The following is a 72,089-nucleotide window of genomic DNA, read 5'->3' on the forward strand; positions in this document are numbered from 1 at the left end:
CCAAAGGGCTCTGGGGAGTTTTCCAGCTGGCGCTTCTGTCGAAACCCTGGTTGAACTGTGGAAAACAGAAATGACCCAGGCGGTTGACATGATTGCTCCTGAGCACCCCCTGCTGTGTAGAGCTTGTACGGCTCCATGGTATACCCCAGAGCTGAGAGCAATGAAACAATATAGGAGACGGCTTGAGTGCAGATAGAGATGAACTGCTGATGGATGCAATTACACACTGGTAAGTGCCTATAGTAAGCTGTATTTAGGGGCAGTGAGGGCAGCAAAAAAACAATATTTTGCTGCCACTATCGAATCATCACTGTGCCACCCAACGGAGCTCTTCAGAATTGTCTGGGGGCTATTACACTCTGGCCCCAAGGACATGCTAGAACCATCTGAGGCCTGCTGTAGTGAATTTGCTAGGCACTTCCAGGATAAAACCGTTAGCATCCACCAGGACTTAGACTCCAGTGTTATAGCAGGTGAATCAAGCGGGGTATCCAGAGCACAGCCGTGTCCTGATTTCTTGGATGAGTTTCAGTTGGTACAGCTTGAGGACATTGACAAGGTGCTTGGACAGGTTCGTGCAACCACTTCTGTGCTGGACACTTGCCCTTCGTGGCTAATAGAAGCTAGCAGGGATGGAACAGTTGGCTGGGCCAGGGAAGTGATTAATGTCTCTCTGGGAGAGGGGGTGGTCCCTGGCTGCCTGAAAGAGGCGGTAGTGAGACCACTCCTGAAGGGACCCTCCCTGGACCCAGAAAATCTTAATAACTATAAGCCGGTAGCAAATGTTTCATTCCTGGGCAAGGTCCTTGCAGGCCAGCTCCAGACACGCTTGAATAAGACCGATTATCTGGATCCATTTCAGTTGGGTTTCAGGCCTGCTTTTGGCATGGAAACAGCCTGTATGATGACCTCTGTTGGGAGAGAGACAGGGGGAGTGTGACTCTGTTCATTCTCCTTGATCTCTCAGCAGCTTTTGATACCGTCGACCATGGTATCCTTCTGGGAAGACTGGCTGAGTTGGGAGTAGAAGGGACTGAATGGTGGTGGTTCCGCTCCTACTTGGTGGGTTGGCTCTGGAAGGTGGTGCTTGGGGAACACTGCTCGGCACCCTGGACTCTCCAGTATGGGGTTCTGCAGGGGTCAGTTCTGTTCCCCATGCTGTTCAACATCTAAATGAAACAGTTGGGTGCGGTCATCCGGAGCTTTGGAGTGCGTTTATTTATTTATTTATTTTTAAAATTTATATACCGCCCGACTAGCAATAGCTCTCTGGGCGGTGAACATAGATACAATAAAATACAATATAATACAAAAACATCAGTCTAAAATCAAATTTCACAATCTAAAAACAGCAAAGGCTAAAATCAAATTACAAACATTACAATAATTAACAAAAAATTAAAATGCCTCGGAATAGAGAAAGGTTTTAACCTGGCGCCGAAAGGATGATAGTGTCGACGCCAGGCGAACCTCCTCGGGGAGACTATTCCATAGTTCGGGGGCCACCACTGAGAAGGCCCTTGATCTTGTCACTGCCCTCCGGGCCTCCCTATGAGTCGGGACCCGGAGGAGGGCCTTCGTAGCATCAGTACGCTGATGACACAGCTCTATTTCTCCTTTTCATCTTCTTCAGATGAGACTGTCAATGTGCTGAACCAGTGTCTGGCTGCGACAATGGACTGGATGAGGGCTAATAAACTGAGGCTCAATCCAGACAAGACTGAGATGCTGCTAGTGGGTGGTTCTTCTGACCGGATGATGGATGTCCAACCTGTCTTGGATGGGGTCACACTCCCCCTGAAGGAGCAGGTTGGTAGTTTGGGGGTTCTCCTAGAACCATCTCTGCCACTTGAGGCTCAGGTAGCCTCGGTGGCACGGAGTGCCTTCTACCAACTTCGGTTGGTGGCCCAGCTATGCCCCTATCTGGACAGGGATAACCTGGCTTCAGTTGTCCATGCTCTGGTAACCTCCAAGTTAGATTACTGCAATGCACTCTACATGGGGCTGCCTTTGAAGATGGTTCGGAAGCTGCAGGTTGTGCAAAATGCAGCGGCTAGAATGGTAACAGGGACCAGATGGTCTGAACATATAAAGCCGATTCTGGCCCGCTTGCATTGGCTGCCTGTATGTTTCTGAGCTCAATTTAAGGTGCTGATTTTAACCTATAAAGCCTTACATGGCTTAGGACCACAATAGCTGATGGAATGCCTCTCCTGACACGAACTCACCCGTATACCACACTCAACATCCAAGGCCCTCCTCCGGGTGCCTACTCCTTGGGAAACTGGGAGTGTGGCAACAAGGGAGAGGGCCTTCTCAGTGGTGTCCCCCAAATCATGGAATGATCCTTTTAACAAGGTGTTCCTGGCACCAACACTGTTATCTTTTCGGCACCAGGTCAAGACTTTCCTCTTCTCCCAGGCATTTTAGCATGTGTTTTTAAATTGTGTTTTTTTAAAAATTAAATTGTGTTTTTAAATTGTTTTTTGTGTTTTAAAATTTGTATATTTGTCTTTAATGTTTTTAATTGCTGTAAACTGCCCAGAGAGCTTCAGCTATGGGGCGGTATATAAATGTAATAAATAAATAAATAACAAAAATGCATTATATAACAAGAAATTGTTTGCAAGAATGTGTACGTTAGTCAAACGTGCCTACAAAATATGTTTATGAGGAGAAATTTGCACTAAAATGCTGGAGAATTTTCATGAGGATCTTGTTTTTAAAAAAATCACATATTACTGTAGAAATGTGGAGAACTTAATTTAAAATTGGAAACTGAGAGAACTGAAATTGACAGATCTTTCCATTCCTAGTCTTATGTAAGCTTTTTACTGCATATTCCCTTCTTAATGGAGGTCTCCTTAAGTTAAAACTAGACTAATAATGGATTTAATCATCCATACCTCTGCTTTCTTGCTCCACTCCCTCATCTGCTTCAATCATTTAGCCCTGGAAATTCCCAGTATGGTTAAGGTTCAACAGGTATTTCAAGTTGCTCATTTGCTAATTTTGTAATAATAGGGGTGGCAAACCTACAATTTGCAGATGCTCTTGAGGGGCACAAAGCAGCACTTGTATGCAGCCTCAGCACTTTCATTCAAATCCTGAACATCTCCTCTACCCATCCACCCACCCCCCATAATGCAAAGTGGGTTCTCAGTCTGCTGATGGATGAGCTTACAGTGCTTACAGTAACAGATAGACAGATATTTTCACATGGGATGTTACTTTTCAGATTTCAGTTCTCCTGGGAATATGATGCATGTAAAGGGCCTATCTGGCCTTGCAATGATAATAATATTAATTGCTGAGACAAAAGGCCATAACAATAACAACACAATAATCAAACTCACATTGCCATGTGGACCTGGTTTCTACCTGCCCCAATGATCTATTTAATCACAATTGAGGGCAGCAAGTAACCACGGTTAGCCATCTAGCGATCAAATTGAAATGGGTGGATCCATTTTAAGATGCTGAATGAATTTACATCTGAATGTACAATGAATTTACAACACACATTTATTTATTTATTTATTTATATCCTGCCCTTCCTCCCAGCAGGAGCCCAGGGAGGCACATTATGTCTGCCAAGGAATCTTGGGAATTTGTAGTTTGTTAAGAGTGCTGGGAAGTTGTAGCTCTGTGAGAGGAAAACCACAATTTCTAGGATTTGGGGGGGGGAATCATGTGCTTTAAATGTGCAATGGATGTGTGTTAAATATATGCTGTGGATCTGCCCACAGAATTTTTTTAAAACAATAGTGCATTATTAGCATTTTATACAATTTCAATTTTAATGTTTTTCCCAGCCCTTAAAACGCAACACACTTTGTGCTAATGCTTTTATTTTTCATAATCTAGTATGGCTTTAAAATGTGTATTCTCTTTAGAAATAGCTAAGTCACATATCCCAAATATTACCTCTATGTTGAAAAGTTTCCAATCTTTCCCCATTAGTTTTAAAACCAATTGCTCACATTTCTTTTCCCCCCTCACTGGCACTAATTGTTTCATGCAGGGAGTCCAGCTGTTAGGCCGTAATATCATTGTAACTATTTCTCGTATTTGATACCTTCTGGAAATGTAAATCATTTCAAAGTCTGAAAATGAGATGACCCCTGAGGATAAAATCATCCTCTCATGGAGATGCACAGCTAACAGAAATGCTTGCTGGATCCATTCCTTTTTCTTGTAAGTAGTAGATGTCAGAATCTTTGAAAATAGCCACACAAAAGCTTCTGTTACAATGTGGGAAAGAGCCTATGCCTGAAATTTGCCCCCCGCCCACAGCTGCAAGCTGAAATGTTGCCTGCTGCACCCCAAAGCATAGAGGGGGTGCCTTGTTTTGGCTCCCCTTATTTCAAAAAAATGCATTAGGTGCAAGTGTAATTTCAATTTCAGCAATGCTTATTTATGTGGAATCAAGTCTCTTCTCATGTGCAAGGGCTGTAGCTCAGTGAAAGAGCATCTGCATTGCAGGTTCAGTCCACAGCATTTCCAGGGTAGGACTGAGAAAGACCCCAGTTTGAAACCCTAGAGAGCTACTGCCAATCAGCACAGACAATACTGAGCTAGATGCACCAATGGTCTGACTCAGTATAAGTATACTCAAACCAAAGTATTGTTAATGGGGTTCTGTCCAGCATTTATTTTAAGTGCTTGCAAAATTTAACTTTTAGTCTGGCCAGTACATCAACAAGATAGATTTATTGGGGTCACACCAGACTGCAGCAAACCCAAACATCCTTAGAAGATGACCATTCCACTTGTTGCAATATGAATTATAAGGAAAGTTGTCCCTGTTGCTAGAGGTTTAGCCTTGATTAGTAGGGCAGAAAGAACTACCGAGAGAACCAGTGTGGTGTTAGTAGATGGACTAGGCTGGAAGAGACCCTGCTTCAAATCCCCACTCAGCCATTCAGTTCACTGGGCCTTGGCTCAGTCACCAACTCTTCACATCAACTGCCTCACAAGATTATTCTGAAGATGTAAAGTGGAGAGAGGACCATGCACACCAGCTTGTTCTCCTGGGAGGAAAGGTGGGATATAAATGTAATAAATAAATGAAGTAGTCATGCCAATAGTACCAGACCCAAGATATTTTACTGCTGGTAAAGTTAATGTGGGAGGAAACTATTTGTAAAGCTAAGTGGCAAATCTAAAAATACAAGATATGTAACAAAATACAAAAATATCAGATATGTAACTACATAACAAAAGCCCAGTAGGTTCCCATTATTTCTTTTTTAATTTTATTTTAGATAGCGAGCACATTTGGTTTAACCTTTAAGCCACTGATAGCTAATATGATGCGCACTTGCTGTTTTTCACTTCTGCTCTGCAGGCAGCTTGTCACCCAAGGTGTATTAACTGCCACGAAAGAGACTATAGGAATATTTTGATGAATGTCAAATCAGAGTAATAGCTGTATTTTCTCAGACAGCATAAAGAGATGGTTATAAAATTCCAGGATGCTCTTCAGTCTTGCTACCACCTGGGACAGGTGCATTTATATTACAGAAGAGATCACTTTTTCCCTATTAACGTTTTATTTTCCTTCTATTAACATTTTATTGAATTTTTTTCTCACACAGTAGAAATGGAGAAGACAGCAGCTGATTTAGTCCCCTTTCCTCCCTGCTCTTCCATTTACAGCCCTTATTCTCCAATGTGGATACATAATTCAATGTGTATCCCATTGCCCTCCTCTACTTTGAATTTGCCTCATTGCAAAAGAAGATGGTGTGACCTGCTAGATGGACACATTTGGACTTCAAACCATATTCAAAACCCAGTTCATCAATAGAGGCTGTTCCTTTCTTCCTTCTGTGCAATGCATGCACGTATCTATGGTCCTTCAATATCCACTTATAGCATCATTTATCTATTTATTATTTGATTTATATCCTGTCCTTCCTCCCAGCAGGAGCCCAGGGCGGCAAACAAAAGCACTAAAAACACATCAAAACATCATAAAAACAGGCCTAAAAATCCACCAAAACAAAACAACTTTAAAAACATTTTTACATCTTTTAAAAAGGGTTTAAAAAACATACTATTTTTTTTAAAAAAAAATATTAAAAAGCAATTCCAACACAGACTCAGACTGGGATAGGTTTCAACTTAAAAGGCTCGTTGAAAGAGGAAAGTCTTCAAAAGGCGCTGAAAAGATAAGAGAGATCCTAGTTATTTTGAGAGCCAGGCTGATATTTTCAGCTGAGCTGTTTTTGAATATAGAGGGTGGAGGAAGGATGAAAAGAAAAGGCTTCCCAAAACTGGAGAGAGGCCAAAGAATTATTGTGAATTTTCAGGACTGGACACTTGCCAATTACTTTAATCATTAACGTTATGAGGTGGCTAACAGGCATTTTTCCTGTTAACATTTTTTTTAAAGTCCTTGTACTGGTCACCAGGGTCTTTATAGCCTCCTCCCTCAGCTAATGTGCTCCCCACAATAAGACATTAAGACATCATGTCCAGCTGTGTGCATTCCAGGAAGTGCCCCAGGTGGGAAGATGCGACAGAGTGGCATGCAGGTGTTTTTTAAAAAAAAAAGTTTAAAATGTTATATTTTTAATGTAACCTCTTAATATTATTAAGGTAATAATCACCAGTTAATGTGAATGGGGGACATATCTAACAGAGATCTCTGCCGATTTCAATTTAAGTAAGCATACATAGGCATTTATTATATATAATCAACTTATTGTTTTTAAATATTGAGTACTTATGTAGTGTCTTTTTTATAGCCCCTGAAGAAGGCCTTAAAACAATAATAATACAAAACACATTGTGCTATTTTGAAAATAAAATCCACCTTTTTTCCAGCTTCTTGAGACACCTACTCCTTTGTAGGAAGATGCCAGGGAGTGGCATGCAGGTTAAAAAAACATTAAAAAGGAATAACATCCCTCAGTTGCATATAATGTTATTATTATTATTTGTTAAATTTATATCCCACCCTTCCTCCTAAAGGAGCCCACGGTGGCAAACATATTTACAACAAAACATTTTAACAACAATAAAACATACTAAAAATAATTGCAGATAAAAACATTCTTCCATCTAGTGATCTCTGGGTTGCCAGAACAGTCCCTTCAGCCATCAAATGCCTGAATAAACAGGAATGCTTTTAAATGCCTCCTAAAAGTCAATAATGATGGAGACAGATAGGGCTCACTGGGGAGGGCATTCCACAAATGGGGAGCCACCACTGAAAAGGCCCTGTCATGGGTCAGTAGCAACTGCTGGTGGCAGCACCACTTACCTGCTGATCATAGGGTCTACAATGGTTGTTACTGGGGAAGGTGTTATTTTAGGTACTGGAGAGTTGCAAGCAATTTAGGGCTTTAGGCTAGTACTAACACCTTGAATTGGGCTCAGTTGCTCACTGGCAGCCAGTGCAATGCTTTCAGGACCAGTGTCACATGGTCCCTCAGGCTGCTCCACTTACCAGTCTAGCAGCCGCATTCTGCACTAGCCACAGCCTCTGGACAATCTTCAAGGGCAGCCCCACATACAGCACATTACAATAGTCCAGACAGGAACTCCCCAATACCTAATTTACCTGCTATTAAGGTAAGCAGCACCTTATCCAGAAAACCTCACCAAAATTCTCCAGCCCCCAAAAGCAGCAGAAAAACAACAATTTCACAAATTTGGTGGGTGGAACTTGGTCCAACATTAGTTATTTCTTTTACTCTTATAGCTAAAAGTGTTCATGATTGTTTCTCTAGCACATAAGGAAACATGAGTTAAATAAACTCAAAATAATACTGCACCGTTTTACACATGGCAACATGAAATTGTATATGATTATTCATGTCATTTATCTTGACAAGTCCAGAAAATACATTATGGTACTGTACTAGGCCTGACAGGGAAATAATAAAACCAAACCCTTGCACAAAGAACCTTTTTGATAATTAGTCTAAGCTAAAGATAAAATTAAGAGCCAGTGTGGTGTAGTGGTTAAGGTGTTGGTCTACAACCTGGGAGACCGGGGTTCGAATCCTCACACAACCATGAAGCTCACTGGGTGACCTTGGGCCAGTCACTGCCTCTTAGCCTCAGAGGAAGGCAATGGTAAACCACCTCTGAATACCGCTTACCATGAAAGCCCTGTTCATAGGGTCGCCCATAAGTCGGAATCAACTTGAAGGCAGTCCATTTTCAAAGATAAAATTAAATCCTGGATTATCTCCATTAACAACAATAGTAGATAATGAGGAGCTAGAGAATGAGACCTTTCTGGGGAATTTCATTATGGAAAAAACATGGTTTTATTGAGATAGAAAAGTTTTTTAATGAGTTTGTTTTTAAAATATAAAATGAAATAAAAGTCTTAATGCAACAATCCTGACCTTCTATATTCTAGTATTGTCAACTAAAACATTTAAGTCTGAAAAGTTAGGATGAATATGGGCCTATCTGGGGGGAAATCGTGCTTTTGAGGAACTTATGGTTCAATTTTTTTAAAACAAATTCCTGAGTCATTTATTCAAAACTACTTTAAATCTAGATACTTCAATTAATATTGAAAAATCTAGATGGGAATTAGACAATAAATATAGTCTAATGCCTGGAGCTGGATTTGGCAAAATGTCCCTCAACAGTTAGAGTTACACTAAAAGAATTTTTTTTATAAATTTATCTCCCACTGGTACTTAGTCCCAACAAGACTTGCTCAAATACATACTAACACTGATAATTCCTGTTGGAGGTGTAAGAGCATAAATGTGGACATGACCTATTTTCTGGACTTGCAGTAAAATAAAGAAATACCGGATGGAGATAATTACTGAAATAGAAAATCACTGACTATAGATTACCCCTAGGATCCTCTGATCTTATTATTCTGTGATGTTAAAGATCTGCTACTTCCTAATGATAAAGAAATTATTATTCACCCCTTGCCAGAGGCTTGGATGGTCATTTCACCGAATTGGAAAAAAGTCAGAACTTCAAAAATTGTTGAGTAGATAATAAAACTCTGAGACATGGTAAAGCCAACGAATTTGAAAAGAGTCAGAGAAGGCAGGCAACAAGATCATCATTTTTTTGAAAGATGCAGTTCCTTTGTCATGTATTGGTGTAACAAAGTTCAAGATAATATACAACCACATAGCATACTGGAGATATGTGCATATGTGTGTGTGTGTGTAGGGGAATATAGAAGTTTATCTCATTGTTAAGTAAACAAATACATTTTTAATTATAACTTATGGTTCATTTCTTTTTTTCCCTTTTGTACTTTAATTTTTTTCTCTATATATATGTACACATTTTTGTAAATATTATATTTTTGTATATTTTGCATATTTAGTATTGTATATATGTTACTCACTAATTTTAAAAAATACTGCATCCTTTTTACACATGGCAATATGAAATTATATATAATTATTCATGTCATTTCTCTTCCTTTATCCCACTCCCAATACTTATTTTGTTATTTGCCACTTATTTATTTATTTATTATTTGATTTCTATCCCGCCCTTCCTCCCAGCAGGAGCCCATCTAGAGGATGAACAATGCTGGAAAATTACCCTTTTACTAACAACTGGTCTGTTCTTCAGTGTTGTGTAAGCATTAGAGGTTGATAATATATTCTCAGTAAATGCAGTATTTTAGCTCTAGCTGGCTTACATTTTATATTTTTTAAATGGAAGTATTCATGTTATTTTATAAAACATCTAGAAAGCAAAAAACATTTATTTAATGAAACATCTAGAAAGCAAATTAATGGCATAATATGATTGCTGTAAACTGCCCAGAGAGCTTCAGCTATGGGGCGGTATACAAGTGCAATAAATAAATAAATAAACAGATGGTTACAAATAACTAATTAACTGGAAAAGTTATCAATTTATAATAATTGAATACCAATCTCAATCCCTTTCACGATTACTGCAGATTATGGAAGGAACACATATCAACTGATTATGTCACAGAGAGCTTTCTCTCTCTCTCTCTCTCTCTCTCTCTCTCTCTCTCACACACACACACACACACACACAGAGAGAGAGAGAGAGAGAGAGAGAGAGAGAGAGAGATCATTTGAAAAGGATTAGAATTTCAAATTAAGATATGCTGGCATTCAAAAGTCTCACAAATCTTTCTGGTGCCTTTTAAATAAAACATAGTAGAGAGATGTATTATATAAGGAGAACGACATCTTAAAGATTGCTGTCCCCAGCTTGAAAGGAATTTAGTCAGATAAAAGCAACAAGACTGAGAACTTGTTAACGATGAACTCAGTGTGAAACTTAAGTATGATTTCCCCCTGCCTTGGATCTGCTTCAGTTCATATCTAATGAAAGGTAGATATGAGCAAAAAGAATTTAAAATTATTTTATGTGAAAGTAGGTTACATCTGTAACAATTTAGGACTTGCCCCCATGATGATGTTCAGCTTTACTACTTTTTCATTATATGGCTTTTGCTGAACAGTACTCTCAAAGGTCAGGAGGCCTCGACATTATAGCATAGATGTAGGCTTGCAAACACAACCATAGCAGTAATCTGAATCACAAGGTACTTCACAAATCAGTGCTGCATTTCCATTGATGAAATCAGCAACGGCATGAGAAGCAAGTATGCAATTTCTGATAGTATTACCAGAGCTTGGAAGTATTTAGTTATATAAAAAAATTACTTGTAATTCATTATTTCTTTTAAGAATGAGTGGGCAATTCCATTACATTTTGAATGTAATAGAGTGAGGAGTAATTTTATTACTATTGAGGAGTAATTGTAATGTTTCCAGCATTTGGGGCATTACTTGGGGGGGGGAGCAGGGGAAGTCTTCTGCTCCTCTGATTTGTGGATGAAAATCATGTGCCTCAAACTGGGCTTCTGTGCAGCATCTTTTTTCCCTCGTGCTCGGTGGGTGGGTAGGAGGCGACAAGGGAGGAGCTGAAGAGCAAGACGGGGTGGAGTGGAGAAAACAATGTTTTTTAGAAAAAATGGATGGTAGTGGAGAAGAATGGAGTGGAGGGAGAAAGGAGCCAGAGGGCAAGAACATGGATTAAGGAGAAGGAGGCAGCAGCAGAATGCAGATAAAGAACTGTGGAGATGAAAGATGACAATGGTGTGTGTCTGTGTTTGAATACTATATTTGCACTTGGCACACAAAGCGGCCTCTGCTGCCCTCCCTGGCTAATTTGCTGCATTTGCAGTGTTTTAACTTTTTTGCATCTCAGGGGAAAATGTTTGCTTGGGTGAGTGTCCCTTAGTTGGTGGCAGGGCAGGGTCTGGGAGGTGGTTAAGTGAGAAAGATTATGCTTGCTGGCTGAGAGTGTGTGTGTGTAGGTTGCACTTAGCTTGATGTGCAAAGGTCTGAGTAGTGGCCTTTGCCTCCCTTCCTGCCTCCCTTCCTAGCAGAGAGACCACCACTGCTATCTTATGGATAAAAAAAGTTATTCTACAACCTCTCTCTGTGTGTGTTTATTTTTAATGTTGTTTTAGGCAAATTAGGTGTGCAGCAGCCAAGAGCAGCACCTTGTAGACACTCTAGGTTTTTTTTAAGTGTAACTGTAGTGATTACTTTTGAGTAACAGTAATCAATTCCTTTCAGAACAATTGTAATTGTGATGGTTATTTATTCCTTTTTGGGGTCATGTAACAGTAATTGTAATTTATTATACAGCCACAAGAGTGGCTGTATACTATAGCCAGTAGGGATTTTTCACGTTCTACCATGTTAAATGAAAATACCCCCTCCACACCTTTCTGGTGCTTTGTATAGTCCCAATTCAAAACAAAATCTTACAAGTCTTATACTGTTGGATTCAGAATCGCTTGCTCTACAACCCTAAAAGTGTTCTTGGTGATACACAACCCCCCCACGGAGAATTCACAAGTTAAAGTGAAAATCGGGAGAAAAACAAGAAGCAGTTTGGACTTTTTTCTTCAGAAGTTCTCATAATCTGTTGACATTCATTAAAAATCAGAGATGACTGTAAAGTATCTCCATCAAATTCCTGAGCTTGCCCTAAACACAGAGCTTAATCTTCAGTAGGTTTAAAGTAAAAAAAAAACAGCATGGTTTATTTTTAATTAATTGATTAAAAATGCATTACAGTGAATGATAACGTTATGCAAGCGCAGTTGAAACCAGGAGTTCTTTCTTTTTCCTCACCCTCCCCATCCCCTTCCCGCGTTCTAACTGCCCAGAAGCTCAAGGAAGCATTTGAGTAGAGAAAATGCGATTACATGGAAGCCATCAAAATGTATGATTTCTTAGTTGCCCTTTTTGCAAAGTTTTAAAAATTTATGATTTTAAATTTTAAAAGTGTGTGTGTGTGTGAGGAACAGACAGGAGATCCGGAGCCGAGCAAAGCCCATGGTCCCAAGGTTTTATGCTCTTAAATTGTCTGCAATCTCTGACTTAAAAATCGGTCCCTTTGTTTATTGCAGCAACCAAGCTGAACTGGAAAATGGATATGGTTCGCTCCACCAGCGGGGCACCCCTCTCTCCATCTCGGACAATGGTATGGTCGAGAAGCCTTCAGGGCCTCCAGGCCGCCCGCTCAGCAGCTGCTTTGTTTTCACCACTGCTGCTGAATCCTTGCCAAGGCTCCTTTGCTGCCCTGCCTAGAGTTTCTTTGTCGGTCTTTAGGCTCAGAAAAGCCGTGGGTGGTCTGCACTGGGGAGACAGGTCAGAGCAATGCAAGGTCACTCAATGGCTAAAGGGACCGGCCTCTGCTGTGCGGAGGGGAAAGAGTCGATCATCCAGCAGCCGCAGTGATGTGTGGGTTGAGCACTTGGCAAAATATCTGTCATCAGAAGGGGCAGTCCAGTATTTGAAATTCACCCCCCCCAATCCCGGGGCCAACGCTTACGCCAATGTTAAAAAACCCCAAACAGGCTTTATAGCCCACTCTGAGCCCTGCTGTTTTCTTTCTTTCTTTCCTTCTTCCTTCCTTCTTTTCGCAGTCTGTTCTGACTCCTTCCAGTGTATGATACTGGGCTTGCTCCTAGGTAAATGGTGTGCACAACATCGCAGCCTTCAGTCCTTCCTCCCACTTTAGGTTAGTTTCCATAGATCTGCTCATACCTGCCCAAATACATTTGGTAACCCTTAAGAGCGCTATAGGATTCTGTGTTGTTAAAAAGGGAGAGAGAGGAAGAAGGCTGTTATCTTTTTAAAAGTAAATATAAAGATCAATGCCTTTTGCAGTTGGACGGCAGTTCACTTTTCCTCGCATAGTGGGTGGACACTTTGGGGTATGCTCACTGGATTAGGGTCTCCCATTGGTGTGTGTGAATCAGGATAGTAGGCTTCATTTCTCTCCCCCCCCCAGTTAATTTTAACAGTGCTGCAACCTACAGGGTTTGGTAAGGCTTTGTCTACCCCTTTTTATTCTCCTGGGTCCTGCCTAACCAGTCCTGGGGTGATCATTTGGTGTCAAGTGCTTGGTCAAGGCTCATAGGTGTTTTAGTTCTCTTCCTTGGGGTGGGGGTGCTGTCCCTGCTCTTCCTTCTCCCATTTATTGATTTGTCTGTGTGTTGTGGTGCTCTGTGGTTCCAAGCATGCTGTCTAGGAAGGCCACACAGAAGCAGGGTATGAAGGTGGTAAGGCAGCTCTCTAATCGGCAACCTCCTCAACGGCTGTCTTCTGGTGATGAGGAAGAGGACATGGCTGCTGTAAGGGCACTGGCAGTGCGGGTAGAGGCTTTGGAAAAGGATAGGAGGGGGTCCTCTGACCCAGGGGCGGGATCTAGCAAGGTGAGGCCAATGAAAAAGTTCAAGCCTAATGTGTTGCAAGATCTGGTTGCCAGGGTTACTGCTTTGGAAGCAGATGCAGCAGAGCAGAAGGAGGGGACCCCCAAGCGTTCCACTGTATCAGCTATACCACTTCCTGCAGATGTGCTTCAGGTGACAACACTTCCCACTGCTCAGGCTACAGTAGTCCCTCCCATCTTCCCGGTGATTCCAGCTGTGCAAGATCCTGTGTTGCTGATCTCTCCCACAACATGCACACGTGAGTTGCCAAGAACAATTGCAGCAGCGCTGCTAGCAGTCATATAGATGGGCAGGGCAACTCCAGCACTGAATGCAGCCCAGGGGGGTTGGGATCTGCTGGTAACCACTCCCAATTTATTTACACAGCACGTGTGCTCTGGGACCCTTGCAGTCTCAGCCGACTTGGCCGTCTGCCATGGTGACACTATGGTGGTCAGCGGCCCTCTGCCAGCAGCCGTGGCCCAGTCAGCATCACTGCCACTTCCTTCTGGGGTGTACACCCAGGGAGATGACCCTACCCTGCATTTCCTGCAGGCTACCGAGGAAAAAATCTGGAGGGTAGTGTGTGGACGTCTTCACCTTTTTATTCTGTGAAAGTGAGGTGAAGACAAAGGAGCAGGAGGAGACCGAGTATAAAGAAGCAAGTAGAATGAAAAAACTGGATTTCATTTGTCCTAACTGGGTCAACCCAGTGTATGTGGGGTCATGAATCAAGCTTATCCTTGCAGGGTCCAGCTATTCACTGGGGTAAAGAGCATCCGGGCTTGTGGCTTTGATGCATTACCCCTATAAGGCCAGTGGGAGAAGATAGGGCAGATAGTAGTCACCATCTAGGCCAGGGTTATTTGTTCCTCCACCAAGACAGGTCTGGCCTGACACAGTTCCTGTTTTGGCTATACATAAGAGACCCTTGCTGGATATTGCGCATGATCTGATCGTTTATGGTTTATCCTTGCTTTGAATAGGAGCAGTTAATGCTGCAGTCCTTGTGGGCTTACCTCCACAAAATTACATTGGCAGATGACAATCTGTAGTGTTCAAGGCCCATGTTAGGTTATAATGTTGGGTTTGTTTCCCTAATTTTTGGTTTTCTTTGCAAGCATAGCTCAGCTTCCAAACCCGGCATCAGTTGTGCTGTGTGGACATTCCATCCTGTTCTGGGCATGCCAGAGGGCCAGTGCAACAACAGTAGGGGTGCAGCTGGGTCTCTCTGGCAGAGCAATGGTCTCCTGGGAGGAAAAGCGTGGTATGTTATGGGGTGAACTTATTCCTACTCTGTGCAGGGTTTTATGTAATAATGGCCTACCCCATGTTTTGCTTATTCATCTGCGGGAGAAAGACTTTGTCCAGCGGACGGGGTTGGATCTCCTGCACAGGGTGACACATGACCTCCAGTGGATTAAGCGCAATCTGCTTGTGGTCTGGTCCGCCATGTTGGAGCGCAGGTATTGGAGGGGAACTATTCATCCTAATAAGATTGACAGGGCAAGGTGGGGGGGTGAATCAAATGGTTCGTAAGATGGTGTTAGCAATGGGATGGGCTTATTGACCTCATGACCAGATTCACCATGATTCCCTGCAGCTGTACAGAGATGATGGTGTGCATCTCTCCCCTATGGGCTGTGATTTGTTTTTGGAGGACTTGCAGATGGGTCTGCATGACCTCTTTCGTTTGGTGGGATGAGCTGAATAAACTGGCGCTGTTCGCCTCTTATGGCATGGGGTACAGGGAGGTGACTATGAATACTAAGGCATTATTGGGGGAAGGGCACCCCTTAGTGATATCCCAGTGTTTTATGCTTTGGGAGAACCTGGGGGGTTGCCCCTTTCAACCTGACATTTACATCTTGGTGAACACTTTTACAGTGGCACCTTGGTGCACATGTTGGGTACCTACCCAAGGGTTACTAGCAAGGAGGGCTTCAGTTATTCCTCATCCTTGACTGGGAATCCACAGCAGTTGCTGGAATACATGCCCAGAAGTCTGGAGGGACTTTTCCATACCAGGGACAGTAGAAATACTCTCCCGTCTGTATTTTCTGATGTAGGTTAATTGGTTTTAGTTGGAATGAAGTTCCTCCATGTGTTATATTTTAATTACTATAACCTCTCTTCCAATACGCAGCTTCTGACTCTTATTTTGGGTGTGGGGCCAATTATGTTCCCTGTGTCTGAGGGGATGCAGGTTTGCTCTCACCCCTCACCTTCAGAAGAGGGTTCAGGAGGTTGCTTTCTCCTAAAGGGAGGGGTGGTGGTCAGGAACACGCTGGGTGGTAGGCCAATAGGAGGGGGCCCTAAGCTGCTTATAAGCCAGCTCTTCCCCCCTACATCCTCCTCTTTTGCTTTTGATGCACCCTCCCTCCCTCCCATAAGTAGTGTGGGCTTGGCCAGTCACCTGTTGAAGGGACTATGTAGGATCTTTCTGGTTGGGTCCTTGATTTGATCCAATCCTTTTTCGCCTACTTCACCATACTGCAGGGGTTAATCTGGCCTTAGTGGAGAGGTGTGGTTTCAGTTGGCCCACGAGGCATGGCTTACGGGCAGGTGAAGTAAGTGGGAAGAATTATGTATTAGCTATACTGAAGTATTCTTGGGGAAGGGCATCTCTTAATGGTACCCCTGTGCTTTATGCCTTGGGGGTTGTGGGTGGGTGTGCCCCTTTCAAGCTGACATGCACACCTGCATGTAAACATGAAAGCGTTTACAGTGGGGCCTTGGTGTGCATGTTTGGTACATACTACATACCCAAGGGTTACCTAGCAAGGGGGGGATTCATTATACCACTTCCTTGGCTGGAAACCTACAGCTAGTATCTGGAACAAATGCCTGGGGATCTGAAGAGGCTTTTCATGCCAGAGTTAATGGAAATACTCACCTGCCCGTACTTTTTGATGTAGGTTAATTGGTTTTAGTTGGAATGAAGTTCCTCCATGTGTTATATTTTAATAAATATAACCTTTCCTCCAATATGTGTTTCCCAAGTCTTTTTTTGGGTGTGGGGGCAAAGTGTCCATGTGTGGAATTGATGATAGCACTACATTTCTAGTACCACCATTGCAAGGATTTCTCCTTGTGCAGCACAACATTCTTCCTCTCTCTTCCCCTCCCTGCTCACATAAATCTGTTATTGGTTTTACCTCAGCCCTCTGGAGATCTGGGGAGAGCGCAGGGGAAAGTCTGCTGCACAAGTGGAAATCCTTGTGCTGATAGGAAGCATTAGTTGAGCAGCGTGCCATATAAATAGCTTATAGTGCAATCATAACCATGCGTATCCATCCCCAAATCCAGTTTTAGCTGCCCCCGTCATAAAAAGATGATTAATCAGTATACCACACAGGAAAAAAACCTTCCTGCAGAGAAACATCATACATTTTAGTTTGTTTGCTGGTCATTTGTTTGGATTACTTCCAAGAAGGGGACAAGTGGGCTCCTTTCCTTACACAAATTATAAGGGACCAGGAGCATCTTTAGCTTCCTGCTTGAAATTTTCCCTGTAATCACTGGAAGCTGGTGTGTTGTGGCTAGCAGGGAATAGGTCTTAGAACGAGAATGTTCTGCAATTTTTTTAAAAGAAATCCACACAAAATCTCCAAGGCACACATTTCTTAGTTTGCACATATTTTATATTTCTATTTTAGCTAGGAGAAGCACTGCAAACATTTCTGTCAATTCACTGTTCTCTGGTCAATCATCTCCTCCTCTGGGGAATCAGCTCTCTGCACCACTTATAGCCAATCCAAAAGTAGCTATGGCAAAGAGGTCCCTCTGCTTGGTTGGCTTGTTTATCAACCATTCTAGGAAGGCGTCTGCTGTCGGTTCATATGAGGCCTCTCTAACTCAGCTACTGTAGCAAATTAGGGAGGAGTCAACAAGGAGTGTAGGCTGCATCAAGAACAGCCCCATGATAGCGTATATCGGCATCATACATTGGTTCTGAGGATGCTCAGATATATTTAGCCATTTCAGTGAGAGGCATGATGATAAACTACCCCAAAAGCATGTTTGGCTGGCATGGGGGTAGGGCAGAGTCGGCTTCTTCATAGGCCAGACTTGTTCCTATTTATTGTGGGCTGGGAAAGGATAGGAGATTCTTGGTGGCAAACTCCCCCTAAAAATGTATGGTAGCATCATAAGGATGGGGGGGGGAATCTGGTTTCTTCATGGGACATTTTTTATTATCATTGTGGGGGGGAGAGGAGATTTTTGCAAACTGTCCCCAAAAATGTTTGGCTGGCATCATAAGGTGTGTGAGGGGGCAGGGGAGAATCTGTTTATACAGCTACGAGAGAGGCTGTATACTATAGCTGTAATGGAAGCCCGGGGGTACTCCCCCCGTGCTTTCACTGTCCCAGGAGTAATCCCCACTCCAGGGCAATGAATCCTGGCAATATCCTTCTTTGCTAAGGCTGTGCACGCTCACAACAACCTTGCAAGGTAGTCAACTGCCACCACCCTTCTTACTGGTTAGCCACTCTGAGCCAAAGGGGAACCCAGAGCCCAGTCACTCACCAGGGCTATTACAGGGCAAGTGCCAAAGTACACTCCTTGCTCCTAAAACACTCCAATTTTACACAGTAGTTGTGGTTGATGGCAAGGACTGAATTCAAGACCGGCCTCGTGAAATGAACATACACTGGTAATAGAATTAAAATTTATTAAAGAATAAAAAAGTAGAATAAAAGTACAAAAAGGTAAAAAGGGGTAAAAGAGGTACACAAGGTTTAGCAGCAAAATAATTCCTTAAAGACTACACCCAAAGGGGCAAGGTACAAGAGAATACTTAAGAGAGTTCAGTCACAAGACAAAATAACAAAGTCTAACTAGCCTGTTCTATACTTACAGAACTAAGAGACTTGTAGATGAATAGCCTTCTGCCCTCAGAGAGACACGGGTCAGGGTAGCTGATGGTAAGATGGATCCTAATCAGGTCACATTAGGTAGACATGATGGAACCCCAAAGAGGAACAAAACTTAGATTTTCTTGCCCATACTTATGGCAAAAGCCTTAGCAACAGCTGGAGATAATTAACCAATCAAGGGTGTTACGATAAGATGAAAAAACTCATATGGCTCCCAGACATATCGCTCATCCTCCCTGAAACTGTTCGGTATTATAAAAGTACCAGAAAAATAGGAACTAATTTGGTTCGGTCCTATTTCTTAGCAGAGATACAAAAACACAAGCAGCAGAGTGAGAATTGAACCAGCCCACCTTTCCCTACATAAATAACAACAGACACAATCTTCTTAGGTAAAAGATAAAAGCATTTACTCACGACCTCTTCATATGTTAGAAACATAGGCTGTAGCTTAGATGAAAGAAAATAGAAGGTATTCAGTCCATGTTTAGTGTTTTGGTATTGATGCTGTCAGCAGAGAGCATCATTTGCCATGCGGCCTCTCTCAACAGTAGATTGATCAGCAATGGAGAATATGCAAGAAATCCCCCAGGACAAAGGAGGAGGAAACCAGGTAACTAACCCCACCCACTAGGAAGTTACATCATGGTGAACAGGTACATGGGATATTCCCCAAATATCCCTTAAAGTGAACATGCAACATTTGCCTATTCCAACAGAAACTTCCCAAGGTTTATGGCCTTGACAGAACCAGGCCCTTTACTGATAACAAGGTGTTAGACGGACCTTGTAATCATCTTCAGCTGAGGCTGTAAAACTGCCAACTCACACCTGTGAGCAAAACCAGTTGTTAACCTTTAAGGATCTCAGGCTATCAAAAGAATATCAAAAGGGGAAAACCCCACAATTCCTTGCTCTGCAGCCATCTTAGTTGCAGGCCTGGGGCAAGCTGGCATGACAATAGCCAGCATGGATTTTTCACATTCCACAATGTTAAATTGAAAATACCCCCATGCCATTCTGATGTTTCCCATAAGCTCATTTCAAAACAAAACCTTACAAAACTTATAGTCCTGACCTCAGAAACGCTTGCTTAACAACCCTCTCAATTTTCATGGCGATACACAAAACAGTCAGAGAGAAACGTTGAGACGTTTGATATTGGTACAGTACAAAAAGCGATTTGCTCGTCTTTTAATCTTACAAACTATTATCCCCTGATGAAAGCCTGTAGATAACAGGCTGAAACACGTTGGGTTTTATTAAAAATAAAAGTTCCCACTCTCCAGCATCTTGGTCTTTGACCTCTTTTTGATTCGCTATAGTATACAGCCACTCTCGTGGCAGTATAATATCAGATGTTTATGTTTTAAACTGTATGTGGGACAGACTTCAAGATCTTTGAGATTTAGAATTACGGAGCATAAAGCAAAATTCACACCCAGAATATGGAAGCTCCTCTCACTATGCATTTTATCAAACATCACCACTCCCCAGTTTCTTTTAAGATATTTTTGCATTGGAACATGTCCAATCATCAATTTGTTGCTTAAGAAAGAAACATTTTGGATCCACAAATTAAAGTCTTTATCACCTTGTCTTAATGACAAATTGGGATTTGTCTGTTTTTCTGTAAACTTGCTCAATCGAGTTTCCTCTGTTAGTGGACCTTGTCTTTGAGTTTGTTATAGTCTTCATTGAATAAATTGCCTGTTATGTCATTCTGTTTCTTTATGTGATTCATGGCAGCTGACCTTGATTTTTCATGTAGACAGTATGGCTGGCAGCATTTAACAAGCAGCTTCCAGCCACTTCCCAGTGGAATTTGTTTTTCAGAGGTGTGTTGGTAAGATTTTCTCCAAGAGTTATTTTCATAGCAGTTTTATACTTATTCATTATATTAAGTTGGGCTTTTCCCTTTATAATTTCAGGGATAATTATTCACTGGCAGAATTATTTTCTGTCCTGAATTTTGGAAAGCTACAGTACAGTTAATTATATTACTTATTCTTTTTAGAGTATAGCTTTTTGTTTGTTTGTGTTAGGTAGTGGAGAGTCTAGCCTGACTGCTGTTCAACTCAGTAGATTTTTCTGATAAAGCCATCATACATAAACACAAATACTCTGTATTCATCAACAAACATTCACTCTACTGATACAATACATTACTGTTATGAAGAGATTGATCCTTTTAAGGTTTCGTGCTATTTATGGAGTTCATATGAATTCTGTGTATTCACAGTGTATTATGACTCAGCTTTGTATTGTTTTGCATTCTTTCTGATTTATTGCACATTATTTTTATACACATTTTTATATCCATGCAATAATTGTGTTTTCCTTGGTCTGTGACTGTTTTTCTGCATTTTTTAAACTTGCCACTTTACTGCTGTGATGGGCATCTCAGCCTGCCTGTTTTTTGCCTGCCTGAGGCAACAGATGGATGGGTAAACAAATGAACCCAATTGACAAGGTAATCAGTGACAGATTTCATTGATTGTTGGGAGTTTCTCACCCAGGAGGACAGTCATTCATTGACCTATCAGCAATGGCACTTGGTCAATACTCAGCAGCAGATCTCATTGGCACTAACAATATTCTTAAAAGTGTTTTTTACTCCTTTTGCCTTCTTTGATAACTCCATCCAGAGAAATCTTGAAGAAACCTTCTTTCCTGAAGCAATTCTCTGCTAATTCCATTTTGGTTTTGAGTTGTATCAGGTAAGAAAATAATAAAATTGTTTTATCACTATTTTTCTGATACAGTGTGAACGTTCCCTCTTCTCTTTGCCTAATTGTTGTATCGTAGACAATTTAAGAGAGACCTCAAAGATCAGTACTTAATCTTTATTCCAGCCACATTCTCCTCAACCCGCTCAAACTCCTCCCCTTCCTGTTCTGTATCTCCCAGCCTTTTCACTACCAATCCCAATATGCAATTCCCTTAGCACGATATCACATATCCCCTTTATCTAAGAAAACTACTTCCTGCCACCCTACCAAACATATATCTAACATAGCAAACAATAACCAACCTAGTAACCTTTTTTGCTTTAGAAATTACATAACATAGTCTTTAACCCACACAGGTGGTTGCCTGCTGCATGGCAAATGTTGATCAGGCGGGAGTTCTGGTTGGCAATTTGGTGCATGAGGCAATCCATTAGAGTAATCAGTATGAACTAGATTATCAGTAGTATTATTTGCTGGATCATCACAGTCAGGGGCCGGATGCATATCCTGCCCAATCTGGTCATATGAAGTTGGGTCATGCTGAATAGGGGCCAGATGGGGGGCATTCCATATGTGGCCGTCTGACAGTTTATAGGTGTATTTCGCTACTCTGGCAAGTACCTTGAAGGGGAGCATAAATCGTGGTTCCCCTTTCTACAGGATGCTTTGTTTCCTGACCCGTACAAATGAACCACATCGTATCCCTGGTTCCTTAGCTCCATTTTGGCAATCTGCATACCTCTTATATTTTTGTTGTTTTTGGTGTACTATTTGTTTCATGCCTGGCTGTAAAGAAGCATCTGACTTAGACTTGAGAAGTCCAGCAACATTCAGCTTTGTGCACATCTCCTGTCCATGTAACAATTCAGCTGGGAACTTCTGTGTTGCGGCATGCTGGGTAGATCTATAATCTTGTAAAAAATCTGTTGTCATGGGAGAGTGGTAAAAATATGTCTGAAACTTGTCCTGCTTTAATAAATAAGCCAGTAAAAAGATCAGAGATGCAGGCATGGGTTAATCAGACACACACCCCAGGAACGATTGTGATTCTCCCCAATACAAATCCCAGATTTGGCATATCTTGAAGATATGTAGCAGGAGCATATCTGACCTCAGACATGGTTTTTAATCGAGCCAGACTATCTTCTCCTCCCCCTGCCCAAAGGGTTGGTGTGTTAAGAAATATAAAGAACAACTCCAGCAGCTCCAGACATAACAGGAAATAATGTGGTCTGGCTTGAAGTAGTAACTCTTTAGAAAGCCAGGAAATAGCTGTTGTTTAGTATGAGACTAGCTTCGTGCAAAAACCGCAAGTTGAACTTTTGTATAGCAACAGTTGCTTAATCGCACTCTAAGAAGTAGAACTTTTTTAAATTTAGTGGTTAGACGGCTACTAGGTGGAAAACCAATGTCTTATTGATTTTTTTTTTATAGGAAAGCTGCTAGCCCTACGTAGTAACATGTTGTTATGTCCAGGTGATTTTTAGATAGGAGAGAAGGGTATATAAGGAGCTTCTCATATTGTAAGGGTGCTCATTCTCTAACTTGGCTGTGAGTTTGAGACCCAGGCTTGGTAAAGTATACTTTTATATTGTAAGACCTGATCAATGCTCTTTTAATCTTTCTTAGGGAAAGTATTTTCTGTATTAGGGATAGATAGATAAAATAGAGTTGTATTATTCATGGTTGTTCTTGCTGGCTCTTCTTTAAAATAAGTTGTCTCTTCTATAATACTAAGAAAAGTATTGGAGGCTCTTTTATAAGGCCTTGCTTACTCACAAAGGGAACCATTGTTCTTAGGAACAGTAACGCAATTTGCGGTACAACTGCCTGAAGAAGAGGTTACCACGACACTGTGACAAGGTTTCTACACTTTACCTTCTAGTTCAGCCATTTGCAGACTTTGTTTCAAGCTCCTGTTAAAATGTGCTGTCTCACCATTTGCCTGCGGATAGTAAATTGATGAGTGCCTGTGGCGAATATTTGTGCATCTGATGTCCAAGCCCAGGTTGTAGATCCACGGAGCAGCCGACGTAGAGGTTCCACTATAGATGTGTAATCAGGCACAAATTTTGCATACCAAGATGTAAGACCCAAGAAGGAGCGTAGTGTTTGTACATCTTTAGGTGGTGGGGCCTCTGTAACTGCTCTAACGTGGTCTGGATCAGGTTTTAACTCATCTTGTGATATAATATGTCCCAAAAAAGGTAGCAGTCCATCTGAACAAACATTTAGAAAGGTTCAACTTTAATCCTGCATCTGCTATACACTGTAAGACGGCATGTAGTTGTTCATCATGCTGTGCTGGCGTCTGTCCCACCACAATGATGTCATCCAAATAACACTGTACTCCTGATTGGTTCTTAAGGATGAGCGACATCATCTTTTGAAAAGCACTGGGGGCTGATGCTAAACCATATGGGACACACTTAAAACAAAACAAGCCATCATGGGTGATGAATGCTGTGAGGTCCCTACTATCTTCATGTAATAAAACTTGATGATAAGCACTTTGCAAGTCAAGAGTAGAGAATACTGTGGGCCCCCTCAGTTCAGTGAAGACTTCCTCTGTATGAGAGAGTGGGTGGCTATCAATTACCACAGCCTTGTTTGGCTCCCTCAAATCCACACAGAGAAGAATACTTCCTGGGTTTTTTTGTATTACCACAATTGGAGAAACCCAATCAGAAGAATCAATTGCCTCAATTACATCATTCTGCACTAATTTTTTAAGTTCCTGTGATACAGCCTCTCTCACAGCAAATGGCAACGAGCGCAGCCTCTGTTGTACTGGCTTCACATTATCTCTAATTTTAACTCTGTGAATGAACCCCTTTGCACAGCCCACAGGTTCCTCCCCTCTGTGAGTGATTATAGTTGCAAGCAACGCTGGCTCCATAGTGCTGTTGGAAGGTATTGAAATGATAGTCCCATTAAGTCCTTGTATATGCAACGCAACAAACAGGTCTCTGCCCAGAATGGGAGTTCCCTCTGGTACCACATAGAATTCAGCTGCTACAGCATTTTTCTCAAATGCTACTCTTGCTGCAAGACAAACAAGAACTGCAATTGGATTCCTTGAATAACTTATGAGATGCAGTTTAGGTGCTGTAAGTGGTGAGCTACAAAAGTATTGCATGTAAACTGACTTGGGTAGTATGGAAACTGCAGAGCCTGTGTCTTACATCAAACTCAATATCCTGAGAAGTGTTTTCTGCAAGGGCAGACACTGTTACAATGCATGTCAATCTATCCACTATAGAGGCCTGAGCAAGATCATCCACACTCAAAACAGTAACTTCTGGTACTGCAACTTCATTTGTAGGTTGCAAGGACTGGGTACTCGGGCAGACCCGTGCAAAATGTCCTTTCTTTTTGCACTGTCTGCATTGAGCTTCCTTTGCAGGGCAGTTAGCATAATTTGCTGCATGTTGTATTGAACCACAGTGGTAACATTGTACATATTTTGCAGGTTGCAAACTTTTATTTGCACTATCTTTAACATTGCCCAAAGATCTTCTTGCTTTCTGCAGTTGCAAAGGCTGCACAGCTTGTACAGATTGTGTCATGCTTTGACCCATTAACTTCTGCCACTGCAGGTTCTATCTGGCTAGCAATTGTCATGCCTTTCTGTAGGGTAAGGTCAGGTTCTAGCAAGAGGCGTTCCCTGATGCAAGGCATCCCTGTCTTCTCTATCAACTGATCCTGAATCATTTCCTCTGCCATATTTCCAAAATTACAAGTAACAGCTAATTCTCTTAAAGCAGCAATATATTGATCTGTCTTTTCTCCATGCTTCTATCCCCGCTGGTGAAATTTATAGTGTTCTGCCACAATATTGACTCTAGGCACAAAGGATTTCCTTAAAGCAGTCAAAGCTGTCTCATATTTATCATCAACAATAGGCAGATTATAGAAGATTCTCTGAGCTTCTGCTCCCAAACAATGAATAAGTAATGCACGCTTTCTTGCCTCTGGAAGTTCCTCATCATGAATGGCTAGTACATATGTATCAAACATTCTAATCCAAGAAGTAAATGGAATCACAGGCTCACCTGGGGTTTGAAAGGAAAGGTGGTGGGGTAGACAAAGGCAAAAGTGCCATCCCACCTTTGTCACCAAATTGTTATATCATAGACAATTTAAGAGAGACACCAGAGATCAGTACTTAATCCTCTTTATTCCAGCCACAATCTCCTCAACCCATTCAAACTCCTCCCCTTCCTGTTCTATATTTCCCAGCCTTATTTCACTACCAGTCCCAATATGCAATTCCCTTAGCACGATATCACACTCTTCTTTTCTTGGTTCATGTTATCCTTTCTAATACTTTAAATAGTAATCTTTCTAACCCTTTGGGCAACAGTACAGGTAGATGCACAAGAAGGTGGTGGCAGGGAGGGAGGGAAGTGTAGTTTCTACTGCGCAGGCAGTGTGGAAGGGAAAGGGGGAAGATAATCTTTCTATTACGGAGATTCCTTTTGCCCCCTCTGAAGTCAGTCAGCAACTTCAGTGTTTTTCTCCTCTCTCTGGAGTGCAGTTGTCAACTGGACTAAAGGTTCTGTATTATAGGCCCCCCTTCCACCCCCCAACATAAACTGCAGTGCAAAGCTAAAATGACAAGTATGTAGGATCAAAATGAGGATCAGTAAATGGAAGCAGGTATTCAACTATTTCACCAGAACGGGCATGTTGGAAAAATTGCAAGGTCTGCTTGAGAAAGGAATGGGACGATTCAGCAAATGAGGCATTTGTCTCATCAAAGTCATGTCCTTCAATGTTGCTTTAATTTATGTGACTATACTCCAGTAATACTAATTTTATTATTGTCAATATTATTAGCATAATACCATTATTTCTAATGTAATCTAATGCCATTATTTCTCTCCCCCCCCCACACACACATTATCCAGGTGTTGTTGTTGAGCAAATTCCAATATAGCCAAGTACAACAGCTTACTTTTGGGGAGCACACAGAAACATGTATGTAGATCAAGAAAGTTTTTTAGAACAAAATTTCCCTTCCCCCAAAAAAGTTTAATAAGAACTGAATATGCTGAGTGAATATTAAACACTGACTGACAGGTCAATTTTGTACATTTGTATGGATTTTGAACTTGCATAGACATCTCTCTTAAACTATGACATTGTAAATTAACCAAATAAATAAGTAAATAAAAACAACAAACTGGGTTGGGGGTGATGGGTAGGTAGAATGAAAGTTGCCTGGAAAACCTATTTGCAGTTCATTTTGAAATGGTGATAATTATATTACTGACTGAATGCTGGATAGGTTTATCAATAGCTATTAGCCATGGAATCTAACTTCAACCTAAATGGTCAGGGGCAGTCTACCTATGATTTACCACACGAGGTGGCCACCATATTCATGTCCTCTTTGTTGGCTTGTTGCTGTCAGACGCAGAATGCAGCTCTAGCAGTAGATGGACCTTGATTTGATGCAGCAACATTTTAGGCATATGCCTAGCACTATTTTACTAGATGGGGCAAAATATAGTGTTAATGTCACCAATAGGAAAGCACAGACACTCATTCAGATACAATCAACAGAAAGTCAAGGTTGGCTTTGTCTCTCTGTTAAGCATACATATGGAGAAAAATCTGAATTGGCTGCAGTGCAATATGTGAAACACTTCGTGGTTTCTCACTCTGTATGTGTGTTCGTATACCAGAAATAACCCAAAGTAGAATGCATACAAACATTCACACTACAAATGGGTGAGCTTCCAGCCATTGAAAGTTTTGGTCTTTCGTGAACATTCCAAGGAAATGTTAACAAATGCTTACAGCTGTCACAAAGCAATACACAGCAGAAATACAAAACATGAACCTCAAGGACTGATCCTTCACCAATGGAAACACATCTAAATTTGGCATTCATCATTATAGTCATCTGTACCAGACAGTAGCTTACTATTATGAATTATTGGCTGTCTCCATGTTTTGCTCTGTTCTCATTCTTTCACTTTTCAGTACTATTTTTTGTTCTTTAAGTGCTTTTGCTCTTATCCAAAAATTAACAGTTGTTATTACTACAATTATAAAATGTTTTCCTTTTTAGACATTTTGTTCTATTGCTTCCTCTTCAGATTCGACCAAATGAAATCGATGGACTAAAACTGTCCATGATACATATCAAGTACTAGTTATAATTCTCATGTTATAATCATTATATCAAAGTATTACTAATAGTTTACTGTTTAACAGGCTGCCTTTCTTTCAAATTTATTTTAATTTTTATTCCAGTTCTAACTATGTTGTGTAAGCTTTGGATTGATTAATCTAAATTTCTTCTTGGTTCAGGGATTCCTGTCATATAGTCACTATATGGTACTCTTTATATTTAAATTCCTATGTCTAGTATTTTCGCTCTTCTGCCAGGCTAGTTACGGTGATCTTTCTGAACATTGCCTCTCCTGTACTTACTCTTCTGTTGTGCTAAAATTATGTCATTTACATTTTACTGTCTTTCCCCCCAACTTCAAGGACAGCAATGGCTTCTGCTGTTATCAAGAGCATACAGGAAATCCCTCAACAAGAAATACATGGACTTTAAGAACTAAAAGATGAAACATGTCATAGATGCAAAAATGCCCCGTACAGAAACAAACCCACATGGCAGGATTGTCATCATCTATGCCACAAGAATGCTCTACCATGGATTAGTAACAAAGATTGCAGAAAGAAGCCTGCTGCACAGAGAACCGTTACTAGGTCAGCCAAAACAACCAGACTGTTGCCATGCAAGCATAAAAACACTGAAGTAGAAGTTGTCAAAGAATTGTCCCCCTGGGTTCCTTTGCTCTCAGCACCCCAAGCAGGTTCTTTGCTTCCAAGAACAGTCCCAACTCCTTTGGGTCTCTGCTTCCCAGGCAAATCCTTCTCCCTTTCAGACCCAAACTCCCGGTAGTTCTGCCACCATCCCTCTTCCTGGTTACTTTCTCTGAGAGGGGATCTCGGAGACCTATGTGAGTCCTAAGAGTATTAACCCACATTAATCAACAGTAATCAGTAGCATCCAGCGGTCAAATACTAGATTTAGAATCATTAGTTTCAAGCCAACACACACCATCTATAAAAGAGTAGTTTATTTAAAAGAAATAGAACGGTATATTCAAAAGAGAGCAGCAATTGTTTCCTTAAAGCTAATCACCCTCAGCCGGGCTACACGAGGTACATTGGTAACAAAGGTGAGAGGTTCAATACAGACAAAGAATATAACAAAGATCTAGCTAAACTAAGGTCCTATACTTACAGTAGAATAGCCTGGTTTCCCAATGGCTTTTCTTTTCTATAAAACTTCAAGCGAGTCGAGTAGATGGAAATAGGGAACAAAGACTGAAGGAGCATCCTTCATTTTTATGGAGTTTATCAGTCGACAAGGAGGGGGGAGGCAAATAGCCATATTCCGCCCCTGCCGTGATCCACTTCTTTGAAGCCTTTGAAGATAAGGGGCTAGAAAGCCTCACCCAGGGGTCCTGATCTACAACACCCCCTCTTCCTGACTTTTGATCTCAGGAAGCTGATAAGGGATAACAGCTAAGGTTCAGTTGCATCTTCTTGCAAGGTTGCAAATTGTCTGTCTGACACTAAGCCGCGGATCTCAGTAGGGTGTCCTATGGAACCACAGACTCCCAGAATTCTCTCTGGTTGACCCATTTCAGCTTGACCAAAGTTAGCTATTCTTGACAGAAGTAAGACTGGATTTCTCAAAGGATATCATACACCATGTCCATAATGATAAACCCACCACCTCTACAAATATTTGCCAGGCTGCTAGTCCTGTTGGTTTTGAGGTTCAACAATGCACATTTGAGTTTGTCGATGATATGTCAGGAGCAAATAACAGCATTTACTCAATGACAAAGGATAAGATTTCTACCTCGGATGCAGAGGAGGAGTTAACAAACACACCAAACTGCAAATCACAAACGATAACTGATCCTCATCAACAACACACACAGATTCAAATACAACAGCTCTGTAACAGGTCTGCAGATGTACACCCATAAATCTCACATGGTGGTGTTCAACATCAGCAAACAGACATTCAAATTATACCTGCTGTTCAAACTTTGAAGGATGCTTCACAAAATCAGTTTGAAGGATCTAATATGCCACTTATGCAACCCTTGAACGGTAACAGCCTTGGCCAGACCACAGTGACAAAACAGGATTGAACAATGCAACAAAAATCTTGTGTGTGAAAATCCTTCACCCATGATGAAGAAGATAAGTTTGTTGTTGTATGTAGAAAACACTTTATGAAAGTGAGGCTTGAGAAACAAGGAACGTGGGTTGGGACCTTGGTAAAATGAAGGCATATTAAAATTCATTATCCCCCAAAGCAGACAGTTCAAGCACTCTGAAATCATGTGTTCCATGTAGTAAGATGGAACTCTTGTAACCAAGGAAGCTGGCTCACATACAAAACCATAGCATATTATCCACCAGTAACAACAATCCACAAGGTTCAGACAAGATCAGACAAGCACTGAATCACACACAGCTCTCCACTGACACGTTTGTCAACTTTCACAAAATTATTGCCGAAAAGTGTAATGGTTCCGCAAAGAACTGAACTCTTATAGAGTACACATTAAGAGCCATGCTTCTGTATTCTACTGTTGAAAATGAGGTTTTCCTGGACTTCATCAGAGTTATACATCCAAGATGTTATGTACCAGGAAGACAATATATTTCTAATGTCATATCAACAAGCTTTTCAGGCCCTTAAGGCCTGCTTGATGAGTCAGCCAATACTGCAAACCCTTCAATTTGACAACAATTTGGTCTTACAGACAGATGTCTCAGAAGTGGGTCTGGCAGCTGTGTTGCTTCAAAGGGTACTGATAATGAATTGCACCCTATTGTCTATTGGAGTAGGAAGCCTTGTCCTATGAAAATAATTAGACCACTATTGGCAAGGAATGTTTGTCTATTGTGAAATTGCGCCCTTATCTGTTAGGCAGAACATTGAACTCCAAACCAACCATTTACCATTGTGTTGACTGGCGAAAATGAAAAACTCCAACCCAAAGCCCCTATGGTGGTGTGTAGGTCTTGCAAGATTTTGATTTTTCAGTTTCCCATATTAAGGACCAAGATAATGTTGCTGCTGATGCTCTGTCAAGACCCCATGTTGCTGATTAAACCAATCTTTGTTATGTGATTCAGGTATGTTTCTGTCAGTATCTGCCAGTTTATAGCCATTTTTGTATTGCTTTTGCATTTGTTTTGCAATTAGATTGTTTTATGGCTTTGACCTTCTATTTTGATATATGATTATACTTATGTTTTAGGCATTCCGCACCATTTCTTAGTATTGTTCTGCATATCTTTTATCTCATTAAAATAGCATTGTAGATTCACTTTTATATATTTCATCGTGGTTTTAGGGCATTTTAAGTTGCAATATTTTTAAATGGTGGTGGTCTTAGAATTTTTATTATTATTATTATTATTATTATTATTATTATTATTTATACCCTGCCTTTTGGCAAAAGGCCCTCAAGGCAGCTTACAAGAAAAATAAACACAGGTATAAAAATACAATAATATACAATATAAACAATACAATATACAAAAATTAAATTAAATAGAAACAACATTATCATTATTTGCACCGCCAGAAAGAGGAGGTGGTGTTAGCGGGGGCGGCAGTTCTCGAGAGGCAGAAGGGCAACAGGCATTTATTACAGCGAAGCTGTTTGTTGGTTCAGTGTTGTCTCCCTCTCCATGTCCTCGGGCTCGCTCACCTGCTGCTCCCTGGGCTTCTATATTTGAGTTAAGGGTAGCTGTAGCTATTAGGTTAATTCCTTACCAGATGGCAGGAGTCCTTGAAAGTTTGTCATAATCGTGGGGTTCAAACTATTTTGGGGGAGGAGCATGTCAAGAACACTTAGCCTGCCCGACTCCATCTTGTTTAAAGTAGCTCTGATGAAACACAGTAAAAATCCCTTTCAGAGTTTTATAGTGTACATGCTGATTAGACCATGCCGGCAAACAGTGACTTGCAATTCCTGGCTTTTAAATTATGAGTCTGATAAAACCACCTGTGAACCAAAGCCAAAAATGCCCGGTTGATAAAACAAATTTCTTACAGCTGAGGTATGGAAGCTTCCATCTTTTCTGGGCCCTAATTGGCTATTTTCATTGCTATGGTACTGACAAGCTTGATACATTGGAAATTTAACTCTTTGGTTGCCTGATTCCACCTCAGCTGAAGATTAAAGTTTAAAACTGTTTAACAACCAGTTAAAGATAGCATGCCCCCCAAATACAATCAACAAGAAAATCCATCTTATATATTTTCCCTTCCCCATCATTTGATATGTAGCTATGATTTATTTTGTTTTGAGAACTGACTCCTTTTGAGGATCTTTTATGTAGATGTAAAAATAGTGAAAAGGGTTTGATTTCTAACTTACACAGCATTTTTCTAGACTTGGCTATGGGGCACAATGAAGAGTCTAAAGATTATCTGGAAGGCTGATGGTGGTATGGCAATTAATGATGAGGACTTGAATTCAGTTCAAGTATGGCCAGTTCTGAAATAAATTTCAGCCCATGAAAGAAACTTGCACATAGTTTTAATGGGTAACATACCACCTTTCAATACTGTAATTAACCAAGAACCTTTTTCCAGATTGTTGGCATGGTTGTATGGCGAGAGGAATATATCATCCTATGCGGTGTGAATGTTCAAAGGTGCAGTATTTCTGGAATTTAGCCTTTCATGAAATTGAGAATGTAACTATAGAACATGTAGAGCCAAATTGTTTTTAGTTTTATTAAACATTTTTCTCAAACAAGAATTTGACAATTAAAGTGTTGATATATCATATTTTAATGGCAGCAATCTATAAGGATCTATAAGGAACTACAAAAGAATACTGGTGTAAAAAAGGCTTGGGATATAATTTTGGTTGAAAAGTTGACAAATAAATGAAAATTGGCCAGAGGAGCTAACAAGGATAGTTTTGGATCAGAATGGTTTGATTTTGCAAAGTACGTGAATAAAAAAACTAATGATGAAATTGTGCCACCTCAGTTCACTGCTTTATGGAACCAAGTCTTTTGTTTATGCTCTAGTAACAGTAAAAATGGTGACATTTATTCTGAATTTAATAGTGATTCATGCCTGTCAGTCTGTGGAAGTGAATTTTATTTATGTTTTAAGTTGTGTTCTTTGTATGTTTATTTCAATAATATACATTTAAAAAATAAAAAACAGATCCTTATAAAGAAGCACAATCATGGAATTTTATTGTATATTCTGTAGATTTTGACAAATAGTTCTAATCCAGATCTTGCAAACACTCAGTGGGAATAGAGGTTACGAATCTAAAGTGCTAATCTTACAAATTAAAGACATCCTTCACAGTAAAAATAAGATTCTTTGGGACAAGAAATCTAAGTGGGAAATACTGGAGTAACATGCACACAAAAAAAAGACCATAAAGGACAATAATGACAAACTCACTTTCTCTTGTAGACAGACATTCTGGTTCTTCTATATCAGGGGTGGCCAAACCGCGGCTCACGAGCCACATGTGGCTCTTTGACATATAATGTGTGCTTTGACATATAATTTTTTTAGAAGTGTCTGTGAAAATTTTGTGAAGGAGGATGGCGTCATCAAATTGTAGGAAGCGAAAGTATGAAGAAGAAAGCAGAAATTTTAACCCAGAGTGGGAGGAAGATTTTGCATTCACCGTTAAAGGAGGTAAACCTTTGTGTTATCTGCAATGTGTCACTCAGTCATTACAAAGCCAGTAACTCGAAACACCACTATGAAACAAATCACAAAAACTTTTCATCTGATTATCCACCTAAATCAGAATTACGGAAAAACAAGTTAACTGTGTTAAAATCATCACTAAATAGCCAGCAGACACTGTTGACAACGTTCAGTAAGGAAGCCGATACAACGACTGAAGCTAGTTTTGTTATATCATGGAATATTGCTCATGCTAAACGCCCATATTCTGATGGTGAATTTGTTAAGAAGAATTTAGCTGAAGTTGTTGCAGTGTTAGATCCAAATAACACAAAAATTCAGCGACTAATAGCACAAACACCAGCTTTACGCCACACTACAGAGAGGCGTATCTCCCAGATCAGTGCTGATGTTGCAGGCAAAATGCAAAATGATTTAAAGAATTCCCTTGCATTCAGCTTTGCTCTTGACAAATCTACAGACATACAAGACAACCCACAACTGGCGGTATTTGTTTGTTATGTTTCCTCTGATGTAACTGTGAAAGAAGAGATGTTGGACCTAGTGGCACTAAAAGAAACAACTCGTGGTGTTGACATTAAAAATGCACTTGACAGAGCCTTAACAAATACTGATATTCCACTGGATGAACTCGTCAGTGTTGCAACAGATGGAGCACCTGCAATGGTGGAGGAAAATGCAGGATTAATTGCACTTATGAAAAATGATCCCAGCTTTCCAGAGTTTCTCCCTGTTCATTGCATTATTCATCATGAACACCTGGCAGCCAGATACTTCAAGTATGAAAATGTTATGAAATCTGTTCTTGAAATTGTCAATTTCATACACTTAAATGGGAAGACCCACCCACAGTTCAAAAATTTTATTGAAGAACTGGAGCTTGAAGATAAACCCAGTGATGTCTCTTTCTACTGCATTGTGAGGTGGCTGTCGACAACCAGCAATGTCTTAAGCAGGTTTGTGGATCTGTTGGAGCCTATTATTACTTTTCTTGAAGAAAAGATTCTATTCTCAACTGGAAAATGATGAATGGATACAAGATCTAATGTTCCTTACTGATATAATGAATCATCTACAAACTCTCAACTTTGCACTCCAACAGAAGGATAAGATTGTTTCTGATCTTACTCAGACAATTTTCAGCTTTCAGAATAAGAGTTTTTCAAAGAGACATATTTTCAAGAATCTTCAGTTACTTTCCCATTCTCAAAAGGAGAGTAAATACATTCCCTGATATTGAAATAAAAGACCACAAACTGGAAGAATACAAAGATAAATTACAAGGGCTGCTTGATAATTTCCTAGACAGGTTTGAGGACTTGCAGAAGCTGAAACCCTGCTTAGCCTTTCTTGTAAATCGATTCATGGTTGATGTGATCAATGATGGTTGTCCAATTCTCGAACCTCTGGTTACAGAATCATCTGCTGTTGAAATGGAACTAATAGAATTACAAGAGGACCTGGGTCTAAAGATGATCCATAAATCCCAGTCTACAACTGAGTTCTGGAAGCAAGTTACAGAAATAAAATATCCTGAACTGAAGAAAACCAGTGTGCGACACATCTCAATTTTCAGCACAACATACTGCTGTGAATCACTGTACTCTGTAATGAAGTTTGTGAAGTCAAAGCATTGTGCTATCCTTACAAAGCAACACCTGATGGAGCTAATTCGTACATCCTTGACAACATATCGGCTGGATTTTCAATGACTCACAGCCAAGATGGAGACTCATAAGATCTCTACTAGCAGTAAATAGCCTGAAAATTGTAGCAATGTCTGTTTGTGTCATTAAAATATTATGATAAGACTATAATTTTGTAAGGTGGTATCTGATTAAAATATCTCTAATTTTATTGGTTTACATATTTTCCTCCATGTTTTGACCAGATATTTACTAAGACAAATAAATATCATTAAAATATCTGTTTTTACCCCTTTTATTTGCATATTTTTCTTAGATGTTTCCGTAGTTCATTACCGTATTAAATATACTCAATTAAAACAATAATCATTCAGGATTTTGAAAACATTTGGTATATATATGACATGTGTACTTTGTGATTATTGAAACTAATACAAATTAACAGTTTGAAAACTACATGCATGAATAAATATTATTACGTACATATATTTCTTAATATTTATATAAAATTTTTGTAACAAAATGTGCATGTAACAATAAAAACGTGTAATATTTGTTCATGTCTTGCGGCTCTCAAACATCTGAAGTTTATCGTATGTGGCTCTTACGTTAAGCAAGTTTGGCCACCCCTGTTCTATATGTAAAATGCTACAAATGAAGGAAAGTATGATAGAATTCTCAAGTGATGGTGAACTTAAAATGCAATGCTGTAACACAGCAAAGAACTGTTTTTGGATGCAGGTGAGAGATAAATGCCTGGACTTGTCTGAAGCTGCTGTAAAAGTGTTGATGCCCTTTGCTTCATCATATATATCTTTGTGGGTTTTCTTCACTCACGGCAATTAAGTGCCAGTACTGCAACAAGGTACTCAGTAGCATTGAACTGCGGCTTGAAGAACTTTGTGCAACTTGTCTCACTGACTGTAAAAAAAAAATTATGTCCTTAATATTCAAGAGAAAGGGTGGTACATTCAATCTACAAATCAATGGTCTCAGCAAATCAGAAAATACAGCCCCTCGTGTGGATGCCTCATTTAGACAGCCTGAAAGGCTCATTCAGAGTAAGTGAATCAATGTTCTACTCTCTTGGTAGGGGGAGAAGTAGGGCCTCTGGCTTTTAAAAACAAACAGTGGGACCACTGGTACTTACAGGGGTTACCTGTTCACCAGCTTCTTGCTGGTGGCAGAAGTGGTGGTTGCTTTCTTGGCTGTGGAGATCCTTTTTAACGATGGGGAAACCATGAAACCACTGGGGGCATCTCTCCCTTGCCCACATCAGGCTGATGGTTTTTCCCCCCGCATATGATGGGTGTCACTTCCTAAGTCTCTTTTCAATGGCAGAGAGGCAGCCACTTCCATTCATCCCCAGAAATCTGTTCATGTTCTGTGGGAGTATCGAGGCCAAGGGCGCTACCCCCCTTCTATTACCTTTCTTTTTGTTTGCTTTAATTTTCTGTTAAACCAATCTAGAGGAGATTGGTGGTGGGGACGGCATGTGGTGCATGTGTAGTTCCTGCAAAGGGTGAGAGCCTGCGCAGTGAACTGAATGGTAGGAGAAAGTCGCCAGATGCCTTCAGAGTGAGAGTCTGTAACTGGCAAAAGGCTGGCCCTCCCTGGGTGTGAGACAGGAGGAGGAGTAGATGGGCCCTGTGTGAAAAAGTTTGAATGGGTATGACTGTTCCCAATTCTCGCAGAGGCCTTCTGAGATAATTGGCTCCACCAGCCTTTGTTGGTGGGCTTGCACTGGGTCCATATCAGGTGTTTAGGAGAAGTCTTAGTATGAAGGAACATGGGTGATGCCACCCCAATTTCAGTGATCATGGGTAGAGGGAAATATAGCCATGGGGATGTGGTGAATTACCATAGAAGATAAGGACAAGGCTATCTGCTCCTTGTTCCTTGCTGCCACTCCTCTCATGGATTCCTCGTTGCTCATCTGCTGTGCCCACTGGCCTGTGTGTTGTTGTTTAACACCAGCTTGGTACACAATAAGACCACTCTCATCCATGATTTGATTGTGGATAAAGGTGCCAATTTGGTGTGCATTACTGAGACCTGGGTGGGTGAGCTGGGAGTAGTTGATCTGACCCAGCTTTGCCCACTTGGATACTTCGGTGAAACACCAGCACAGGCTTCAGGGACGGGGGGGCAGGAGTTGCTGTGGTCTACAGAACTTCCATCTCTGTCACCAGGAGCTGGCTGTGAAGGCCTGCACCTGGTGTCGGGCTGAGGAGACCGTAAACTAGGGTTGCTGCTGGTGTACCATCCACCCTGCTGCCCAGCAGCTTCTCTGACTGAGCTGGCAGAGGCTGTCTCGGCTGTGGTGTTGGAGGAGCCCAGAACGATAGTGCTGGGTGATTTGAAAGTCCATGTTGAGGCTGCCTCTAGTGTTCTGGCTCAGGACTTCATGGTCTCCATGACGACCATGGGGTTGTCTCAAGTCATCACTGGCCCGACACATAGGGCAGGGCACACCCTCAACCTGGTTTTTGCTCCAGATGGAGGAAGGGGTGGTCTGGAGATAGGGGGTGGTGGATGTCACCCCATTGTCATGGTCAGACCACTTCCTGGTGAAGTTCAGACTTATGGCTCCAATCCTTCCCTGCAGGGGTGGTGGACAGATTAAGATGGTCCACTCCCAAGCCTAATGGAATCCACTGGATTCCTGAATGCCCTGGGGGAGTTCCCAGTAGATAGAGCAGGTGACCCTGTTGAAGTGCTTGTCAAGCTGTGGAACAGTGAGGCACTTCGGGCTCTTGACACGGTTGCCTCCGAGCGCCCTTTCCAGCATTGTGGAGCCCGGTCTGCACCTTGGTACACCAGTGAGCTACGGGCAATGAAACAGGCTGGACGACGGCTAGAGCGTAAGTGGCAAAAGACATGCTGTGAGGCTGATTGGGCATCAGTAAAACATCATAACCATGCCTACTGTGTGGCGGTGAGGGCAGCAAAGAAGGCCGACTTCTCTGCCTCCATCGCATCCTCAAGTAGCCATCTGGTGGAGTCTGTTTACATCAACTCGAGGAAATGGAGTTTTAGACCCTTCGGAGGCCCACTGTGAATTGTTTGCAAGGCACTTTGAGGGTAAAGTTGCTCACCTCCATAGCCGTCTTGATGCCCCCTCTACATCTACTGCAATCCCCAATGAGGTGTCCAGTGCAATGTCTGCTGCAACGTCTTGGGAATGGTTTCAGTTGATGCGGCCTGATGACGTAGACAAGGTGCTTGCGATGATGCGGCCAGCAACGTGTCCTCTCGACCCTTGCCCTTCTTGGCTTATTAAAGCTTGCCGAGGGGGTTTGACCGAGTGGATCCAGAGTGTGGTCAATGCCTCATTGCGGGAGGGAGTGGTTCTGGGCACCTTGAAAGAGGTGGTGATCTGACCACTCCTGAAAAAGCCCACCCTGGACCCACTGGTTTGTGACAACTACCGACCAGTTGCAAATACCCCCTTTTTAGGGAAGGTGATTGAGAGGTTGTGGCGCAGCAACTGCAAGTACTCTTGGATGAAACAGATTATCTTGACCCATCCCAGTCTGGGTTCAGGCCTGGTTATGGGACTGAATTGGCTTTTGTTGCCCTGATGGATGACCTTTATCGAGAGAAGGACAGGGGGAGCGCAACCCTGTTATTCTTACTTGATCTCTCAGCGGCTTTTGATACCATTGAACATGGTATCCTTCTGGGCCGACTTGGTGAGCTGGGTACTGGAGGAACTGTTTTACTGTGGTTCCAGTACTATCTCCAAGGTCGCTCTCGGAGAATAGCATTGGGTGACTGTCTTTTGGCCCCCTGGCAGTTGGTACCGTGTGGCACCCCACAGCACATCTTGTCCCCCATGCTGTTTAACATCTATATCAACGATTCCCAACATGGGTGGGGTAGCACCCCCCTGGGGGGAGTTACAGCCTTTCAGGGAGGCATTGGCATCACTACAAACTTTAGAGGGGCATTGACATTTGGTAGTCTGAAGTTGAAGCATTTAAGTTTGCCGTCCACAGATAGAGTAGAAAGAAGGGCAGAAGCACAGCATCATTCTTTGCCCCACACTAACCTACCACAGCTAAAGTACTGAAACGTAAGGAGGATGTAGCCAATCCAATCCAGGCTTACTTAACTGTACCTGAAGTCACATGTATGCTACTTCAGAGTAAAGCGGGTTATTTTGCCAGTAACATCGATGGTGGCTATAGATATGTTTGGGGGAATGGAGGCAAGGGTTGCCTGCGGGAGTTCTTGAGCTATAGGGGAAAGGCCCCATGATCTGCTTATATCCCCAGAGACAAAAGAAGGGAGACTGTAGGCTCAGTCTGGTAAGTAACCTACAGATTTCTTTGGGCAGGGTGGAAAAAAATGAGGGGGTTCTATTATTACCTTACAGTGTTGATTTTGCCCTGTTCTTTGAGGTAGGTTTCTCTCCTACGTTCTGATTCGCCCTAATTTAAATATCCTCATACCCTCACTCCTTCTATAAGGATTTAATGAGAAGGCAGGATAAGAAGGCATTTCAAAGCTGAGAAAGCTGTGTTCTTTTGGAGGGTGGGGGTGAGGAGGAGAAGTATGTTTATTTATCTGCTTTGCAGCTGTTAAGACATGTAAGCTGTAGGCTAGAACTACAGAGCTGTGAGCTCATCAACATATGAGAGGGTCTGAGTCAGATGGCAAGACCCTGCAGAAGTGGCATGCGCCTTTGCAGTAGGAAGTTTTTGCGGTACGCAGTCTGTTGCTGCTGCAGACGCCTGCAAATCTTGCAACTCGCGCACCCCCCTCTGCCTTCCTCCCAGCCTTGGTAGCACTAAGTCTAAGAAGTCGTTACTGTGTCTGACTGACAAGGCGTTATTTGCCCAGGCTGTTGTAATTCTGTCTGTATCATTGTGCTCTGTTTGTGGCAGTGAAGAGACACGGCGCTTGCTTTGCTTGTGTTAGCAGGTCTTTCCTTGCTCCTGCGTGGATTTTTCTTCCCAATAAAGGCCTTATATGTGTTCAGGTGTCTCTAGGTCAGTGATTCCCAATGCTGAATAGTGGCCAGTGTCATAAGTGTGGACTTAATTAGTTTTTGCTTATGTTTTTAGGATTTGTGAAATAAGAAACAACTCCTATATCTGCAATTTGTTTCTTGCATGTATTTTATGGATTTATCGACCTACCTGGAACGTTAAAGGTAAGTGCACAGCTTATAAAGTTCAGCTATTATTACTATTGATGTATTATTATTGATAATAGGATCATAAGCATATATTTTGTTTTTTTATTTATTTATATTTTCTAATAGAAAAATCTAAACTTATATTTCCCTAATTTCAGCAATGGATAAATACTTAAAGGGTAATACTGAAGTGACTGATGGCAGTGAACCCTCTACTTCCCCTTCTGCTAAAAAACCAAGACAGGAGAAAGTACGACAGTATAATGTTAGTTACCTGCAGTACAGCTTCATTCCACTACCAACAGATCAGTGTCGTCCATTTTGTGTAATTTGTGAATCAGTACTGTCTAATGAGGCCATGAAACCTTCGAGACTGCAAGATCATCTTCATAAGAGACATCCTGATACGGCCGGCTGTGACATTGCTGTCTTTCGTAAGCTGAAGGAAGCATTCAAAAAGTGTCGTACTCTTTCATCCTTCAAAAGAAAACCTGATACTAATGTCGATAATGGACTGGTGGCTTCTTACAATATTTCCAAAATAATAGCAAAATGTGAACTATCTAACACAGTAGGTGAAAAATTAGTTCTGCCATGTGTATCTGAAGTTCTAACTACTGTTCTCAAGATGAATGTGACGAATATTTTGAAATCCATCCCTGTCAGTAACAACACTGTATCGCGCAGTATTGAGGAAATGAGCAAAGACATCGAAAGTCAACTGTGTGCAGATCTGTGCAACTATGAATTTGGGATACAATTGGATGAAACAACGGTGTGAGACAATGAAGCACTGCTAATGGCCTATGTACGATTAATCAAAAATGAAGAAGCATATGAAGAAATGCTGTTCTGCAAATCAATGACGACCAACACAAAGGGAGAGTCAATGTTTGAAGAGCTACAACGGTATCTAAAGAGCAAAGAGATTCCAATGAAGAATATCTCATGTGCAACAGATGGAGCACCATCAATGCTAGCTCACCACACGGGTTTAATTGCATTTTTAAGAAAAGAAATTCCAAATCTATTTTCTATCCATTATGTCATTCACTGTCAACGTCTTGTCACCAAAAAGCTAAGTCAACAGCTTCATTCAACTATGGCCATCATAATATCAGCGATAAACAAGATTAAAGCACATTCATTAAATAGCAGATTGTTCCGTCAGCTGTGTGAAGACAACGATGAGGAGTTTGAATGCCTTCTTCTTCATACTGAAGTGCGCTGGCTCTCCAGAGGCTCATGCTTGAAACGTTTCTGTATTTTATTTGACACCATTATAGAATTTCTGCAGTCTGTTGACCATGAATTATGCGAGAAAGTTAAACTTTTGCATGGAGATGTGGCATATTTGGCCGATATTTATGACAAAATGAATACACTGAATATGCAGCTTCAGGGTGATAATTTCAATTTAGTTAAGGCAAAAACTGTGATATCTACTTTCATCATGAAGTTGGAGTTGTTTAAACATAACATTGGCAGAAGAGTTTTTTTGCAGTTTCCTACCATGAGCAGCAGAAAAGCATCCTATTTAGACTGTGAGTTGGAAGAATATTGCTTACATCTGCAGTCACTGAAAAGTGACTTTGAGAATCACTTTAAAGATTTTATTGATTTGGAAATACCTGTCTGGGTAACAAATCCATTCATTTGCAAAGCAGAAGACCAAGAACTTAGTTTGCAAGAAGAAATTGTTGAGCTTCAAAATGATGAAGAATAGAAGCAAATCTTCAACAGCAGAGGACATCAATTCATGTGGCTGAAACATCATGTGAAATTTCCTGCTCTATGGAGAAAAGCAAAACTTCTTTATATTGCCTTTCCATCTTCTTATCTCGTTGAACGAGGATTTACTGCAGTGAATCGCATACTAGTGAAGAATCGAAACCGTTTGGATATTGTTAGTCATGGTGACTTAAGACTATTACTATCCAAGTATACTCCAGATATTGTGAAGTTAGCCAAAACTCATCAAGCTCAAGGATCACACTAGTATCTTATAATAAATCTCATTTTATTTACTTTTCTATAACTATGTATGTATGTTAATAAATCATACTAAGAATTCAATGTGTAATCTAAGTGCAATAAAAAGGCATGATAAAAACGATCAGTAATAATCATTGAAAATACCTTTTATGCTTTACTCATATTTTAAGGGAAGAATAGGAAGCATTGGCATATACTTAATCTGAGGGGGGCTTTGGGCACAAAAAGATTTTGCAAAGGGACGTTGGGTCAAAAAAGGTTGGGTAACGCTAATCTATATGAAGCCCGTGGGAGCAGTCATCAGGAGATTTGGGGCGAGGTGTCAGCAGTATGCTGACAATACCCAGCTCTATTTCTCCATAATATCTGAATCGGGAGAGGCCGTGCAAGCTCTGGACCACTGCCTGGACTTGGTGGTGGGCTGGATAAGGGCCAATAAACTGAGTCTGAATCCTAGCAAGACGGAGGCGCTGTGGGTTGGTGGTTCCCGAGTTCGGATAATTGGTCAGTTGCCTGCTTTGGATGGGGTTGTACTCCCTCTGAAAGAGCAGGTCTGTAGTCTGGGGGTGCTCCTGGATCCATCTTTGTCTGTAGAGGCCCAGGTGACCTCCGTGGCTAGGAGTGCCTTTTACCAGCTGCAGCTGATAAGACAGCTGCAGCCGTTTCTGGACCGGGATAGCCTGACCACTGTTGTCCACACACTGGTAACATCCAGGCTGGATTACTGTAATGCGCTCTATGTGGGCTGCCTTTGAAGTTGGTCCAAAAGCTGCAGCTGGTGCAAAATGCAGAGGCGAGACTGCTCACTGGGGCAGGGTATCTCCAACATGTCACCCCGCTGCTGAAAGAATTGCACTGGCTGCCCATTTGCTATCAGGCCAAGTTCAAGGTTCTAGTTTTGGTGTACAAAGCCCTATACAGCTCAGGACCAGGATACCTGAAAGACCGTCTTACTCGTTATATACCCAGTCGATCACTGCGCTCTGCAGGTGAGGGCCTCCTGCAGATACCATCTTATCAGGAGGTTCATTCTGCACAATACAGGAAATGGACCTTTAGTGTGGCGGCACCTACCCTGTGGAATTTCCTCCCTTAAATATTAGGCAGGCACCATCTCTGCTATCTTTTTGGCGCCTTTTGAAGACTTTCCTCTTTCAACAAGCCTTTTAAATTGAGACCTATCCCAGTCTGCGTCTGTTAGAATTGCTTTTAATGTTTTTTAAATATGTTTTTAACCCTTTTTAAAAAGATGTTAAAGCTTTTTTAAATGTTTTTAACATTGTTTTGTTTTAATGTATTTTAAGGTCTTTTTATGATGTTTTAGAGTGTTGTTATCGTTTCTGTTTGCCGCCCTGGGCTCCTGTTGGGAGGATGGGCAGGATATAAATCAGATAATAAATAAAAATAACTTAACCTTAAAAAGTTACCTCTGTACATATTCTTTCTAGGAACCTAACATATGGGATGCTGCTGTTGTTCTTGATATGTCTCAAAATGCAGAGACTTCACATACATGATTACGCTCTTTGTTTCTTATGAGTTTGCTATGTGAGAATTGTGCTCGATTAACTGTTATTGTACTGTTCCATGAACCAATGTTATCAATTATTTAAGATGACCATTGTGCTTAAGAAGCTATAGGTTTGTTAAGTGTTGATTTTTCTTTTGTTTGTTGTAGTTTCTAGCTTAATAAAACCTAAATATCAATTTACCTTGCCTTAAATACTTAATCTTCAATCCCAAAGGTAGCAAAGATGTTACAAATACAGGTACTGGCATATGCCTGTACCCTTCCTTTTCCCTGTCTTCCCCTTTATTTTGGGTTATAATCTTCTTAGGGACAGGGTCCTATTTGGCCTATTTAACTGTGTAAAATCATGTTTATCAAACCAAAAATAGCATCTACAATTGTCTTTTTTTCTGGCAGGGCTCCTGTATTTTTTCAACCCAGTAAAGCCACCAGCAAAAAATTCATTTATTAACTTTTTGTTCTCCACAGAACTATCGATTATAAAAGCTCTTCTGTGCTACACAAGTCTTACATTTTATTTCATTTTTTTTCAGGAAGGTGTTCAATTTCCATTGAACATTCAGAAAAGGAGACTTAAAACATCTTAGGTACTTTTATCACTATACCAAAATACTAAGTAATCACAGAAATTAGCAACAGCTTCTTATGTGATTGTTGAAGCTGCAATACTGAATTTCTCCAAGCTTATTTCAAAAGATGTGTAGGACTGTAGCATTAAAATGAAAGCCTAGAGATGCCTTTTTATTAAGTAGATAAAACTTGTTTCCTGCCTCACCAAGTTCCTAACCCTCTGGATACTTTGCTTCTCCATTCTACCCTCACCCCAATATAATGTTTTTCAGAATATTTAGTTCTCATGAAATATGGTTACAAAATCAGGCTTTTTAAATTGGATATAGAAAAACAATCTAATTTTTTCTTTAAAAAGGGAAAAAAATATCCCCCACCAAAGTCCCATCGCAACTTTGCTTTTTAAAAAAAAAACTGACTCAAATAGAGATAGGTGGAAAATTGATTGATTGGGATCTAGTGATAGATCTTTGAAAGATCTGCCCTAAGGATTTTAGACTTTCAGTTGGTTAATAGCAACAATCTGACTTCCCCAACCCCCTCAAATTTATGCTGTTAATAATTTCGAAAACCGGGAAGAGATTAACCAGGAGGAGTGCATATTTTGTGTAGAAAGACCAGCTCTTGCAATCAAAACAAATTTCTGGACTAATAGTTCTTTAGTTCTAAATGAATGTCTTGCTGCACCTGACTTCAATGAGTGAAAAAAAGAGAAAAAACAAGTAAGATCATACAAGCCTGAAGTCTACCCACTCAGAGAACCAGCCTATTGTCTACGCCAAAACCTTCAAACAACGCACTAAGTAGAACCCACACTTTATTTCCTTTCTGCTCACTAAAACTGCCCTTCCTGGGCAAGGTTCTGGAAAGGGTGGTTGCATCCCAGCTCCAGGCACTCTTGGATGAGACCGATTATCTGGATCCATTTCAATCAGGTTTCAGGCCCGGTTTTGGCATGGAGACGGCCTTGGTCGCCCTGTATGACGACTTGTGTCGGGAGAAAGACAGAGGGAGTGTAACCCTGTTGATTCTCCTCGACCTCTCAGTGGCTTTTGATACCATCGACCATGGTATCCTTCTGGGGAGGCTTGAGGATTTGGGAGTTGGAGGTACTGCTTGGCAGTGGTTCTGCTCCTATCTGGCAGGTCGTCTCCAGAAAGTAGTGCTTGGGGAGCACTACTCGATACCCTGGATTCTCCAATATGGAGTTCCGCAGGGATCAGTTCTGTCCCCCATGCTCTTTAACATCTATATGAAGCCGCTGGGTGCTGTCATTAGGAGTTTTGGAGTGCGTTTTCATCAGTATGCTGATGATACGCAGCTCTACTTCTCCTTTTCATCTTCTTCAGGTGAGGCCGTCAAGGTGCTAAACTGATGCTTGGCCGCAATAATGGACTGGATGAGAGCGAACAAATTGAAGCTCAATCCAGACAAGACATAAGAACATAAGAACATAAGAAGAGCCTACTGGATCAGGCCAGTGGCCCATCTAGTCCAGCATCCTGTTCTCACAGTGGCCAACCAGGTGCCTGGGGGAAGCCCGCAAGCAGGACCCGAGTGCAAGAACACTCTCCCCTCCTGAGGCTTCCGGCAACTGGTTTTCAGAAGCATGCTGCCTCTGACTAGGGTGGCAGAGCACAGCCATCATGGCTAGTAGCCATTGATAGCCCTGTCCTCCATGAATTGGTCTAATCTTCTTTTAAAGCCATCCAAGCTGGTGGCCATTACTGCATCTTGTGGGAGCAAATTCCATAGTTTAACTATGCGCTCAGTAAAGAAGTACTTCCTTTTGTCTGTCCTGAATCTTCCAACATTCAGCTTCTTTGAATGTCCACGAGTTCTAGTATTATGAGAGAGGGAGAAGAACTTTTCTCTATCCACTTTCTCAATGCCATGCATAATTTTATACACTTCTATCATGTCTCCTCTGACCCGCCTTTTCTCTAAACTAAAAAGCCCCAAATGCTGCAACCTTTCCTCGTAAGGGAGTCGCTCCATCCCCTTGATCATTCTGGTTGCCCTCTTCTGAACCTTTTCCAACTCTATAATATCCTTTTTGAGATGAGGCGACCAGAACTGTACACAGTATTCCAAATGCGGCCGCACCATAGATTTATACAACGGCATTATGATATCGGCTGTTTTATTTTCAATACCTTTCCTAATTATTGCTAGCATGGAATTTGCCTTTTTCACAGCTGCCGCACACTGGGTCGACATTTTCATCGTGCTGTCCACTACAACCCCGAGGTCTCTCTCCTGGTCGGTCACCGCCAGTTCCGAGATGCTGAGATGCTGTTAGTAAATGGATCCCCTGACCAGATGATGGATGTTCGACCTGCTCTGGATGGGGTTACACTCCCCCTGAAGGAGCAAGTGCGCAGCTTGGGAGTCCTTTTGGACCCGTCCTTGTCACTGGAGGCGCAGGTGGCCTCGGTGGCACGGAGTGCTTTTTACCAACTTAGACTGGTGGCCCAGCTATGCCCATATCTGGACAGGGAACATCTTGCTTCAGTCGTTCATGCTCTGGTAACCTCAAAATTGGACTACTGCAATGCACTCTACGTGGGGCTGCCCTTGAAGACGGTTCGGAAACTGCAGCTCGTGCAGAATGCAGCGGCCAGATTGATAACTGGGACCAAGTGGTCAGAACATGTAACACCGATTCTGGCCCGCCTGCACTGGCTGCCTATATGTTTCCGGGCCCGATTCAAGGTGTTGGTTTTAACCTATAAAGCCTTACACGGCACGGGCCCGTAATACCTGATGAAACGTCTCTCCCAATATGAACCTACCCGTACACTGCGCTCAACATCAAAGGCCCTCCTCCGGGTGCCTACTCAGAAAGATGCCCGGAAGGCGATTACAAGAAAGAGGGCCTTCTTGGTAGTGGCCCCCGAACTATGGAACACCCTTCCTGACGAGGTACGCCTGGCGACCACATTACTATCTTTTCGGCGCCAGGTGAAAACCTCCCTCTTTTCCCAGGCATTTTAGTATTTTTAGTATTGGTATTTTAAAAATAAAACTCAGTTTGTATGCCACACTTTTTTGTAATTATCTATTAACTTGCATTTCTTTATGGGTTTAATTATGTTTTCTAACTTTTTTACTGATGTATATCTATATTGTTGATTATGACTAGATTTTAAATTGTATATGAAATGCTTTTCCTGTTGTACACCGCCCTGAGTAGGGTTGCCAGGTCGGAACCATCCAAAAACCTGAGAAAATGGGGGTGGGCCCTAGTGACGCCACGGGGCGGGCCCTAGTGACGTCACGGGGCGGGCCCTAGTGACATCACGGGGCGGGCCCTAGTGACGTCACGGGGTGGGCCCTAGTGATGTCACGGGGTGGGCCCTAGTGATGTCACGGGGTGGGCCCTAGTGATGTCATGGGGTGGGCCCTAGTGACATCATTAAACATGATACATTGTATCAACCACAGTGGTTTGGAGCATACCATTAAAAAAAAATTCTCTGGAGATTAAAATAGAAATCTTATCTAAAATAGGGTGTTCCTAGGTCCATCTGAAATGACAAGGTCATTCTTTCTCACAAGCTTAGGGTGATGCAAAATGGAAATGGACTGCCTTCAAGTTGATCCCAGATAGTTGATCAGACAGAGGTGGTTTACTATTGCCTTCCTCTGAGTCTGAGAGGCAGTGACTGGCCCAAGGTCACCCAGTGAGCTTCATGGCTATGTGGAGATTCAAACCCTGGTCTGCCAGGTCACAGTTCAACACTTTTAGGGAACATTTAATCTATCTTACTTGCTTCTGGCTTTACAAAGTACACAATGTCACCTACATATATTTTCAGGGGACTATTTGTATACCATTTCATTGTTCTAAAATAATGCAGAGGTGTGTGTTCTCTCTCCCTCACCCCCTATTTAGGACTTGCCTCCTTAAAAGATAAAGAATATGCATATATGTGTATCACTTATGTTTCCTGCCAGTAGCATACTATCGTCATTATCTGTGGGCTCGTGCTGACTGGCCAACAAAGAGGAGTATCCACTGTCCTCCTTTCCATTGTCCATTTCACTAGCATTCCCAACATGCCTCCACAAAATTTGTTGTTTTTCTTTGTTATTATGTAGAGGTTTTCCTTCGCTTTTGATGTCAACACTCTTGGGGCTTCCATAGTGCTTGTCACTATACAATAGCTTCTGATACTCTTTAGTGCAGTCTTTACAAAACTCCTTATTATAATTAGCAATACAGAGCTCTTCTGATCTTTTTTCTGTTCCAAATGGTTTTAACGGTGAAAGTCCACAGTGAACAGTGTGTCCTTCCCTGTCCACTTTGGAACCCGTTTCCTCGCTTTCATGTTATGTCTGGCCCCGAGATCTCCCTCCCCTCCCCCGTCGCTTCTCCCTTTCTCTCTCTGCCTGCCCCCTTTCCCTGGTAATAACGACATGTATGCCCTCCTGCCCACATTCTAGCAACCGGGAATGTGCCAAGCGCTGCAGCAGGCAGCTGCTGCCACCCACTCGCCTTGCCTTACCTTGCCCTGCCCCCTCGCGCAATGCAACGGACCCCCACCCCGGAATCCTGCGCCCCCTCCTCTTTCCCTTGGGAAAAAGGGGTGAGCCAGCGAGGAAGGGGGCTCTCTTTCAGCCTACCCCCCTCAATTCAGGGCTCCCAAAGGCTCCCGGTCTCCTCTCCCCACCCACCAAGCCCCCGATCGGGGGGGGCAAGGCTGGCATCGGCCGGCCTCCCTTCCCTTCCCCTCGCCTGCTGGTCCCCGGCCGGCCCGTGCGGTGCCTGGGGTGCGCGCCTCTGCCGCCTGCAATGCAGCCACTTGCGGCTGTCAACCTCTCGCTCAGCCCCTCCCTGCCGATTGCAGCTCTCACACACTCACACGCACCCGCTCTCACACACACGGTGCCGGGAGGGAGTGCGGTGGCACAGTCAGGGCTCCCAAAGGCTTCTGGTCTCCTCTCCCTGCCCACCAAGCCCCCGATTGTGGGGGGCAAGGCTGGCATCGGCCGGCCAGCCAGCAAGCTACCCACGCCACCCTCCCAGAGCATGCTGCTTGGAGAAGCTGCAGCTGCAGCTCCCGCTTGGACTATAGCAGCGGCTCGGGCTGCCTCGCTCGGTGTGTGGGCACACACGCACGTGCGGTGGTGGCTCTGGGCGTGAGTGTTCGCCCGCCAGCTTTGCCGAGTCTGGCTCCGCCTGTCTGACTGTGCCGCCGCGCTCCCTCCCAGTGCCGTGTGTGTGAGAGTGGGTGCGTGTGAGTGTGTGAGAGCTGCAATCGGCAGGAAGGGGCTGAGCGAGAGGTTGACAGCCGCAAGCGGCTGCATCGCAGGTGGTGGAGGCGCGCACCCCAGGCACCGCACGGGCCGGCCGGGAACCAGCAGGTGAGGGGAAGGGAAGGGAGGGCGGCCGATGCCAGCCTTGCCCCCCCTCGATCAGGGGCTTGGCGGGCGGGGAGAGGAGACCGGGAGCCTTTGGGAGCCCTGAATTGAGGGGGGGAGGCTGAAAGAGAGCCCCCTTCCTTGCCGGCTCACCCCTTTTTCCCAAGGGAAAGAGGAGGGGGTGCAGAATTCCGGGGTGGGGGTCCGTTGCATTGCACGAGGGGGCAGGGCAAGGCAAGGCAAGGCAAGGCGAGTGGGTGGCAGCAGCTGCCTGCTGCGGCACTTGGCACATTCCTGGTTGCTAGAATGTGGGCAGGAGGGCATACATGTCATTATTACCAGGGAAAGGGGGCAGGCGGAGAGAGAAAGGGAGAAGCGATGGGGGAGGAGAGGGAGATCTCGGGGCCAGACATAACACAAAAGCGAGGAAACGGGTTCCAAAGTGGACAGGGCTAAATCAAGGCAGCCTCACCTTGAACAGTTTCCTGTGGATTTGGGCTCCGCTAGCCGAAGCAATTGGGGTCTCTGAATCCAGGTGAGAGTCGCTGCCTTCTCTCCACCGGGCGAGCCAGCTCTGCGGGGCTGCTAAGCTTGAGCTGCCACCGGAAAGAGTTCTTTTCCTTTCCGGAGCAGGGGAACTGGCTCCGGGCCTAAGGAGGAGCCAGCCCAGCCTGGCCTCCACAGCCACCGCCTCTTCACGCATGTGTGGCTGAGGGGGCCGCTACAAAGCCGCAGATCCACCAGTTTGACTGACATATGGCTGGAGGCCAGAGACGGCCCCATTTTCCCTGAGACTCCGGCAGAAAACCAGAGACCTGGCAACCCTAGCCCTGAGAGCCCAGGCTATGGGCGGTATAAAAATTTAATTAATTAAATAAATAAATAAAACTGAGGAACGCACGCTCAATGCTCAATCACCGGTTTACTTTTTATGTTTCCAATGGCAAATATAATCTCGCGAGAACCACGAAGATCTTCTCCACTTGAAAAAAAACATTCTTCTCCTTCTCCCCGCCTCTTATCAGTTTCCAGGCAGATTCCCGCGAGAACGGGGGGGGGGTAGAAAGCTTTCCTTTTTAATTCCCCGAGGAGGTCACTGTATAACGAAGTTGATATAAATATTTCCGGTTTCTATTTGAACATGCAATAGAAGTACTACCATGGAGAGATAGAGTGTCTCCATCTTTCTTTATTATGCACCTTACCCGCATATAGCAGCGTTCAAACTGAAACCGGAAGTTTGAAGCGTGACTTCCCCCCTTGTCGTTCGATGCTTCCTCTCGCCTCTTCTGACCATGGAGCCTCCAGGGCTCGTGCCCATCGGAGTCACTAGGATTCTGACAGTAATTCAAGCAACCCTGCAGAGGTGTCCTTTCTTTCTTGTCCGCGTATTGGTGGTGCTGTGAAACTAGGGGAAAAGAGAAGGGTGTCCTGCATTAGTTTAGCTATTCCTCAGAGATGGAGAAACGGGGCAGGGGTGTTCTGACATCTCTTTTGACATTTGTCTTCAGCTGGAACGGACTGCTTGCAATGGAAAGATGCGTTCTTCTTTCCAGCAAGAGAAGCGCAGTAGTCCTCAGCTTTCAGAGAGTGGCAAAAAGGGGGTCATCAAAAAAAAAGGAGGGGAAGGTTCATCTACCACGAAAATAAAGAGAAATGTTTTTCTCTCTTCCCAACCTGCTGGCGTTATTAGTCTTTGTGATCTTCCGTGCATTTCTCTCTGCTGTGGCTACTTTGTTCTTTTAAGTTGCAGTCCGATGCTCACCCAATTTTAACTTAACAGGACATATTTCTGAGCAGACATGCATAGAATTGGGTTGTTAAGAACTGACTGTTTCCGTGTTGCCTCTAGAGTGGGGAGGATTGCCAAACTTTTTCTCTCTCCTCCTGGCAAGGCTCTTCTGCCTCAACAGGTATATGTGATCTCAGCTACATATTCATTACAGGTGAAGATTTCCCCATTTGGGGTATGTGGCAGTTAGAAAAGCTTGATCGGTTCAACGTACCCCTTGTGCAGCTGTTAAAGACATACATATATCATATCATTTTAGGGAGAAATTATATATTTTTATCTTCATCTTTTCAAAATATATGCTTTTTTCTGGAGGATGGATTGTGAGTAAAAATCCACTGGTGATTGTTTCTTTGGCTTATTTGTGAAAAACTATAATGGGGGGGTATAGCTGGGATAATATACTCGCCAAGAGTATGAGATGTCAGCTGTATAGTGTCCAGATAGAACTGACCTCTCCTGGTTACACAGATTGGTTCTATGCTGGCTTAATTTTAAAGTAAGATATTTTAAAATCACCCCAAAAAATTGATTTAAATCAAATTTTCCAACCGTTTAATTCATAATTTCCTAATTACTCTTTGCATCTAAATAGAGCCTGTATACTATCTAGTAACATAATCTGAAATATCTGGTCATAAAAATGGCATGCCTTTTGATCTATAGAGGGTGTATATACTTAGGGGGACAATAGTGAAATTAAGGATTTCAGTTTGGCTTTAGTTTGCTTTCCACACAAACTTCTTAAGGACACTAACAAGGTAATCCCACTTATACCTATTCAGAAGTAAATCCTACAAAACTAACTGTGTTTTTACTTCCTGGTAAGCGTGTTTAGGATTGCAGTCTTTGTCAGAACATGTACTTGAAAACAAAGGATGATATCCAACTGCATATAAGCAGATGTCACCCATCCTGTCTTTCCCCCTGCCCCAGCAGCTGCTGGCTCCCTCCTTCAATTTGCTCCAGATGGTTTCCCAACTCTGTGGAGCAGTTTTGGAGGGCTTCAAGAGGAGAAATCAATAGTGACCTTTCAGTGATGGGTGAACACTGTTTGATTTCTCCCTAAGGCTGCAGTCTAATAAACACCTGGTTATGAGCCCCATTCAGTAAAATATGACTTGCAGTGCCATTGTAAATATGTTTATTTGGAAGTAAGTCGTAGTGAATGCAATGGGGTTTACTCCCAGGTAAGTGGGGTTAGGATTACAGCCTTACTTATAGATTGCCATTGAAAAGATTGTGCTGTATGCATATTGAACATTCAAAAAGCAAGAGCTGGTAGTTACTGGACAGTACAGCTGGTATAGCAGAGTGGGGAGGAGAGCCTGGCTGGGAGGCAAGAGTAGGTGAGTTTAAATCCCCACTCGTGTCTCCTGGGTATCAAGGGCCAGCTAAAGATCACCCCCACAGTGAGTGGTTCAGGGGTTATGTGCCCTGCTACCTGTGCAGCCGTGGTCAAGCTGCATAGTCCCGAGGAGCCCAGTTGCCCCCCAGCTGGCAATTGTGGACAAGGAAGGGGCTGGCTTGTGCAGCAGTGGCAAGCTGAGCAGGCCCTAGCCAGCTGGGGAGGACTAGCCTCAGAGGGAGACAATGGTAAACCTCCTCTGAATATTTCCCACCATGAAAACCCTATGAATACAACCAAAAAAAGATTCATAGGGTCGCCATAAGTTGGAATCGACTTGAATGCATATAACAAAAACAACAGTATTTCTCTGACATGATGGAAATGAAGGGTTATATTCAATGTAGTGTTAAGCAGATCATTCCATCAATGCAAGGATTTCTCCTAAATCTGTTCTGGAGGTTCCCCCAACCCTCCAGAGAAGATTGGGAACAGCACTGGGGGAGGATACAGAGGGAATCCTGTTGTGCTAGCACTAATCATTGCACTAGGGCAACATTTTAGTTGAACCCTGCTCCAAGTATTGATATTGATGACAATCTATTCAAAATTTGCTTAATAAGAAATGCATAACCTGTTTCATATTGCTTCACCTCAAAAACAAAGCTGTGCCCCAGGTAATTCTTGTACATACAAAACCAGGCTTCAGCTCAGTGTGTTTGATAAAGGATCACGGATTTATTTATAACAGATTCTGAAGGTATTGTTTTTATTAATTTTTATTACCTTTAGATATTTTGAATTGGGTTACCTTTAAGGGCCCATAATACAACTGAAATTAAAGATAGTAGCAATCATATCTCCACCCTGGCTGTTGCATGGTGAGTGCTCTGATGTTTGAACATTCATATAGTGCCATGGTTCTAATCTGTCACCTTGCTTTTTGCCCTTATTTGAACAGTCCACTCAGCTTTCCATTTTAATGAGTCTACCCTACTCCCTGTAGAATTGCTACTCAGCTTAAGCATGCTGAAGTTGCCATGTATTGTTGAAATGTGCATTTTCTATGGTACATCCATCAAACTTTTTATGCCTTTTGTCCTCATAATATGGGTTACATCAGTCACATAGGTAAGCACTGGATGGTGGAATGAATTCCTGGAGGGTGGGGCGGAAATAGGAAGTGTTGAAGATAGGCTGGGAAAGGTATGTGAAAATAGCATCGTAGGGGGAAGGCCCATAGCTAGAGTATCTGTTTGCATGCCCAGGTTCCAAGGTATAGTCGCCAACATTGCTGGGCAGGGCTGGAAGAGACCCCTGCCAGAAACCGTGGAGAGCTCCTGCCAGTCAGTGTAGACAGTACTGTGCTAATTGGATCAATAGTCTGACTCAGTATAAGGCAGATCCTGCATGCCTGGTGTGCATGTTAAATTAGTCCGTCTTGAATGAACTTTTGGCCCACCAGTCAGTTGATCAGTCAAATATTGTTAATTGACTGCCTATTAGAATGTAAAGAGAGCCCTGCTGTATCGTACCAGCATCATGTTTCACATAGAGAACATCTTAATGCGTCTGGAAGCCACAATGAAGATAGGAGGAACCTTGACAAGAAGCACGCATCTCTGTGTCTCTATGTGTTTGTGCTTTTCATGTCCAGGCTTTAAGCCCCCTGATACAACTGGAAGTATTCTGGTCATGATAGTTTTTGATTAAGCTTCAGAAAAATGTAAACCTAGACCATGTTTGTCCCACTTTGGTTTGGACTTGGAACGCAACACAGTTCGCGCCATTGCAGCCATTTTGAGCTGTGGTTCCAAAGTAATATTTCTTACAAATTAATTTGATTCCCATCCCCTTCCAATTTACAGGCCAGTTAAAACAATCACAATTTCCTTCCCCCCATGTATACTTTATTAGAGTTTTGTCCTTATTACAGTAAAAACAGTGCAGTTCCTTATTTCTTCCCCACCCATCCCTCCCAGCTCCCCGACCTCCCTCTGCCCTCATCCCCCCTTTTTTCCTGATGTTCAGATGTTTGGCGTGTTTATTTTATTTATTTATTTTATTTATTAAATTTATATACCGCCCGACTAGCAATAGCTCTCTGGGCGGTGAACATAAAACAGCATAAAAATACAATAAATAACAAAACAATACTAAAATACAAGCAACAATCCAACACAATAAACATTTTTAAAATTAAATCAGTGTAATTTAAAATGCTTCAGAGAATAGGAAGGTTTTGACCTGGCGCCGAAAGGAGAGCAGAGTCGGCGCCAGGCGTACTTCCTCAGGGAGACTGTTCCATAGTTCGGGGGCCACCACTGAGAAGGCCCTAGATCTTGTCATCACCCTCCGGGCCTCCCTGTGAGTTGGAACCCGGAGGAGGGCCTTCATAGCAGAACGTAGTGCACGGGCCGGTTCATATCGGAAGAGGCGTTCCGCAAGGTATCGTGGTCCCGCACCGTATAAGGCTTTATAGGTTAATACCAACACTTTGAATCTAGCCCGGAAACATATTGGCAACCAGTGCAAGCTGGCCAGAACAGGTGTTATATGCTCGGCCACTTAGTTCTTGTTAGCAGTCTGGCTGCCGCGTTTTGCACTAGCTGTAGCTTCCGAACTGTCTTCAAAGGTAGCCCTACGTAAAGCGCATTACAGTAATCCAAACGTGAGGTTACCAGAGCATGTACCACTGATGTAAGGTCCTCTTTACTCAAATAGGGACGTAGCTGGGCTACCAACCGAAGTTGGTAAAACGCATTCCTAACCACCGAGGCTACTTGAGCCTCAAGTGAGAGGGAAGAGTCTAAAAAGACTCCCAGACTACGAACCCGGTCCTTTAGGGGGAGTGTAACCCCGTCCAGGACAGGGTATATATCCACCATCCGATCAGAGAACCCGTCCACCAACAGCATCTCAGTCTTGTCTGGATTGAGCTTCAGTTTGTTAACTCTCATCCAGTCCATTGTCGAGGCCAGGCAACGGTTCAGCAAATCGACAGCCTCACCTGAAGAAGATGAAAAGGAGAAGTAGAGCTGCGTGTCATCAGCATACTGATGACAACGCACTCCAAAACTCCTGATGACCTCTCCCAACGGCTTCATGTAGATATTAAAAAGCAGGGGGCACAAAACTGACCCCTGCGGGACCCCATATTGGAGAGCCCGCGGTGTCGAGCAATGTTCCCCAAGCACTACCTTCTGGAGACGACCCGCCAAGTAGGAGCGGAACCACTGCCAAGCAGTACCTCCAACTCCCAACTCCGCGAGCCTCTCCAGAAGGATACCATGGTCGATGGTATCAAAAGCCGCTGAGAGATCAAGGAGAATCAACAGAGTTACACTCCCTCTGTCTCTTTCCCGACATAGGTCATCGTACAGGGCGACCAAGGCTGTCTCAGTGCCAAAACCGGGCCTAAAACCCGATTGAAATGGATCTAGATAATCAGTTTCATCCAATAGCGCCTGGAGCTGGCCAGCAACCACCCGTTCCAAGACCTTGCCCAGGAATGGAACATTCGCCACTGGCCTGTAGCTGTTAAAATTGTCTGGGTCCAAGGAAGGCTTTTTCAGGAGTGGTCTCACCACTGCCTCTTTCAGACAGCCCGGGACCACTCCCTCTCGTAAAGAGGCATTTATCACTTCCTTGGCCCAGCTACCTGTTCCATTCCTACTAGTTTTTATCAGCCAGGAGGGGCAAGGATCCAGTACCGAAGTGGTTGCACGTACCTGTCCAAGCACCTTGTCCACGTCCTCGAGTTGAACCAACTGAAGCTCATCCAACAAAACAGGACAAGACTGTGCTCCGGACATCTCACTAGGATCTACTGCTATAACTTGAGAGTCTAGGTCCCGGCGGATACATGAGATCTTATTCTGGAAGTGATCGGCAAACTGATTACAGCGGGCCTCCGATGATTCCACCGTGTCCGGAGGGTTTGAATGGAGAAGCCCCCGGACAACTCGAAAGAGCTCCGCTGGGCGGCAAAGAGATGATTTAATAGTGGCAGCAAAATGATGTGTTTTAGCTGCCTTCACTGCTCCTACATAGAGCTTAGTCGAAGCACTAACCAGCGCATAATTGCATCCGTCGGGAGTTCGTCTCCATTTCCGCTCAAGCCTCCTCCTATCTTGCTTCATCGCTCTCAGCTCCGGAGTATACCATGGAGCTGTATGAGCTCTACACAGGAGAGGGCGTGCAGGAGCGATCGTGTTTACAGCCCGGGTCATCTCCGTATTCCACAGAGCGACCAGGGCTTCAGCAGGAGCGCCAGTCCTATCAGCCGGAAAATCCCCCAGAGCCCTTTGAAAACCTTCAGGATCCATTAGTCTCCGGGGGCGGACCATTTTAATAAGTCCCCCACCCTTGCAGAGGGAAGAGGTTACTGAAAGTCTAAACTTCAGCAAGCAGTGGTCTGTCCATGACAAAGGGAGTGTTGTAAAACTCCCCACATCCAGATCACTTTCCCCATGCTCAGTAGCAAAAACAAGGTCTAGAGTGTGCCCCGATACATGTGTTGGACCACTAACATATTGAGACAGCCCCATGGCTGTCATGGAAGCCATGAAGTCCTGAGCCGCGCCAGACAAAGTGGTCTCGGCATGAATGTTGAAATCCCCCAGTACTATTAGTCTGGGGGACCTCAACAATATATCCGAGACCACTTCCGCCAGCTCAGTTAGGGAAGCCATTGGGCAGCAAGGTGGGCGGTACACCAAAAGGATTCCCAGCCTGTCCCTCTGGCCCAACACAAGGTGCAAACACTCCAGGCCAGTAACTGAATGAACATGGTGCTTGGTGAGTGAGATGGAACTCTTATAGACGACAGCAACCCCACCTCCCCGACCCTCAGATCTACCATGATGCTGAACCAAGTACCCCAGTGGGCAGAGCTGAGAGAGACCAACTCCTCCCTGCTCACCCACCCAGGTCTCGGTTATACATGCCAGATCGGCTGCCTCATCCACAATCAAATCGTGGACGAGGGAGGTTTTATTATATACCGATCTGGCATTTAATAACAGCAACTGGAGATCTGAGAGTTGGCTGATAGGACTACCAACGACCTTGCGGGTGTGGGAAGGACCGGAACAAGGCACAGCCACAACATGTCTGGACCGCGTTCCCCTTACCTGGCACGTCCTTCTCACAGCGCCATACCTTCCTTTGCCCGTCACTACGGCAATTGGGGCCCCCTCAAGTCTCCCCGCCTGATGGATAAAACTCTCTCCGAAGCACATAATACAACTAAAATATACAACAATTAAACGTATAAAAACAGCTATATATACAGCCATATATACAGCATATAAACATACACACTCACTCAGACATACATTCATATAATCAGGCACCCATTCATCTCAAATTGCATCAACACACACACACACACACACACACACACACACACACACACACACAGCACAGCACAGCACAGCACAGCACAGCACAGCACAGCACAGCACAGCACAGCACAGCAGCAGCAGCAGCAGCAGCAGCAGCAGCAGCAGCAGCAGCAGCAGCAGCAGCAGCAGCAGCAGCAGCAGCAGCAGCAGCAGCAGCCTCTCCTTCCCTTGGGGCGATGCTTTCTTTCTCCTGCAGGCCCTGGGTCTCCCAGGCCACCTCAGCCAGCCGGCTTATGTATCCCTCCAAAGAGGGACAGGTGGTAAGAATCAGTCCTGGCTGGCTGGGTACCTGGGGCCTGGTCCTGCCAGGCAGAAGTCCCTCAGGGAAGGGTGGTGGAGATGGTGGTCCCACAGCAGCAGCAGCAGCGCAGCAGCAGCGCAGCAGCAGCAGCAGCAGCAGCAGCGCAGCAGCAGCAGCAGCAGCAGCGCAGCAGCAGCAGCGCAGCAGCAGCAGCAGCAGCAGCGCAGCAGCAGCAGCAGCGCAGCAGCAGCAGCAGCAGCGCAGCAGCAGCAGCAGCAGCGCAGCAGCAGCAGCAGCGCAGCAGCAGCAGCAGCGCAGCAGCAGCAGCGCAGCAGCAGCGCAGCAGCAGCGCAGCAGCAGCAGCAGCAGCGCAGCAGCAGCAGCAGCGCAGCAGCAGCAGCAGCGCAGCAGCAGCAGCAGCGCAGCAGCAGCAGCAGCGCAGCAGCAGCAGCAGCAGCAGCGCAGCAGCGCAGCAGCAGCAGCAGCGCAGCAGCAGCGCAGCAGCAGCAGCCTCTCCTTCCCTTGGGGCGATGCTTTCTTTCTCCTGCAGGCCCTGGGTCTCCCAGGCCACCTCAGCCAGCCGGCTTATGTATCCCTCCAAAGAGGGACAGGTGGTAAGAATCAGTCCTGGCTGGCTGGGTACCTGGGGCCTGGTCCTGCCAGGCAGAAGTCCCTCAGGGAAGGGTGGTGGAGATGGTGGTCCCACAGCAGCAGCAGCAGCGCAGCAGCAGCGCAGCAGCAGCAGCAGCAGCAGCAGCGCAGCAGCAGCAGCAGCAGCAGCAGCAGCAGCGCAGCAGCAGCAGCAGCAGCAGCAGCGCAGCAGCAGCAGCAGCGCAGCAGCAGCAGCAGCGCAGCAGCAGCAGCAGCAGCGCAGCAGCAGCAGCGCAGCAGCAGCAGCAGCGCAGCAGCAGCAGCAGCAGCAGCGCAGCAGCAGCAGCAGCAGCAGCGCAGCAGCAGCAGCAGCGCAGCAGCGCAGCAGCAGCGCAGCAGCGCAGCAGCAGCGCAGCAGCAGCAGCAGCGCAGCACAGGAGCAGCAGCAGCAGCAGCGCAGCAGCAGCAGCGCAGCAGCAGCAGCAGCCGCCGCCGCCGCCGCCGCCGCCGCCGCCGCCGCCGCCGCCTCTTCTTCCCTTGGGGCGATGCTTTCTTTCTCCTGCAGGCCCTGGGTCTCCCAGGCCACCTCAGCCAGCCGGCTTATGTATCCCTCCAAAGAGGGACAGGTGGTAAGAATCAGTCCTGGCTGGCTGGGTACCTGGGGCCTGGTCCTGCCAGGCAGAAGTCCCTCAGGGAAGGGTGGTGGAGATGGTGGTCCCACAGTAGCAGCAGCAGCACAGCAGCAGCAGCCTCTCCTTCCCTTGGGGCGATGCTTTCTTTCTCCTGCAGGCACTGTTATGTAGTGTTCAGGTTCATATGCTCAGATAAGGGTTAACAGCTGTTGGGTTGGAGGTGTCCATCTCTGCATTTCATTGTGCCTCCTACTTCTTCCACTTGTGGGTTTTACTCAGAAAAGAGTTGTAGGAATGCACTCCAAATCTCTTGGTAGTTTATGGTCTTGTATCCAATTTCTTATGCCTGGGATTTCCAACGTTGACGGATTACTTGTTTTGCTGTCAGCGTGGCTCAGTGGAACCATCCTTGTTACAAAAGAGATCGTCAAGCCTTTGAAATAAATGGGCTTAGGAGGGACAATATAGGTTTAACCCACCACCACTCCTGAAATGGTGATTGATACATTGTCTGTAATTAATGACAGGATTCTAATAGATTTTGCTTCTCCTTTGCTCGTAGGACACAGACTGGACTGAGCCATGGATCCTAGGTCTTGTATTTTTCCACTTAGCCTACCTATTTCTCACTTACCTTTCATTCCAGCACTACTGCCTGCAAATAGGGCACTTCCTTTCAATCAGTGAGTATTGAATGGAGTATTTTTGATGATATTGTTCTATTAAGTTACCATTCAGATTTATTTTAAAATGACAACTGTGGGCATTCTCTTCCTCTGTCTATAATCTTACTAAACTGTATGTTGTATATTGCTGCAAATGTGTATTAGTGTCGGTAACTTTTAAATTGGGAGATAGTCTAAGGAGCTATCTCTTTCATCCATTTTGATATGCACAGAGGAACTGACTAATAACTGTTTTCCTTTAGTGTTAGGTCTTTTTCCCCCTTACCCTCTGCCATTTGCATGTTGAGATCAGGAAAATGATCCCACTTTGCTGTAAGACTCGTTGGAGTTTAAGTTTATAGTGATTGCTTAGCACTGCTGTATTTTTTATTGAATATTGTGTTGTAATTGAAAGTTTAGGGTTATAAGCTGCTAGTCTGGCTTATGTCTATATACGTAGAAAAGATACTGACATTTTTACCAGCTTAAGTCAAATCTATAATACGAATTAAATATGTGTGCTGAGAGCAAAACTGTCCTTGTACTGAAAAAATAAGTAATATTTTAATACAAACTAAAACCACTTTTCTTTGATTTAAAATCTCAGCTATATAACTATCCTTTTTCTTGGGACAGGAATCTCTAGCTGTTGTTGGACTCCAACTCCCATCAGTACCAACTAGCATGGCCAATGGTTGGGGATGATGGGAGTTGCAGTCCCGCAGCATTTGGAGGGCCTCAGGTTCCCCACCCCACTTTACTCTGGATCTATCACTTAAACTTGGGATTGAACCTGCACATGCCAAGCACGTGATCTTCACAGCTTTCCAGATTATATTTAGGAAAGATTCTCTGGTCATGGTTTTGCATACTGGGTATAGTTTCATACTCAAATTCTTTCTAAAGAGTTGAAGTTGCATTTGTCTTCTCTGTTGTAGTGATCCTGGTATTCTGTGCTAAATATATCAATGAAATAGCTGCAGCAAACTGGAGGTAATTACATGAACTTCTTGCCTTTAAACACCTTTAACTTCATACCATACCCAAATTTGTCCTTTTCTCCTGCCCATTGGTAACATGCTGTTAGAGTGTTTTGAAGGTTTTTAGTCTGAAAACACATTGCTATATAAATTATATCTGAATGGTATAAGGCATAAATACCTTGAGCATAATCAGCCCAGAGTTAAATGCATAACAGCACGATCTTATGCCTGTCTATGCAGAAGTCAGTCCCACTGATTCTTACTCCCAAGAAAGCATGAATAGGATTGCAGACTAAAAGTCCCATTGATTACCATGGAAAAGTATGAGACATGCCCAGCTCACTGCCATTGAAATCAGCTTCAAAGTGCTTATGCTCCTAATGTTTAGCATCCTGTACATTTTCTTATTTGGAACAAAAGTCATCAAGATGATGTTACAAAACGCTAACATCTTACGCATCCCTCCAAGAAAATTTAAGGTCTGTGGCTTAGAGGAAAGAATTGGAAAAAAGGCAGGCTTTTCACTTTCAGTTGTTGTTTTATGCCCATTGCTGTGGTTTGCATAATTGGATCTCCTGATAGAACATGCCAATGCTGAACAGCAGGAGCATTGCAGACTTAGTTCCAGGTGCACATTAATTCAAGAGTTATCGCAGCTCTCATGGCCAAGTTGAATCCAACGCTGTGGGGGGCAGCAGGGTGAGAATGGCAAGAAGCAGGTGTTAATTATTTACTTGTGGGGAGGGGAGTTGACCCTTTTGGTATCTAATACAAAGCTCTAAAGTCTTAGAGACAGAAAAATCTAGGGTTGATGTGCCAATCAATTGACCTCTTTGACTGCTGTCAAATATTCCATGAACCCAAGAAAGCCACCATGTAGATGGCAGCTTGCCTTCCCCCTCCTCCCCCTTCTGTTAAGGTGTCCTTTGTTGGCAAGGGCAGAAAAGATGAGTGTTTGCCACTGAGCCCTTCAGCAGTCAGAAGTAGCATAGCAAAGCTTCTTCTCTCCATTTGCTGTGACTGCAGGCATCTCCAAGCAGGACACAAGCAGTCGTCAATGGCAAAACTCTGTTTTGAAATTTTGCAATTAAGTTGACCCCACTGTAAAGCCAGGGATAAAAACCACAGGATACCCAGTGAATCTTTCACATTTATAGAAATCTTCCAGCACGTTCTTAAGTTATAATAATTCAGGTACGTTTTTATAGCAAAATAAAGATTTCATTGTTTCACAGTAACCGTTAACTAATTTGTATTTGCAATCAATGTAAGCTTCAAAGTGGTTGATTAAAATATTTTTTGTGTTAAAACTATTATTTTATTTAACCAGTCAATTGGCCAAATCTTTTTTGACCAGTCAAATGCCCAACTTTAGTACAGACAGAGTAATGTTTTTTCTAATTATTATAGTAGATCATTCCTATGAAATAATCACAAGTGTAGAATGGTATTGGTTTTACTAGCATCTGTTTTCTGTTCTTTTGCAGATTCTTCTCAAAGCACCAGTACTTTGATTCAAGAGGAATGTTTATTTCCATAGTATTCTCAGTACCATTGCTGCTGAATGCTATCATTATTGTGGTAAGTGCTGATTTACGGGACCAGAAACAAAATGTTGCAGTGTGAAGTGCTCCTGTTCAGGGTGCCAGCCATACTGTTTTACAGAATGCCCCATTTTCTCTCTCCCCATCCCCCTAGCATTCCATGCCCATTGAACATGCTCAGTCCTCTCAGGGCTGTTTTCTGGGTCCCTAACCCTAAAGGAGTTTTTCTAAAGGGTTTTCCTTAATTCTGGATACTTGGGGATCTCCCAAACCTCTCCTGTGCTTATGGCTGGTGCCATTTTGGCCACATAAGAATCCAGAGTCATCCCTGACCTTTAGAAATAGAAGGAACAAGTGGAACCCGATATGAAATATTGCTGTTTGGAGCACTCCTGTTTAGTATGCCAGCTAGCCACGTTTAGTCCAACCCTTCTCCTAATTTCAACAGTCATTTCCCATTGAACATTCTCAGTCCTCGTTAGGATGCTTGGATTTCCCTCAGCCCCTAAGATTTAAATTCTGAAGTTCTTTGTACAACTGCAGACTTTGGGGTTCCCCAGAGCAACATCACACCTCTCCTCTTGTTTGCAGGGTGGTTTTCTGGCTACATAAGTATCAAGCGCTTAGATAATAGTTGGCTATTAGTATACTGAGGGAATGATACTTCACTTGTCAATGTATAATTTGTTTGTTTTCAGATTGCTTGGGTTTATAAAACGTTGAATGTAATGACTGAACTAAAGACTATACAACAAAAAAGAAAAGCAAGAAGAGAAAATAAGAAGTGTCAATAAATAATTGTGCTTTCTTCTGTAGATGTGTTTTATGTTGGAGTTGCCATACTGTCATCTTACCAAAGTGATGCTGGACAATTTGAACATTTATGCCCTTTTCTTTCACAAGTATTATGGGAGGGGTTTCTTTCCCTTAAATGATTTTTTTTCTTACACTGTTATCCACTATAGGTGATACCTAGTGTTGTGTAAGAGGACTTTCAGTCATACAGTAGGACTTCCCCTTGCTTTCTTCCTCCCTGCCCCACTCTGAAGGATCCCTCAAGCAGAAGTGTGTGAGGGGCACAACTGGGGAGAGGAGATTAAGGCAAACTCAATTTTGTAAGTGGATGGGCACAATTGGATGTCACCCTCTGTGAACTAGCTTTTTCTGAGCCAGTAGTGAAGCATTTTATATAACCAATTTAAGTGTATGTTATGTGTAAATGAAAAGTATTTTTATGTGGTAGTGACTGAGCTACTGATCCTGCATCCAAGTTAATAATGGACTATGTGTAAAAAGTGTGCCAAAATGCTAATCAGATAGATTGTTTTTAATAATAATACTAATTTTAAAAATTGGCCGTTCCATTTTTTACCAGTTGAAAATCATCTTGACGCATATAAGGTGCCAGTTCTCAAAAGTGGCTAATTCCATCCATAACAATTGTTTCCCTCTGGCAACTGTCACACCACTGTAACTTGTAAATTTGGATCTCAGTATAATGTTTTGCTCTGTGATTGTGATCCCAAGCATACTTGCTTGGATAGAAGTTCTTTCAATTTACTGGCCTTTATTTTCAAACTGTTATATATTGGAGTTGCAAACTAATATTGTACATTACTGTACACAACAGTATATATGTAAGTTGTCTGTTCCTACATTAAACTTTTTTTAGGGGGTTGTTGAGGCTTTTTAAAAAACAGCTCTTCAGACACTAATAAATAGTGCATAGGCTGCACTCTTGTACACACTTACTTAGGCATAAGCCCCATTGAACTCATTGAGTCTTACTTGTGAATAGACATGTATAGAACTATAGCGTAAAGCTGCAATCCTATGATGCTTACCAGGGAGTAGGCCTTGTTGAACTCTAGGTGAAATCCAGCAGTGTTCATCCAACTGTAGAATAGACAGTTGGCAGAGTGGATTTCACATTCTCTCCTGATCCTCCAGGACAGATTTGCAGGGGGGAGGCTACAGGAGGGGAGAAAGGAGAAATCCCAGTGCATGAATGGGACTCTGTGTGTGTGTGTGTGTGTGTGTGCATGTGCAACACTGGCTGTTACTTATTTTATTATTTTAAATATTTTAATTTCATTTAAAAACAACAACACAATGCAGTATATGGCACAATGTAAAAATTACAATTAAACTACATCCATAACAATCATAAAACAGTAAACCCAAAGCCAACTGCTCGCAATGTATTCCAGTCTGTTCTTTAGCTAAGGCTTAGGAGACTAAATGAGTGTTCCACAGATGCTGAAATACCATCAATGTGGACACCTGCCATAACTCAGATTGTCTCCTTGAGAGGTCTCCACTACAGAAAAGGTTGCTGCAAGATGGACTTCTGCAGGTGATGGCACAACTGGGAGTGCCTCACCAGCTGACCTCAGTGACGAGGCAGGATGATATGAGAGAAGGTTTCCCTGAAATAGCCTGGGTCCAAGTTGTCTAGGGCTTTAAAAGCCAGTAAAAGAACCTTAAACCTGACCTGATAGAATATTGGCAGCCAGTGCAGCTCTTTTAAAAGAGAGGTGTTGCATATTCAGTTAGCAGTGTAGTTGCAGCTTCCAGGCCAGCCATAAGTTAACCCACACAATCAGTAATCCAATCTTTTAACAACGCAATCAGCAAATTAACATAACCATAAAAACAGTATAAATACAACCATCCATGTTACAGAGCATATAGAATGTACAAAAATCATCCAATTTCACAATGCACATTTACATTTTTCAGTATAGCATAAGACCTGTTTCACATTCTTATATATAACCAATGTATCTGTCCAAAATGACATCTGAGAGAGTGGGGGCCTGGGGCTTGTATGAAAGAAATGGCCACTAGTTATCTGAAAAGGTATCCTGTTCTTTCTCAGCCCTAATAAGGCTACATTGCCATGTAAGCTTTTCAGCAAGTGCCAGTTGCATATTCTATCATACCACCTTCCCAAAGCAAACCCCTCCTCTTTTTCCAGAAATGAGCTATTTCCACATGGACAGCTGTGGGAAGGTAGAATTATTCAATCCTTATATGAAGTGCCTTATTTTGGCACTGCAAGATAAGAAAGCCAGTTCTGGGTGCAGGATGGTTTCCTCCTGTATCTCCCATCTTACAGCTGTAAATATTAGTTGCCAGAAACCCCTTTCTTTCTGACATTCCCACCCAAGATATGCTAGTGAGCCTCACACTTGACCTTTTCATCAGAGAAGAAACAGATTTGCATAGTGAAGTCTATCTGGAAAAGCAGTTTCACATATTTATCACATTTATACCCGGCCTTTCTTTTCATGATTGAAACCCAAGGTGGCTTACATATGGTTCCCAGGCAGTCTCCCATCCAGACACTGACCAGACCTGACCCTGCTTAGCTTCAGCAGGGAGCTGGCCTCATGTGCCTTAAGACCATAGTCTGGGACTGGGGCCTGAATATGCCTCCAGTGCGTCAGTTAAAGCATCGACTCGCTTCTTTACACTGAGGTGAATTTAAGGTGCAGTTCATCCCACATAGAATCATAGAATAGTAGAGTTGGAAGGGGCCTATAAGGCCATCAAGTCCAACCCCCTGTTCAATGCAGGAATCCAAATCAAAGCATTCCTGACAGATGGCTGTCCAGCTGCCTCTTGAATGCCTCATGTCGGAGAGCCCACTACCTCTCTAGGTAATTGGTTCCATTGTCATATGGCTCCAACAGTTAGGAAATTTACCTGATAGCCCTCCTTTATCAAAATCTACAAACTAGCCTCCCAAACAAATCACAGGTCTTCTGTCTGTGAATTGGTGGTCCCGAAGCACGCCAAACATAGCTGTTGCCACACCCTTTGATTGTCGAGAGTTTTCTAGACAAGTTGGGGTTTTTTCAAGAAGTGTGAGTGAGCATGATAACCCTTGGATTGCTTGCTTCCAACTTCTTCCTTAGAAGAGACAAGAATGGCATTGCCCTAACTGGGGGAATTTGGTTACCATTTTTTTATTCCCACCCAGAGAATTTCTACCTCATTCCGTATTACTGTGACCATTTGCTGCAATTGAAAGGTATTATAATATTGGAGTTTCTTTGCCCATTCATAGATGTTTGCCACCTGCACTGAAGGAGTCTAATATTCCTTGCCATTCTTTTAAAAAACTTTCTAGGGTATAGTTACAGTTAAGGTCTGAACCAAAGAGAATTTGGGAAGCAGTGTCATTCTAAGAGCTGCGCTCCATCCCAGCCACAAAAGTGCAGCTTTTTACACCTCATGTATTAGTGGATCATAATTTTACTTGCATAGCTGCCTTATCTCTTTAATGGTGACTCCTAAATATTGAAGACCCCCAAAATTCAGTTTCACCTGAAATAGCTGCTGTAATCTTTTTTGCTCTTCAACAGCGATCCTGAAGTGCATGAGCTCAGATTTCTTGTAATTTATTTTTAATCCGGCTACCTTCCTACATTTACTTGTGTTTTAAGGGCTGGTATAGCCATTTTTGGCGAGTCCAGCAGCATCATGACACGTTCTGCAAATAAACTAAGATGGTGCTGTCTTCCATCTATCACTTGTCCTGTGATTACAGGATCTCTGATTTTTGCTGGTGAGAGGGGCAGCCTTGCCTTGTGCCTCCCCACCATGGCATTCCCTGTGCGTCATATGCATTAATCCTGACACTGGTCTCCACATCTGAATATAATTGTTTAACTATTCCCCTTGACCAAAATGTAACTTCTTCAGTAACTGGAAGAGAAAGAGCCACTGGATCCAGTCAAAGGCAGTAATCTAATTTTGAGATTACCTATGCACTGGTCGTAGTGGCGAGGCTATCCCTGTCCAGGAATGGTTGTACTCTGTGAACCAGGTAAAGCTAGTAAAAGATGACTTCCAAGTAAACATGCATAGGAATGTGCTCATGGATAGATATAGGCAGGGATCCTACCAGTGGTACTTCTGCCCATCTGGATGGCTCCATGCAAGTGGAGTGATGTGGGCAGAGGGTGACAGAGCTGGGCAGAGGAACACCTTTGTCCAATCCAACAACCTCCCTCCTCTGATCTCCCCCACACACACTTCAAGCTGTAATGAGGAATCAAATATTCGGGATTTTTAATCTTTGATTCACCTCAGTGAACCAGAGTTTGGAAAGCCTGCAACAGCAAAGATTCCTGGGAGACAGCCCCTCTGTGACCCCTGAGTACATATCTTGAAAGCCTGAAGGTATAGACTTCCTGACTCCTATGGAAATTTGGGGAATGTTGCCCAGTAAGAATCAGGCGCTCCTTTCAAACAGAGAAACGGTTTTACATAAGGATTATGATAATCTTAACCTTTAGGGATCATCAGGAATCCACAGCAAGGAGATCACACCTATTATCTGGGAATTTATCAGGAAATGGGTTGGTTCACATTTTCCTGGTCACATTTACATTGGAGTCAGTTTAGTTAGAAAAAGGTATAAAACATGAGGGGTTGGGAGGGGTCAGCAGTTCCTCTTCTGGAGGGCTCCAACAGCTGCTTTTCTTATTAACGCTCCCTCGCATCTTTGGGACAATTGCAGAGCTTCAGAGCTAAGGATTTGGGTGAGATCTTTCAAATCTAGCACTGGTTACAAAATCACACATGCACCACACAAATTTTAGATGTTGTTTTAAAAGCAGGAAATAAGACAATTTATTTTCAGGCTGTTTTTTTTAAAGGTATACTTACCTAACTTTAAAGGATTAATATGGAGGTGTGGCATTATACTCATAACAGGGCTAGATTTATGAAGTGGTAGAATGATTTATGAAGTGATAAGATAAACCTACCTTTAAGAGCCTGGTGCTGACCCAGATTAATTGCACCATTAACTTGGAGTCAAATACCTGGTTTATTTTAAAAAAAGAAATAACTTGCCCGCAGGAAGAAATGTAGACTTCGGCAAAAGTATGCTTAGTTTGCACTAACAGTTTTGACAGGTGTTTAGGAGGAAAGTATTCTCGCCTAATTCTGTATGTACTTGAGAAAAAGCTGAACTTAGGCCATTTCAGTATCTAACAGTTTTAAACAGAATGGCTTGGAGCTAGAGCTGCCGTTCTGCAAGCAGAAGAGCTTCTTCTCTCTGTGGAAAGGCCTTTAGTCTGGCTGAAGCTCCTGTTGATGGAAGGGAATTTCCACAGATTCTCCCTACAACCCTCTAGTGCCAACTCCCATTCTGTTCTGGGGCCTCCCCACAGGCGTTGGGAGATTTCTCAGGAGGTACAAAGGGCCACAGGCAGAAGGGATAGGCAAAAATTGACCCCTACTCTGCACTTCCCATCATCCCATGGACAAAACTGCTGCTTCAGAGTCACAGCCCTCTTCATCTGCTCCTACATGACATGGATCATGGACCTGAAAAATGCAGACAACCCCCATGTCCAAGGGGTAGGCAACCAGGGTGGTGAAGGTATGATATCACCAACAGTGGTGGCTGGTGCTCCCTAAAATTGGTGAGGCTGCTATGAGGTCATGGGGACGTGGCCAACTTCTGGTTTTACTACCATCTTCCTCCACTGAAAGATTCTGTGGGCGCTTTAATACACTATTGCAGTTTTACAAATAGAATCTAAAGAAACTGAAAAGTGCCTTACTTTGCTTTAGAAGGCGTCCACATAAGACAATAAAATTATCAATAAAACAAAATGAGGATTTATATATGTATAAACACAACGGTTAGAGCATTGGACTTAGATATGGAAGATCCCCACTCAACCATGAACAACAGTAGAAACAACTCCCTCTTTCTGCCTGCCTACACACACACAGAGAGAGAGACAACACACACACAGCGATCCATCTGGGTCCTGCTTTTCCCTCCTCCTCCTCCCTCTCCAACAGCCAACAAAAGGCACATTAGGGCCAAGGCTTACTCCCCCTGTGCGCCACTCTGCAGTGTTTTCCCTTGCTCCCCATGCAGCAATATCACCCACCCACCTACTCTGCACCATCAAATTCTGAAACTGAACTCATGCAGAAATCTTGCTGCTGCTTTCAAAGGCTGGCTACAGAGAAAGAAACATGCCTCCTCCTGCTTTAGCCTGCCGCTTGCAAAAGTGAGGGGACAGCAACACAAACTCAGAAAGGAGCCAGTGCAGATTGCAAATGCATGCATCTGACTGGCTCAGATTGAAATATATTGGGGAGGCTCTTCATAGTCCTGCCCTAATATTATGGAACTTCCAAAGAATTCCTGAGGGACTCTTTCTGGTTGGTTAGAGGTTATTCTATGGGAAATAAAATCAAAATGGAGGTGCTGATGGGAGACCTGCCCTCCCTAAGCCATTCCCACCAGAATTTTAACCCTGGAGGCATGGGTGCTTGGCTGTGCTATCCAGAGATGATTGGCCAGAAGAGAAGATGGACAGAAACAAGTCCAGAGTGTCTCTCAAAGTGAGGTACTGTATTGAATATAAATGTAAGGAACAGAGAAAGACATTGGGCTGTAAGTTTGGAGGTTAGGGTGGGCAGTGTTCCAATTGCCCTTAATGAGGGGCCTCCACTGATCACCAACTAACAATGCCTATGCCGAGGCACCATCACCACAAAGGAAACAGGATAGGACAGGTCTGCCTCATCAGGTGCTCTCACCAAGGATCTTCTAATCTTGTGTGTGGCTGCAGTTCTGCACCTTGTTGCATGTGCTCTGATCCCATGGAATCAGGATTAACAGGCCAATTACAGAAATATAGCTTCAAGCCAACACATACATACTTGTGAGGTCTCCTCTCAGAGGGCATTGCTCCCTGAGTACCCAAATGAAACTCAGCTGGGCTCAGAAATTTGGGGACTTTTTAATAAGCACGTGTGTTATGACCCAGGAGCGCGAGTGAGGCTGTTTGCTTGTTTTCATAATGACAGAAGAAAGAGGCTGAAAACCCCTCTGGTCTGGATACAGAGCAGGACTGAAGCCTTTTTGTGACTATATATAAGGGATAGAAAAGCTGTGGCCTCCAGATGTTGTTATACTCTAGGGCAGTGGTTCTCAACCTTTTTTGCTCCATTCCCCCCTTTCACCATTGTTCAGAATATATTTTTTTTATTTTTTATTTTGTCACATTTATATACCGCCCATAGCAAATAGCTCTCAGGGCGGTGAACAGAATGGATAAAATACATTACATCATAACATCACAAGCATATACAAACACAAATGAAAACAAGATACATTAAACAAAATATAAAATAGTAAAGGATGAGAATTACAAGATTAAAAAGATTAAAAGATTAAAATGATTAAAATGCCTGGGAGAATAAGGTCTTTACCTGGCGCCGGAAAGATAATAATGTAGGCGCCAGGCGTACCTCTCTCTCCTTTCTGCTGCTACCAATTCAGAGTGACTTCTGCTTCTCCTCTGCCTTGCTTAGGCTTCCTATTCCTTTAGCAGCCTTGTTTTGATGCTTCTCAGCCTTCACACTGTAACCCACCCTCCATGTATAGTTCAGGGATCTAGGTCTCTTGCAATGGACCCCCTAAACATCTTGGGCCTTCTGTGGCTGAAAGCTTGGCCAAAGAAGGTTCTAATGCTTTTCCCTCCACTGCAGCTGAAACTAAGCAGAGGAACTCATGATGAATGAAGCCGAACAACCCCTGGCAGATCCTCCTGGTGTCTTCCTTCCACCAGCAGACTTGACACAAATGAACAGCCGGGACAGCAACACAGACGTTGAAGTGGGGAAGTATTTCTTCAGGTGCAGCCAACATAATCCTTCCCATTTTCCTTCCTTATTCCCACCGCTTGATACACCCCAAGGCCTCGGATTCCTCTGGTGTGTAAAGCAGCGGAAGAAGAACATGAACAGGCTTTTGAGATCCATCTGTATAGTCTCAACTTTCCTCTACTGGGAGGGTGCGCACCAGAGGTCCGCACCCCCCCTGCACTCCCACTAGTGACACCGCTGGCTTGGAGGGGTGACTGGAGCCACAATATAATTCCCCCCTTCCCAAGATAGTCTCTCATAGCGTGTTGACGTTTCGCAAGTGATGGTGGTGTTTCTCGTGAGAGAAAAATTTCTTAGTTTATATTATAACAGAATTTCTTGGAGCACTTTCTGGTCTTTAAATAATAATTTAATTTTGCAAATGAAAATAATGCTGCATGTTCAAGAATCGATTTTAATCTGTGACATTCAATAAACTTTATTGTATGTCGCAGATTAAATTAAAAACAAACTACAATTTTACAGATTGTACATAATCTACAGGATATCACACTTTGCTGAATAGTGGTCCCAATTCCCCCCCTGGAACCCTAAAATCCCCCCCGGGGGGGAATTCCCCCCTTGTTGAGAACCCATGCTCTAGGGCTACCAAGTCAGAAGCATCCCAAACCCTGAGGTCTCATCTACACAGGGATTTACTTTGTGTCTGGTGCTATTCACATCCCCTTTTAATTCAGTTGGTTCACATGTTACTGGCAAACTAAAGTTATCACACAGTTTCCCCCCTGTAAATCCATACTAACCCAATCCTCTGATAATCCAAAAAGGGAAGGAAAAAACATCTTCAAGCTGTATCTTTAGTGC

The 72,089-nt window shown here is 43.1% G+C and overlaps 1 protein-coding gene and 1 long non-coding RNA gene across 2 annotated transcripts; both read left to right on the top strand.

Annotated features, from left to right (window-relative positions):
• Positions 1-20,384: 20,384 nt before the first annotated feature.
• On the top strand, positions 20,385-29,164 carry LOC133384320 (uncharacterized). Its single transcript, XR_009762504.1, has 3 exons — positions 20,385-20,453; positions 21,264-21,335; positions 27,855-29,164. It is a non-coding gene; the product is annotated as an uncharacterized LOC133384320 (long non-coding RNA).
• A 21,551-nt stretch (positions 29,165-50,715) lies between these two features.
• Positions 50,716-64,266, top strand: TMEM18 (transmembrane protein 18). Its single transcript, XM_061626230.1, has 5 exons — positions 50,716-50,732; positions 59,941-60,061; positions 60,982-61,036; positions 62,514-62,607; positions 63,269-64,266. Coding segments are annotated over exons 2-5 (246 nt in total). The 5' UTR covers positions 50,716-50,732; positions 59,941-60,060; the 3' UTR covers positions 63,365-64,266.
• Positions 64,267-72,089: the final 7,823 nt, after the last annotated feature.

Source organism: Rhineura floridana, chromosome 4 (assembly GCF_030035675.1).
Source record: "Rhineura floridana isolate rRhiFlo1 chromosome 4, rRhiFlo1.hap2, whole genome shotgun sequence".
NCBI classification, from domain to species: Eukaryota; Metazoa; Chordata; class Lepidosauria; order Squamata; family Rhineuridae; genus Rhineura; species Rhineura floridana.

Coding starts and splice junctions, on each gene's coding strand:
- TMEM18 (XM_061626230.1), top strand. Junction 61,037..62,513: donor ATAGCTGCAGCAAACTGGAG/GTAATTACATGA, acceptor GTTCTTTTGCAG/ATTCTTCTCAAAGCACCAGT. Junction 62,608..63,268: donor TGAATGCTATCATTATTGTG/GTAAGTGCTGAT, acceptor GTTTGTTTTCAG/ATTGCTTGGGTTTATAAAAC.